This window comes from Schistocerca cancellata, chromosome 9, assembly GCF_023864275.1.
Source record: "Schistocerca cancellata isolate TAMUIC-IGC-003103 chromosome 9, iqSchCanc2.1, whole genome shotgun sequence".
Classification (NCBI taxonomy): domain Eukaryota; kingdom Metazoa; phylum Arthropoda; class Insecta; order Orthoptera; family Acrididae; genus Schistocerca; species Schistocerca cancellata.
The window spans coordinates 263,233,461-263,305,549 of NC_064634.1; positions in this window are offsets into that span (position 1 = coordinate 263,233,461).

The window sequence follows — 72,089 nt, forward strand, 5'->3', positions numbered from 1 at the left end:
ACCGTAAAGCTCAGCTGCAGATCCACATTGAACCAGATAGAAATATCGGTCTTCTTGCAGGAGTTTCAGCTACAGTACTCATCTACTGCCGCCTGGTAGTTGCTTCCCATTGCATCGTCCACACAGGTAGAGCCAACAAGCCAACGCTCATCCAACAGAGTTCTGTCTCCAATCAGCAATACTCCAGTTTACCCCGCGCCGAATACGCCGCCTTCCGCTACCAGGCCGGCCCCGGACACACCTGGTGCCTAGCAAACCTTGCCGTATGCACTTCCCCACTCAACCCGGACTGCCACTCCCTGCTCCCGTGACCGCCCCCCCCCCCTCCTTCGCCCCCACCTCACCCTGAACAGCCTGTCGTGGCACCACCGTCGAATGCATAGAAACTAGGAACTACAGACGTGCCAGATCAGAGATGTACCGGCATCTGGCGCTACACAGCCCTCATCTGCCAGAATGGTAACATAATCCTTGGAAATAATGCGACCTTGCACAATACCCATTGGATCCGAAACCAAGCTATGTTTCAGTCTGTGGACAAACACAGCTAGAAGTCGGAATCAGCGTGCAAGAAGATTCGTCCGACCAAACGAGTTTCTTGCATTCCTCCACCGTGCAGGTGTTACGCCTATGGCTCCACGTTTTCTTGTTACGTGCATTTGCATAAATGGTTTCGGAATTCCATATCGCTTTGTATTTCCCTGCTTATGAAGCTCGATTCGTTGTTGCGATGATGGCAGGGTTTGCGAGTGCGACGTTCATTTCCGCAGCGACATTTTTCGTCCGCCTTGTGAATCAGCTGATGGAGTTTTGGCCAGTTCCCTGTATATGGTACAAATCATCGAGACATGGCCTCTTGAAAAACCAAACCCTACGGCTACCTTGGTTACAGAAGCACCTACCAACGATCCCCCCAAACCCAAAGTGCACTCTCAAGTACACAGAACACTGTTCTCACCTCGATCGACATTTGCAGCGTATTGACGAAATTGTACAGGTGCCATTCGTGGTGAAATGTATGAGCGAAACGTTCCGACTTGATTCCCATCTGCTTTTATACAGGGTGTTCCATAAAGCAGGTAAAGGCTGTGCCACTGTGGTAACACCGGTTCCCGTCAGATCACCAAAGTTAAGCGTTGACGGGCTGGGATGGCACTTGGATGGGTGACCATCCGGTCTGCCGAGCGCTTTGCTGTTGGCAAGCGGGGAACACTCAGACCTTGTGAGGCAAACTGAGAAGCTTCTTGACTGAGAAGCAGCGGCCGCTGTCTCGTAAACTGACGTACAGGCGGGCGAGCAGTGTGCTGACCACATGCTCCTCCATATCCGCATCCTGTGACGTTTGTGGGCCGATGATGACACGGCGGCCGGCTGGTACCATTGAGCCTCCATGAACTGCTCGGACGGAGTTTAGTTTGGTTTCATAAAGGATTTTACAGCTTTAAGAATTCATACAAATTTGTTGAAATAAGATACAGATCTGGTTTTAGTATTATTCTGTGGGGAAACACAAAGTTTTTTTTTACCTTTTGGCCAAGAAATGTCAGTCCTCATGTTATCAATTTAACATATTCCCACAGAAGTTCTTGCGAGCAATTTTATCAGTGTCTTTTATTGCTTGTACGATCGTCAGTCTTTACGGTTTCAAATGCAAACGGTTTCTCAACACGCACCAAACAGTCTTATGTGGGAGTTGCAGTTCGCGAGATGCACGCCAGGTCGATGTCGTAGGGCTGTTGACAAAACGTTGTCTCACTCACTTAACGACGGCATCGATTTGCTTGGATCACCTGATAATTTACCATTTCTTAACGAGCACCCTGTTTCTACAAAAAAAAAAAAAAAGAAAATATGCCACTCATAAATTGTAGGGCAACTATGAGTATCGTTAATGTACTTGGTACGGATATTAATCTGAACTGTTGTCGCCGACTTCGATTCTTCAAACCAAAACACACAGCTTCAACTTTTATAGTCCAGTCTTCCTCAGTTGCGTGTAATATTACGGTATATTAATAATTTTTACTTATGGACCGTCTGACAGCAACTGAATAAAACACAATTTTAGTGCCATACGCGTTTCGCCTTTGTTTTCTGCAAGGCATCATCAGTGGCCTGGAATATGTACATATGTTAGCTATTTTATTTACATTTTTGTCATTGTGCCTATAGGTTATAAACAGTTCCAGCATCACTCTTTTCATTCGATATAGAAAATATGTATACCTCCATCCCTATCACAGAAACAATAGAAATCATAGAACTAAATCTCTCATCCCACAGCAACCTCACCACAGACGCAATAAAAGAAATAACAGATATGCTCAGACTGACAACTGAACAAAACTACTTTCAGTTTGAGAAAGAATATTATCTACAAACTGATGGACTGCCCATGGGATCCCCAATATCAGGAACACTAGCAAACATTTTCATCAGTCACCTAGAAAACCAGATATTTGATAAGATAACTACAAATGAAAGTTTCAAAATCATATATTGGTACAGATACGTGGATGACATTATTTGTCTGGTAGATGAGCCAAGTGAAAAAATAGGTGAACTCCATTCAGAAATAAACAAAGCTCATCAGAACATAAAATTCACACTTGAAAAAGAAAAAGAAAATCAAATAAATTTTCTTGAGATTACAATTAAAAAAGAAAATGGTAAACATACATTTAACATCTTTAGAAAACCAACAGCCACAGACACAATAATACATTCCACATCCAACCACCCCCACAGCCAGAAACTTGCAGCACTAAGACACATGTTACGTAGATTAAACAGAATACCACTCAGCAAGAGAAACTATGAACAAGAAATGAGTACAATCATGCAAATCGCTAGGAACAACGGGTATGACACACATGTGGTACACAAGCTCAATCAAAAAAATAAAAACACAAATAAAAAACAAACACAACAGTTCCACAATACAAAAGAACTCACAAGCTGAAAACTTACAAACACACTCAACAAACACACACAATGACAACACCACACAGAAAAGAACCAGATGGTACACCATGACCTACACACATAAACTACCACACAGAGTTGCAAACATCCTAAAGAGACAGGGCTTCAAAATATCATATAAGCCTGGGCAAACCCTTCAATCGCACCTAAGCCAGCCAGCTACCAAGAGAGACAAATTCCAACAATCAGGAATATATAAACTTGAATGTCAAAGTTGTGATGCAGTACACATAGGCATGACATGCAGGAATTTTCAAACAAGACACAAAGAACATATCAGATGTTGGAAGTAAGAAACAAACCATTCCACATTTGCAGAGCATTTAAAACACTACAAACATCATCCTACAAACATGGAACAAGAAATGAAAATAACGAGAATAAGCAACCATGACAAACATCTTATACAAATGCAAGAAAACTTCCACATCCAGAAAGCCATAGCAGAAAACAAACATGTGATAAATGAACAAACACACATCAGCACAGGCTCCCTACTACACTTAGTAAAGGAAATGATAACATAAAACAAAACAAAAATAATAAAAAAAAGAAAACTCTCCCCCACATCATCTGGAGACACACACACACACACACACACACACACACAGTCACACAACACCAAAATACACATACACACACACACAGCACAAAAAAATATATATCACACCAAACAACACTCACACACACACACACACACACACACACACACACACACACACACACATACGCAAATGCACACACAAATGCATACACGAACAGACCACAGATACTTCAATAGTTACACTCATAAGTTTGGCAATAACATTCGATCTTTGGCAAAAACGTTTGACAGTCGGTAACAGAAACCAGAACATTGCTTTAAAACAAGCGTTCAGTGCATAGTGTTGTGGAATGGGGAAAAAAACCGCAAATTGGCGTTCATAAGAAGAAGAACAGCACCAAAAATGCAACAGGAGCGTAATATGTAGGAAATTGTCCACGCAACCTGTAAGTACAGTTCAAAACATTACTACTTAATAGGAAATACCAACCACCAGAACTATTTATTACCTATAGGCACAATGACAAAAATGTAAATAAAATAGCTAACATATGTACATATTCCAGGCCACTGATGATGCCTTGCAGAAAATAAAGGCGAAACGCGTATGGCACTAAAATTGTGTTTTATTCAGTTGCTGTCAGGCGGTCCATAAGTAAAAATTATTAATATACCGTAACAAAACACACAGCTAGTCAGTCAAGGCAGCCATCTTTAATGTAACTGCCGATAGCGCTCCTTACGGTGCGAATCGACACTAGAAAACTACGCCAGACAAAACTTGATGTCTTTCCCTACAAACTGACACTACAATCATCTCTGTAGGTAGTATGAATCAATTTATATGAATTTTCAATGTTGCGAAGTCCTTTATGAAACAATTAATTGGACAATGGGAAGGCAACCTGCGGTTACCAAGTGGAGGCGTAGTGCTGATGATGAGCCTCCAGTATTCCAGAATTATCGTTACTGATAGGCTTGTTGAATGAAGGTTTCCGTGACGGTAGAGACAGGGACAAATATTTTTCTGTATGGTATATTTTGTCTACTTATCGAAGCAGTTTCAGTATTTTCATATGGAATGATGCAATTATTTAACTGCAGCATCGAGATGCATGCTCTTAAGGTGATGCCCTTGTTCACTTAAATTCCGGAGAGTTCTCTAGGTAAAAGTCTGCTGACAAACTGCAGTTTCAGTCCAGTTATGGTGTGGTACTGGACGTGTACCTGCGTATTGCACTCATTTTTACACGTCTATTTATTAAAAATTATGACTGTTGTTTGGAAATGCTGTGTGAATTATGTCGTGGCATAAGAAGTAGTCAAATATATTGTCTCTTCCGCTTTATCATGCGTGTAACCCGATTCAGGGGTGCGATATTTCTAAGTGCCTCAACTTATTAAAACATGATATTTCACTGTCTAACTTTTTTTTTTTTTTTGGTCATGCACGGATGACAGAGTGACTGTACGGGTAGTTAACAGATCCTCTACTCACTCGTCAGTAATACGTAACAGCGGCGTGCGCGCGCACAGACACAGACACATGCACATACACAACGCATGACTAGAAACATTTAAACGAAAATACTGACCAGTGCTGATGAGCGCCATGTGATACATCAGAGCGTAGAATATCCTTTGAGCCGGCCAGTGTGGCCGTGCGGTTCTAGGCGCTTCAGTCTGGAACCACGTGACCGCTACGGTCGCAGGTTCGAATCCTGCCTCGGACATGGATGTGTGTGATGTCCTTAGGTTAGTTAGGTTTAAGTAGTTTTAAGTTCTAGGGGGCTGGTGACCACAGATGTTAAGTCCCATAGTGCTCAGAGCCATTTGAACGATTTTTAGAATATCCTTTGATAAAATGCTGCGCTGATAGAAACTAGGTTCAGTCACACGAATGCGTGGAATCAACAAACTGCAATTCAGTGAAATTTTCTTTAATTTTAGATTTGCGGTCGTAACTCTACGTCTTCTTCACGTAGATCGAAATTCAGACCTTCCTTACCACAAGGTCAACTAACCCTAACTAGCCATATCTTTTACTACCATATATTAACGATTAATTGCTGACTGTACACATTTTCATTCACATTTGATTTGATCCATAAAACATTAGCGACAATCGTTGACAGTTTTTATTTCAGCGAGCCAGTTTTACCTATCGACTGCGAGAGATGGCTCTGCGTTCTGGGAAGTGCAGCGCTATTCTGTGGACACTACATGGACTACCAATCTAAAATGTATGATTATTCCGGCCTTAACTCTCGTGGTAGATGAGTTTAATATGTATTGTCTTTCGTGTAGCTGAGGAATTGCTGCAATCCGCCATATTGGAATTCAGGTTAATGAGAAAGATTTTATGTAATACTACAGCAACAATATTATCGGAAACAATGGGATTTGTGCTGTAACTGAGCTTCAAGAACTTTCAGAATAAATTCATCTTCCTTGTGAAAGAAAGGTAATGTTATTTGTTTCAAGAATGAGTGAGATCCGTTCTCGACGTTTTGCTCAGCTCTGTATCTGTATGCACTTTAAATTTTCGTTGCACATTTCTGACATCTTCGGATATGCTATTTTCGGCCAGAAACTAGTGCTCGAATGAATAAAAAAGTAAAAACTTGCAACTTGGAATGGGTTTTCGTTTTACTGATTAACGGAAGTTGCTGACCCAAGCCACTCCAACATACTGGAATTTCGTGAGCCCACTAGACATTCGGAATCGGTGGAAACTGGTATGACTGAATCAACCTGCTCACGGTCCAGTTCTGTAACGGAAGAATCTCACCAAACACAACATTGTGTTTTCCTCTTCTTAGTAAATTTCTCTTGAACGGGCCTTTCTTACCAGTTTCCAGATAAGTGTATTGTCACTGTACAACGACAGTCTCCGAGTAATCTACAGTGAACATTCCACTTAAGCATATGGATTATCGCCGAGCAGCAGAAGACAGCCTGCATCGAGCTGAGTAATTTATTACATTATTTTCAACACAAATTACCGATGCCATATAATGAGTACACCAAAGACTGCTACAGACTTAAAGCATTTTTTATTTATTTTCAAATATAACTAAAGTCATTTCAAGAAATTTAATTATGAGATTCTATTTCAGTTATTCAGAGATTTATTTATTTCATTCCAAATAGACTAGCTTCAAATTCAGAGGTTATCGCTTTCAAAAACTAATTTAAAGGTCACGTTTGTTGAGGGAAACAAATAAATACACCTGTCTAAATCAGCGGTTGCTGTCAATTAGACAGAGGGAAGCGAAGAAGCGAAATAAATAAAAATATTTTCTATGAATAGAGATAACTATAGAAAAACTAAAAACTTTGACTACTGATATTAGGTTAGGTTAACAGTGATAGTTTCGAATATCAATTTAAGTAAACCGTAATGCAGTGTTTTTACTGCGTTTCGACGTCGCCTTCTTCCTCATCAGTGGAACATTGTTCACAGCCCAGACACCACACGATAGGCACTCGATTCCTCCCTCGGTTGAGAAATACAGCCCGTTACAAAATACGCATGGTTCGACTCGGTCTTTTTCGGCTGATAAAGTCGAGGAATCCTGTATTTTTCAATTTTTTCGGTGGGTCCAGTCTTTCCAAATGTTACTTCACCTTTTATTTGATCCCCATAAATATCGGTCTTATCCCGTTTTTCTTTTAATCTTTTCTTGATTTTTCTTCAACTTCCAAATTATTTTTGTCTGGAGAGGAGGTCAATGCTAGTGCTTTTCCCTTTATCCAGTTCATCATTTCCATAGAAGCTGTTTCCAACCCGGTTTAACGCAGCCGGGTGTGATCAATTTTGAACGAATTGATCCGCAGAGCCTGTAAAACACTTTTACTCAAAGTGACTCTGAACAAAATAATTTCGAACCACTGCGGATCATTTCGTTCAAAATGCGGAAATTTTGCTGCAGCTGAACGCAATTTAAAATGGCGTATCCGATTTTGCCCCACAGTGCAGTACTATTTTTTAACAGATAATGTTTTTCCTCAAAACTCTGCTCCAAGAAGTGCCAATACTGACGAAAATTTCAGCAAAAACTTTAAAAATGTCTAGAAGGAAAAGCAACAGGCGACTGCTAATGGCGGTTATTAACAACTCGAAGAATCACGATTGCTAGTAGTTCTGAGTGTTTTCATGCGGGTGGCAGCACTAGTCACGGTAATGTAAAGCTACCCGGTTGGATCCGCATACCCAGTTTGATTTTATTTTGGCCTACCATACGATCATTTGAGATGTGGTGCTATAGACGAATGTTGAAAATTAGGTGGACTGATAAGGTAAGGAAGGAGGAGGTTCTACGCAGAATCGGAGAGGAAAGGAATATGAGGAAAACACTGATAAGGAGAAGGGACAGGATGATAGGACATCTGCTAAGACATGAGGAAATGACTTCCATGGTACTAGAGGGAGCTGTAGAGGGCAACAACTGTAGAGGAAGACAGAGATTGGAATACGTCAAGCAAATAATTGAGGACGTAGGTTGCAAGTGCTACTCTGAGATGAAGAGGTTAGCACAGGAAAGGAATTCGTGGCGGGCCGCATCAAATCAGTCAGTAGACTGATGACCAAAAAAAAAAAAATCTCTTCATATGCTTCTTCAATCTCTTCACCACCGGTGGAGCTAGTTGGCATGTGTACTTGCACTAGAGTGGTCGACGTAGGCATCGTGTCTGTCTTGGCTACTCACTATGCTGTTCATAGTAGCTTACCCACATTCATACTTCTTATTCATTATTAAACACACACTGGCATTATTTTGCATTCTTCCTCTTCGTTACTAAACACACTCCGGCATTATTTTGCATTCATAACCCGGTAGTCGCCTGACCAGAAGTTCTGTTCACCATGAAATCGAAGTTCACTAATTCCCACTGTATCTAACATCTACCTATCGATTTTTCTTTTTATATTTTCTACCCTACCTGCCTAATTAAGGGATCTAACATTCCACGTTTCGATTCATAGGATGCCAGTTTTGTTTCTCCTGATGACAACATCCTTCTGAGTACTCTTCTCTAGGAGATACGAATGGCAGACTCTTTTACATTCGGTATATTTTGCCTGACAGGACGTCTCATCATTTAACCATACAGTACTTCCGCAAGTCCTTGGAAAAAACTACAGCTGTAGTTTTCCTTTTCTTTCAGTCGTTCACAGTACTACAACAGCAAGGCTCTTCTGGTCGACTTTATAAGGTCAGATCATTGTCGTCCAGCAACTACTGAAGAAGCTGTTGCCACTTTTCAGGATCCACACATTTGTCTGGCTTCTCAACTGATATCCCCCCATTGTACTTCTGGTAACATGCGTCAGTGTGGTAATGTGTCAAATGCTATTCGAAAATCAAGAAATACTACAGCTTTCTGACCATGGCTCCCAGGATGTTATGTGGGACAAGCGCGTTTTTTGTTTCATATGGTCGATGTTATCGCAATCCATTTTGACGACCAGAATGAGTTCAAAAAATATCCTCCGATACGAGATGTGGAGAGTTTGTTCAGTGTGACTGGGTACACTTATCGGTGTATTTAAAGTGGAAAATAACAGCTGCTAATGACGAATGATAGAACTGGGTGGCCAATCTTTACACAGCTCGCAGGACGCAATCCAGGAGGGACAAGTGTGCGGCGGGCAGTTGAGCACACTACACTACGCAGGTGTTGGCACTGCCGCCGTGACTGATCGGATGCGCAAACCGACTGACAGGCGAGTTTTAATCAGAGTCCGCTCTCTCGGCACGCACATCAGTCAGAGCCGTCACGTCCCGCTGTGGAGGGGCGAGAGCCGCTGGAAAAGCCAACACTGCGTATACGCGTGTGCGTGTCTTTGTCACACGCAGCGCGCCGCAGCGGAGCAGGATTCGGCTATCTGCTGTCTCCCGAGCGAGCTGGATGTCTCATCGGCATTCTACACCTTGTCATATCTCGATTATTATGACGTTTCGAGAGCAACCAGTCATAGCATCCATTTGACCAAATTAAAATAAATTGCTAAATAACATTAACTTAATTTTCCGTCAGAGCTTGGTAAAACAAGATAACGGTATTAAAAAGGAAAGTACTCCCTAATGTTCTCCAAGGTTTCGGCTTCTTAGGCCATCTTCAGATGACAACTGAATGTTTCAAACACAGATAAACACGTTATGTGACTTACACAGATATTATTTGTACAGAAGATACAAAAATTAAGGAGTGTTTACATGGGAAATCTTTACATTTTCTGTCATATTGAAATAATTGCATTTGCAAAATAAAAAAAAAACAGGAGTAAACAAAGTTTTATGTGGAGGTACATTTAACAACAGATGAGAAATAAGAGGAATATACGGTTCGAATCTAGTATTTGTAACGAAAACTTAATTTAGCAGAAGGGAAAGTGGATATTGAGTCTCATCATTTAATAACTCATCTGACGTTCTGTGTCGTTGTGTTTGTTTATTTCCAGTAGAGTGATACCTTTGCTCTCATTTAACACAATCTAAATCTTCACATTCTACATCATATGAATGGTTTTCTGCTAAAAGATGATCAGCAGAGGTTGAATTTGTCTCCTCAGTACCCAGCGTCTCTCGTGGTCATGTAGTCTAATGGCCAATGCTCTGCCTGGTTGACCAGTACACACTTCTTCACACACTTTCAAATTGAATTGCGGACCATCAAACATATCCCTTCCAACAATGGCAGTATCCCTTCTCTGATTGATAATGTGTTGCGAAAAATGAAAGCGCATTAAATTACACCACTTCTGTACGCTGGCAAACTGCAATCATTTACTGGGGGTACCAGTATGAAATGAACATTGAGATACAAATGTGGCGATAGGGAACATTTGTTGTGAACAAGCCTCAATTTTTTTTGTTTGGTTGGTATGACATCTGTCAAAGATATTTAGTATACATAAAGTCGCTAAATGTAGCACAACAAACAATTTATGAACGTTTGAAAGCTATGGGGAAAATCCAAAAGTGTGGAAAATGGGTGCCACATGAATTGAATGAAAGACAGATGGAAAACCGAAAAACCATTTGTCAAATTTTGCTTCAAACACATGAAAGAAAATCAATTTTGCATCGAATGGTTACTGGCGATGAAAAATGGATTTATTTTAAGAATCCTAAACTCGAAAAATCATGGATTAATCCGGGACAACCATCAACATCGACTGCAAACCAGATCGATTCGGCAAGAAGACAATGTTCTGTGTTTGGTGGGATCAGAAAGGTGTGGTGTATCACGAGCTTCTAAAACCCGGTGAAACTGTGAATACTAATCGCTACAGACGACAAATGATCAAATTGAACTATGCATTGGTCGAAAAAAGACCAGAATGGTCCAGAAGACATGGCAAAGTAATTTTTTTACACGACAATGCTCCTGCACACAAAGCAAAACTGGTTCAGGATACAATCAAAACACTTGGCTGGGAGCTGCAACCCCACCCGCCGTATTCACCAGACTTGGCCCCATCAGACTACCATTTATTTTCATCAATGGGACACGCATTGGCTGAGGAACACTTGATTCCTACGAAGAAGTCGAAAATTGGGTGTCTGATTGGTTTGCTTCAAAAGACGAACACTTCTATAGGCGTGTGCCAGAAAGGTGGTCAAAATGTATAGAAAGCAATTGTCAGTACTTTGAATAAAATGTTTTTAATTTTCAATTCAAAATTAGTGTTTCATTTTCACAAAATACGCTCATTTCATACCGGTACACCTGGTAATAACTACAAAGTCTCGAGAAAGTCCCGTATATTGACAATGTTGCAGACAACCTTCCCAAAAAGTAAAGGTCTCTCTACTACAGACCTGCATCTTATAATACCGACAGGATACAAAAATTTTTACTCAGTAGCAACGACAAACTGCAACCATTGTCACAGACTTGTGTACATAAAATAAGTTTGCAAACAGTGTGAAAAAGGTTATACTGGTCAATCAGGCAGAGCAGTAACAATTAGGTTACGTCAACATGACAGAAACTGGAGACTGAGGAAGGAAGATGCTTATCATTTTTTAACAGAAATCTAGTCATACGATGTAGAACATGAAGTTTTACATTCTGTTAAAGAAGCATACAGATGATCCTACTGGTAATCAACTAACACATGAGACAGAGTGCCAGTCTAGTAGTATATGATCACACTCAATTTCCCTTTCCCCACTTTCATAAATTAAGTTCTCGTTACAAATTCTACATTAAAAGCGTAAATACATATTATTTCTCATAAATTGTTAAATACACCTCCACAGAAAAACTTTGTTTAATCCGTTTTTTTATTCAGTTAACGCAATTATTTCTACCTAAGAAAAATGCAATTTTTTCTATGTAGACACTCTGTTATTTTTGCATCTTCTCTACAAATAATATCTGTGTAAGTCGCACGCCATGTTTGTCTGTGTTTGCGATATTCAGTTAACATCTGATAATGGGCTGAGAAGCCGAAAGTCGGCTCGTGACCAAATAAATATAATTTTGCAGAACATTAGCAAGTGTTCCCCTTTCTAATATAAGTTGATAAATATGTAATCTCATGCAAAAGCTCTACAAGTTTATTATTAATTTATACTACTTACTTTGCTATATGTTACTGAAACATCATTTTTATCACATTTTCAAACTTTTTAATTTCTTCCATTCGTTAAAGAAGTTTATGTACAGTACAGACGCGCCATACAGTGTCATGTAGACACTCTGTTCCATGTCACCAGCTACACGGAGGTGGTTCACGTACAGTTCAGATCCACGTATCCTGTGGAATAATATTTCATAATTTCACCATGTGTTTACAACATTTAACCTTGATTCCTTTAAGTTCCCATCTTGAAATGACCACAAAGAAAGTAATGATGATTAGAGTTTAATGTCCCGCAACAGTGTGGTCATTAGAGACAGAGCACAAGTCCGGTTTGCGAAAGGATAGGGATGAAAATCGGCCATCCTTTTCAAAGGAACCATCCCGGCATTCACATGGACCGATTTAGGAAAACCACGGAAAACCTAATTATGAATAACTGACGGTCATCTAAACGGTCGTCCCGCCGAATGTGTGTCTATTCACCTCGTTCGGTGAATCATCCAGGTCGAACATGTGACGAAGACCTGTCCGTTCTGCTCTATCTTTTGTCACGTTTTGTACATTTGTAGTTTTTCCACCTCGAAATCAGCTAGTTGATAAAATCGTCTTACCAGGATTATTTAAAGAGCTGTCGCATTAGCCTAGTATCAACGACTGTTATTATTTGAGAAATTTTATTCTCTTTTTGCGTTTCATTACTGTTTACAATTGTACTCCGTCAATGCTACTAAATATCCGTTTGAATAAGTAATGGATCTGAAGTTTTTCTAATTTTACTTGAATGCAATAAATATGTCTAATAATTTTAGCAATACAACGGGGGCGGCGGGAGGTAGTGTACTGTTTAAAAACACTGTAATCTTAATTTACTCATTTACTCCATATTCTAAGAGTTTCAAATGCGTTGAATTCTTCTACCAGATTCGTCAACTGAGCCCAATACTTCAGTTAAACTTAACCAAAAAATTTAAGGGTTATTAATAGATGTCACCTTTGAAAATGAATTTCATATTCAGTATTTAGAAGTTCTGGACGCTACTTATGCATCACTATCTCTTAAAAAAATATGTCAGTAACGAAAGTGAACAACAATTAACGAAACTTGTATTTTTAAAATTTTCGATGTTGTAATAAAGTACCCCAGCCCCCCCCCCCCCCCCTCATTCGTAGCACACGTCACTTGAAACGTTTCAGAGTTGCATAGAGGGCCATGAAAGATGTTTAGAGGTACTGGAACCTAGTTATCCTCAGTATCTCTTTGAAGAGTATTTTGTTAACAAAAGTCAGCAACAATTAACTATACAGTACAGTCGCATAATGTGACCACCGCCTATGTTCGAAATCAACGAACAATAACCACTGACTGAGGCAGGTGACAGCCTAGCAGTGGTGGAGTGTATATATTGCGTACCTGGGGGGGGGGGGGGAGGGGGAGGTGGTGGTCGGAGGGGGGGACGGACGGATGGGAAGACGTTTTCGTAATGTGGAAATGGAGTGTTTCATCTCACATGCAAAAGAATATGATCATTGGCTTTCGGGCCTTAGGTGCAAGCCTTTCTGAAACGGCTGTGGTTGTGAACTGTTCACCACCCTCCGTTGCTAAAGTATAGGCGTGGAAAAATGGAACTATCAAAAACCAGCATCAAGGCAACCGTAGCTCACCACGGACCATAGACGACAGGGGCTGAAACGGCTGCCGGGTTGAGTTCCGGCCAATAGACGTGCAACTGTTGAGAAACTGACCGTCCAAAATCCTTACAGCGGATGTTGCTGCGTAAGACCTTTCGGAGCAGGCACCTGGTTCATGCACCCATGCTGACTGTTATTCATCGGCGACGAAGGCTGGAATAACCTGAGGTCCATTGATTGGCAACAGGTGGTCAATTCAGACAGATCACGCTTTAATGCTCCATCGGAAAGATGGAAGCTGGCGTGCACTGCATGAAACGTTTCAAAGCAAACACCCTGCAACAGTCGCAGTGCATGAATTCTAGGAGACAATGTCCACCCCTACATGCAGTTTGTTATTACTCGGCACATGAAATCTACCAACAGCACAATGCAACACCTCACACAGCTCGCAGTGTACGTAAGTTATTCAGACAGCACAAGGATAAGTTTACCGTGTTCCGTGGGTCACCAAACTCCCCGAATTTAAACCCAGTCGAGAATCTATGGGACCAACCCCGATAGGGTTCGCACCCTGGATCGTCAAGCGATAAACCTGACGCAGCTGTCCACGGAACTGTAGTCAGCAGGGTTCCACATCAATGTCGCTACCTTCCTGAACCTCGTCGACTCTCTTAGTGCACGTCTCACAGGGACCTGCACTACAACAGGTCGTTACTCAGGCTTTCAACAAACGGTCACAATAATGTGACAGGAAAGATGCTGATAAAAATTTCAGTTTTCTATGAAAGAATCAGTTAAGCCCACTCTATTTCCTATGCAGTTGACATGACTGATATGTATTTATAGATGAACTTGGTGCTGTAGTTATCACCGTATTTGCCTCGATTAAGGAGTGGCAAAGAGGGACCTGGATGATATTTTGAGGTTCTGGAACCTAGTTAGTGCTCCATAGGCCGTTGAGACTTAACGCTCTCTCATACTTCTCTTAACTTGTCAAGTAAAATAGCAGACTGTTCCTTTGAGGAAGGACAAAAATAATTTCCTTCCGCTTTCTTCCGTATGAGGGAGCTGGTGGTCTGTCCCCGGGGAACTTACAAGAAACCTTCAAGCTACAGAAGTTACCACTGTGTCAACGGTATGGTCGTTTTTTATAATGAGACTGCGGTCCTTGTGAGGATCTGCATCTGTTATAACGCACTGTAGATAATCCCACAGTTACGGAAATTGTGCTTACCTTGCTTCTCGAATCCAAGTATTTTGTTCCAAAAGCTGTAGGTAGCATATACATTTCAGCCAACAGTACTTAATCAAGTACTATTGGCTGAAATGTATATGCTACATGTGATTCGGATATTCTTGTATTGGCAGACTATTAACTGTCATAATCGAAATTTATCGAGATGCCAGTGATTTTATTTGCGGCAGTGGCGCTATATCGTATAAAACTGACCATGAACCGCAAGAAACTTATTTTTTATGATGTTACCGGTTTCGGTCTGACCTCACACGATCGTGGTGGATGGTGGCTGTGTAACGATTCTGGAGTAATTGTTTTATTAAAATAAATAATTGTCTGAGTGAATGTGGGTTTCGCAGCGGAATTAATTTCCAATGGCCATAGATAAATATAATTGGTATGGGTGGCTGTTGATCCCCTTTCAGTCTTTTGATTAATTTATTTTAAATGTTTGTTTTTGCTATTCTGTGAAATATCAGCCAAATTACGGCTCTTTTAAGTTCAGTGGCCGTTAAGTGGCTAAATCTTGAATTAACTTTAATCGTTTATGGTTTATTATTACTAACAAGTACTTGAGAGTTGACATTTTCTTAAAATCCAGTAGTCTTTAGCTGTACTGCCCCTCTGTCTTAAATCAATTCTTTTGCGGGCCGTTGAACTAAGGTTTAATAGTAAAAGCTTTTAATGAGTTTAAATAGTTGCCTTGGTAAATTAACAAGCTGCGATCAAGAAAAGGAGTATGTAATATTAGTTGTGGTCATTAATGCTATGTGTATTTCAAATATTTTGGCTCCAATAAATGTATCGAAGTGCCATTCTGCACCTCATCCCCTCAAACCTTGCTCCACACCCATACGTGGAACACGTAGCAGGGTGTCAGGCTTTCGCACCAATTTAGAGGTAGGCTCTAGGCTAAATTTCAAAGTTCTGCATCGTAGTAGGAGACAATTTAAGGCTTTCAAAAAGTGATCATCTAACTGTTTTGCGCAGAGTTTTTCTACAAATGGTATAGTTAAATTATTTTAGAAATTATACTAACAAATGCAGTAATGAAAGTATACTACCCTCCTGCAAATTTCTGTTCGAGCTCTTGCGTAGTCAATAAATAGTTTTAAAGGTCTTGGCGCGCAATACCTACCGCAGTAGCCAAACAGGGCGTACCATATTCCTCTGTTAACTATGTCAGTTTAATTTTGCGTCTTATCCAACAGCAGTTCGGTGTGTTAACCGTCATCCGGCAGCTTCTCTTGAGGTCGAAAACACCGATGAATATATTTTCTGTGACGTCAGTTGCCTGTTACAACACGTAAGATGCTGTGGATGGCACTAAAATAGCCATGAGCGTAAAAGCCAAAACGATTCTAACGTAGAGTGGGTAAGTTGCCCACTATGTGTTTCTGCATCAAATGTAGCCCAAATTTACCTCCCATTCTACAAAAGTCTACGTACTACCAAAACTATGTACTCACAAACTGTTATCCAACTAACCTTTGACTAAACAGAACCTAATTTGAATTGAACTGTAACCTATCCGAATACAAATTGTTTTTATATTTAATGCGCGTCTGAAGTAAAACATTTAGCTGGCCCAGATGAAAATTTGCACTTACCTCGCTTGTTGGCAAAATTGTTGCAGATTTCTAGAAAGCGCAACAGCAAACTGCAAGAAGGCAGTGGCTAAGCCAGATTTCTACTTTTTAAGTAAAATTTCCAAACAATATTCAAACTGTTGCACACTATATGGCCCAATGTGGTAAGTAATGATAAACCTTCTTTAAACAGTGGGATGGGGATAGTAACTATTCCTATGAAATGATATTCCACGACAACGATTTTAGAACGAAGTATGTATTCAAAGAGTACTTCGTGTGGCCCTCACACATGACATTGGCCTGAACAACACAATGCAGGCTTAACAAAGTGAACAGTGATTTATAAAGGGTATAATAATGTTAACAGAGAATTTCTACGAAAACCAAATCACTTAATCAGTTGATATGTTAATGCATGGCTCAGGGAAGTGAGGCGGTCCTTCTCTCAGCTCTGAGCAAGTGTACTAAGTTATCTAGCTGTCAATCATTCTGACAAAGTAACTGCGCTGTAATGCAGTCTTACCCCAAACAAACTAAAAATATTTATTCAAATTTTATATTCTTTTCGCCTTCCAATGTGTATATTATATTCGTCCCTGCTGTTCTTTACATTAAACATTACTTTATTTAACAGATACCATAACAAACACACACTACCGAATCCGCCCATCACCTACCATACCAAAAGTGACAATGTCTCACGCTTCCCAGAGCCAAAAACTGTGCCACAGAGGATCAAACATTGTTCAGCAGTTACATAACTTGCTCTCTCTCTCTGACGTGCACATCTGTAACTTATAAAACTCAAAATAATATTTCCAGTTTACAAGGTTCCCAGATTACACAGCAGAATTATTCGTATAGGGAAGTATACAATCCCAAATTTATTGATCATAATTCTATCTGTCAGGTTAAGACCATGACCGTGGCCTGGATTCTTGTGTCCTTTCTAGTTGCAGGAAGTGCACTGCAATTTAAGCCATGTGAGAACGCCCCACAGCTTCAGTTATTTTCGAGCTTCTCGCATTTCTTCAAACTCGGCAGAGGGCTTCCCTCAATATTGTGAGCGTGTACATCACGCCTGAGAGGAGGGATGTTCTCTGGAATTTATGTTCTGCATAGCCTGGAGCTTTTGTACTGAGAAGTAATCATTTTACTCAAAAGGGCACTGATTAAATTTGACCACATTAAAGTGCCCATGAAACACAGAAGTCGCAATTCAAATCAAGGTCCAGCACACAGTCAGATTGTTACTATTATAGCAACAACCTTTCCCCTCAGAAAAAACACTAATTCTTTTTATTGGACATACAATATTTCCTTTGTTGTTTTTCTTACAAACCTCCAGTGCGATTCTGAAAAGGACCGAACACAAAAATTCACCTTGTTTTATGAGGTTAATAAATTTCGCTAACAATTTTACTTGTTAGATTAAATTAGTGCTCGTAGATTTCAGTTTGGGTGTTACATTCCGCTGTTACTTCTTTTCTGTTATCCGGTATGATAGCGATTTCTCTCACGTATCTATGTAACTAATTTTTTCTTAATTATTTTCATTTTTGTGTTTCCTTCGCCTCGGCTGAATACAGTGTGACATATCATGGCAACTTCACATACAGGCAAGTACAGATTTTTGTAGATTGTAATTCCTCTTTCACACTTTGTGCATGACAAACACTTTCATCAACAGTTATTTACCTGTCCTACTGCCGTCAGCAGTAAATCAAATTATTACCGTTAAATAATTTTAGCGCGACGCCCATATTCGCGTTGCGTGCAGCGTACTATGTTTAGCTGGTTATATGAATGCAGTGATGTCTTGACGATAGTGACATAGTACAGTGTTTTATATTTTTTTGTTGGTGCTATAGCAAGAATGATACTACACAGATTGAACTAAATAATTTTATGATGCCTGATGTGATCGAATCTGTCGACACTGGTAAGGTTTTATTTCATCAGTAGATGGGAGTGGTTCCTAAATACGACTTTCTTCAATACATACGAATAGTGATGCACAATCTGCAAAAACTATATTCCGTAGAACTTCGTGTACCTTGATACATTATGCAATGACAAAATCATTGAAATCAGAATTTTATTTAAGAGAACTCATTGTTTTTTTCTGGAACAAATGCGTTATTTAAATTTGTACGGTTAGTCTTGGAGCTTCCAAATGGCAATGACGTATGTCTATGCACATCCTGTATTCAGTTAATAAAAGTACCTAAGAAAGGCATAACGTCTTACGGAATAATGTACTGTGCTAATACATCACAAAGAAGGAAAAAAAATGACTGGATAAAAGCGAGCAGCCCCTTGATAACATGTATATTCGCTAATGAATTCACCACACTAGAAGATAATAAATGTTTTATTACTTGTTATTAAAGCCGTCAATGGCACAGAATAGAGTGCAATGTATATAACCAAGAATTTTTGCTGAATTACTAAATAACAAAAAATATCTGCCAAGCAGTAAAGCAAATATTGAATCTAACCTAAAATCATTTCTTCTAGACAACTTCTTCTATTGCACAGATGTTTTTGTTAAAAACTGGTATCCTGTTAAAAGCTATTTTTATGTTTTATTGATTGAGTAGGACTGAAATATAATAATTTTATTAATGTTAAATTTAGGCTAGTGTGCTGCTACTCAGAACCTTGTAAATGACCAGTAAGAAGCCATCCAATAGAACTAATCGTGTCTCCATATCCCATAAATTGACTCGTTTTACATCATTTCGATGGAAAGGTCTCTCAGATGATCGGTGGAGTGAACAACCAAAGAACCAAAATAGGGAGACTGCTGAAATCAGTGGACAGCCTACTGAGCCGAATTAAGAAATACGTCAGAAGCACAAACAAATGACGAACGCGTTCTGCAATAGCAAAACAAAACACACGAAATGGTGAGAGAACGGCGGTTCTCCACAGCACACAAAAACGTCAATATGCTTAGGGTTATGGAAAGTGCTGTATGTTAAAATCTGACACATATACGTGGAAGAACAGGAGGAATGAAGTAAAAACGATGAGAATTAATACTGTTTACAGCACTAAACTGAAGCATACAAACTCTTCGTCATGTCAGTAAACGATATTGTAGGAGAGGAAAAACAAAATAATATTGTTACAGTGACCATTGAAGATGCTTTGGATTGAAACGAAACGCATTTGGTCTTAATAAGACTTTCATTTCAGTAGCAAAAGAAGTTATTTAACTTGTACAACCGCTACTTCAGAAAAAATAGGCAGAAAAACAAAGCAGGCATGCAAATTCGCATAGGTGAATGAAACGTCCCCGGAAGAAACGATATAAACCTACTGGTATTACACTTTTATAGAATTGCGGAAAAACCTTTTTGCAATTTTATAATTACAATTACAGAATACGAAGCAGAGTGAAAACATTTCAAATATAACGCCATAAAAAGTTTTTACATTTACCAGTACATCAAAATACTATGTATGAAATGATGAAGAATTAGTTACAGTGGACAGGGAAAGTAGTCTTGTAGACAGTAAAAAAGTAGATTTGTAAAGAGATGTGTGTTAAGTTGTGCGTTGGTAATGTCGGCTATGGAGCTGTTCATTTAGAATATTCATTCTGTTATAGTTTCATCGTTCCAGCATGACCGTTTGACCTTCTCATTATTTTCCTCTCAGTTTCACATGGCAGTTTCATGCACTCCCTTACGGTGCAGTAGTTATTTCTAGCGCGACATAACAAAGAAAGACTAAATCAAAAACCTCTGCACGCAGTGCAGGAGCAAGTATTAATGAATATTATTTAAATGTGGAAAGAACAGAATATCCATAGCGTGACGTCCCAGTCATTGCCCATTCCTCATGCCTCTGGTGTAACCCTTCAATCATGAGTTACTAGTGTGCTGCAATACTGTGAAAAAAAAAAACAGACGTCTTTTCCTTCATAACTAAAATTTATCTTTGTCATGTTGTTTTATGAGAAGAATAAATGAATTGCGTTAACTTTCAGAGCATATTAGTTGTAGATTATTTATTATTTTTTAATATTTTTTTTATATTCTCAAATTATTCTAGCTAATGTTATTCCTTTCCTCAAATTAAGACTCGCCGAATAATTGCCGAACCGAGTGGTGACTACAAACAAGTGTATACGGATCTTAAACACATCAGTTTTGCGAATGTAACTTCAGCAAATGAAGCCAACATCCGAAATGGCACATAGACACTTTGCACTTCATAAGCAAGCAAATTTTTTACCACATGAACTTTCTACTAGACATCCATATGAATACTGAAATAACGAAAAAGCCCCTGTTACAAACTAATTATCTTTAAGAAGAATTAATTATCATTCCGTGGCATCAGTCATTTCTTGTTTCATAGGGTGGTTAAGAGTGCCATAGGCCAGGGGTGGGGCCCCAAGACAAATAAATCTGTCTTGAATCGAGATTTCCTTACCGTGCGCGACCGCAGATTGTTTCCATGTTGTCTGCTCATACATACGTCTAACTTTAATGGAACCATTAACGTCCGAAAAAGACTAAAATCAGTCATGCATGTCGTGTGTATAACGGAGAATCGACCCTTTCTCACATAAACAAGTTAACAAACGAATGCAAACATTTTAACAGGTGCGGTCCTCTGCTAACATCTGCTTCCACAAAGCGGCCCCCGAGCTGCTGTAATTGCCCACCTCTGCCCTATGCTATATATTACGCTTTTGTCTGTGCTAGTGGTCACGTACAGGTAGGCGATCACTCATTGAGAACGCTGTTTTGGGGTGTCATCCACTTTTTGGTAGTGTCTAATATTTGGTGATTCAAAATTATACTGGTATGTGTAATATGTATGATGGCGTATGAAGCATTTATACACTCCTGGAAATTGAAATAAGAACACCGTGAATTCATTGTCCCAGGAAGGGGAAACTTTATTGACACATTCCTGGGGTCAGATACATCACATGATCACACTGACAGAACCACAGGCACATAGACACAGGCAACAGAGCATGCACAATGTCGGCACTAGTACAGTGTATATCCACCTTTCGCAGCAATGCAGGCTGCTATTCTCCCATGGAGATGATCGTAGAGATGCTGGATGTAGTCCTGTGGAACGGCTTGCCATGCCATTTCCACCTGGCGCCTCAGTTGGACCAGCGTTCGTGCTGGACGTGCAGACCGCGTGAGACGACGCTTCATCCAGTCCCAAACATGCTCAATGGGGGACAGATCCGGAGATCTTGCTGGCCAGGGTAGTTGACTTACACCTTCTAGAGCAGGTTGGGTGGCACGGGATACATGCGGACGTGCATTGTCCTGTTGGAACAGCAAGTTCCCTTGCCGGTCTAGGAATGGTAGAACGATGGGTTCGATGACGGTTTGGATGTACCGTGCACTATTCAGTGTCCCCTCGACGATCACCAGTGGTGTACGGCCAGTGTAGGAGATCGCTCCCCACACCATGATGCCGGGTGTTGGCCCTGTGTGCCTCGGTCGTATGCAGTCCTGATTGTGGCGCTCACCTGCACGGCGCCAAACACGCATACGACCATCATTGGCACCAAGGCAGAAGCGACTCTCATCGCTGAAGACGACACGTCTCCATTCGTCCCTCCATTCACGCCTGTCGCGACACCACTGGAGGCGGGCTGCACGATGTTGGGGCGTGAGCGGAAGACGGCCTAACGGTGTGCGGGACCGTAGCCCAGCATCATGGAGACGGTTGCGAATGGTCCTCGCCGATACCCCAGGAGCAACAGTGTCCCTAATTTGCTGGGAAGTGGCGGTGCGGTCCCCTACGGCACTGCGTAGGATCCTACGGTCTTGGCGTGCATCCGTGCGTCGCTGCGGTCCGGTCCCAGGTCGACGGGCACGTGCACCTTCCGCCGACCACTGGCGACAACATCGATGTACTGTGGAGACCTCACGCCCCACGTGTTGAGCAATTCGGCGGTACGTCCACCCGGCCTCCCGCATGCCCACTATACGCCCTCGCTCAAAGTCCGTCAACTGCACATACGGTTCACGTCCACGCTGTCGCGGCATGCTACCAGTGTTAAAGACTGCGATGGAGCTCCGTATGCCACGGAAAACTGGCTGACACTGACGGCGGCGGTGCACAAATGCTGCGCAGCTAGCGCCATTCGACGGCCAACACCGCGGTTCCTGGTGTGTCCGCTGTGCCGTGCGTGTGATCATTGCTTGTACAGCCCTCTCGCAGTGTCCGGAGCAAGTATGGTGGGTCTGACACACCGGTGTCAATGTGTTCTTTTTTCCATTTCCAGGAGTGTATAAAACGTAATAGAACAAATGAACGAAAATATAGACTGATATGCCTGATGCCTCACTGCCACAAGATTCTGGAGCACATTCTATATACACATGTTTTGGGATACGTGAAGAGAAAAGCCTACCTAAAAATCAGCGTAGATTTAGTACAAAAATCTCTCGATTGAAATGCACATTTACTGGCTGTGCGGTGTTTTATAAATGTTGTAGCCACTGTTCGAAGCAGAATTACGAATTCCTTGGACGCTTTACACTGCGAACTCAGTCCGCTTAAAATTATTGTTTTATACTGACGCCGTCATAAGTCGGCCAGGGTAGCCAAGAGCGCTAACGCGCTGCTTCCTCGGATCGGGTAGGCGAGCCAGCGTCAGATCGAATCCGCCCGGCGGATTGATGACGAGAGCCTGGATGCGGTTTTTAGGTGGTTTTCCACATCCCGCTATGTGAATACCGGGCTGGTCCCCACGTACCGCCTCAGTTACACGACTCGCAGACATTTCAAACACTTTCGCACTATTGAGAAAGACTGACGCCTTCATGAAAGAACGAACCTTAGTTTCACTGCTTACTGTATTCATTGCTGAACTCCAATTATCTCTTCAGTCAGACCGATCATCCGTTTATTCATAGTCTGGAAACTGCGAGTGGATTCTGCGCAGGACTTACGATTAGAATTCTCCTGGAAACGACTGAAGAGTGTCTCGTAAATATTCGTTGGATTTCACTCTCCTAAACCTTCTACAACGATGAAGACAGCAAGTTAGTAAAGAGTACGGCTATCTTTGCTGTCATAACTTATTTTTATTCGACATGCAAGTCGCTGAAGTGGCGTCAGCTCAATAGACTTGCACCAGGCGAACGGTGTACCCGACAGGTGGCCCTAGCCACATGACATATCCATTTCCACTTATTTTTATTGTACTCCTTATTTAATCGCTGACTTCTCGATCTTTCGGAACCGAACTCGACTTTTCTCAGTGAAAGCATTGTTTAGAATCAGTAATTGGAGAAACGTGTTAACAGAAGACGCTAAAGATTTCCGTGATCAATGATTATCTGGTTAATAAATGTGGAAACCTAACGTGGCAATGGTTGATTCTGTGTGAGTGTGAAACTAACAGAACTGTTTAAGACGAGACTGGATGTACTATTAACAGCGACCGCCGATATTTCAGCCGGAGCACACCCTGTCATTTTCAAGGCAAACTGCAACGGACAGGCGATGTACAGGCAAATTTAAAATCTCGGTTCTAGGACTAATGCAGGAAAGGTAACACACACAATGAACACTAGTGCCACCATGGATGACCAATGTTAGAGACATCGATGGTGGGACCACGAACTAGCAGGTGAGGTATCATTGTCTCTGTCCCTCTGTTTTTGGCAAGGGAGAGAGAAGGATTCCAAACAGAGTTTGAGCACTGCAACGTCTCCTTAATAAAGATTAACATGTCGATCCCCCAGCTGAGCGCTACGCAGCGTCCCAGTACACATCTAAGTGCAAGTCTAACTACGAGTGCCTTGTTGCTATCAAAGCTGGCGTATATAAAGGAAGCACGAGCGACGTCCGACACTACAGCACGAACCTCCATCCCTGTTTACAAGGTTGCTCGCTAATTTAATCTGAACTGCCTCCTTAATAACACTGTCCCAATAGCTGGACGTGCATGCCAATATCTCGGTTTTGTTGTATAACGTAGGGTGACCAGTATCCAAGCAATGTTCGGCAATAGGAGATCTGCTTGGTTGCTGTAACCGTGTGTGTCGTTTATGCTCAGTACATCGGTCCTCCACGGTCCAGATAGTTTGACCAATATATGCCATGCCACAGGTACAAGGAATGCGATATGTACCCACCGTACGCAACCAAGATCATCCTTAACGGAACCAAAAAGCATTCTAATTTTAGACGGAGGTCGGAAAACACATTTCACATCATATTTCCGTAAAATACGACCGATCTTGTTGGAAGTGCTTCCTAAGTAAGGAAAAAATGCAGTAGACTTAGGTGTCGACTCAGTATTGTCATAAATCACCCTATACACAGTTGGTGGATAGCGCAACGCACTTTCTATATGTCTTTCACTATAACCATTTTGACGAAAAGTAGTTTCAAGATGGGACAGGAGAAACTCGAGACTGGATACATAGTTAAGGACATGTGTTACGTGCAAAAGGAACAATAAACCAACAGTAGTTCGAATTGTACTGTTATCATTTCACAGTGACATTTTTCATTTTTTAACTGAATAACTTTAATGTTTGAAAAGTATGAGACACATGTATTAGTTAGGCGAACAAGTTCAGGTTATTTTCGTAATGAAACATGATCCCTATTCATGTTTAAGAAATAAAATATTGTGGCTTTTATTTATCCATACTGTCATAATAAAATATACCCATCCAAGTGTAAGATAAAATAATTATAGAAACTTCAGTAAGAGTAAACAGGCAAGAACCATTTAGGTACGTGAATAACAATTAAATAAAGGCATCGATATATAAACCGTAGAAGGTTGTTCAGGGAAGAAGCTCTTTTGCGTTAATCACTCTCGTTTTTCCAGTTGAAATGGTTCAAATGGCTCTGAGCACTATGGGACTTAACATCTATGGTCATCAGTCCCCTAGAACTTAGAACTCCTTAAACCTAACTAACCTAAGTTTGTCCAGTCTTGCAGTACATATGTAGATATGACTACATGGCGCGTCTTTTGGTTTATACTGTATTCAATAACAGCCTGTGACATTAAGCGTCTACCGTTAATGTACTCACTTATACACTCCACATATACGTTGTTAAGCTGTATACTTTCAATTTTAGAGACGGCGTGTTAGGAAGGGCGACGTACTTTCTTCTGAAGCAATCAGACAGATCGGGGATCGCGTCTTGCTCTTTGAACATTGTATTCCGTACAGAACCTGCATCTTTAGATAGGAAGTCCGATTCAGTTTTCCTATCACTATTTGAGATAGACATTAAAGAAAGATTTTCCACAGACAATCTGCTTATCGGACATGTTCGATCATTTAATGTAAGCTTTTATAGCCGGTACTGACTTCCCTGGAAACCCGGAGCTGGCATTTCAAGGTCGAATTATAAAATAATTCTCCTAACGTTTCATCTGTGACTGCGGGAGACATATTCAGAGGTAAAGTGGAGTACTGCAACCAGAACTCGATGGAGTGTCGACTATATAGGCAGTGTAGAGGGCACTGCAGTCCATCACATGACGTCGGCTACGAGATTATTTCCGTTAATACCATCGTATGCGATTCATAGTAATCGATCGTCATTCTTATGGTGTAACGTTGACATCCATTCTTTCTAATTTAACATCTCTTTCCTGTTTTATACATGCCCGGACGCTTGAAGTGAAGAATTGGTACATTCATCAGCACCGATAGCCTGATACACTCACTAGTCAGCAAGCGCTAGCCAATTCATTTTTCATATAGAATTCCAGATTAATATTCAATGAGATAATTAATATTTTCTGATGTTTGAATATAAATCCAATACCTCATGCTATTGCTTTTGTCATATGTCTTTTCGACGGCAAACCTTTAATTCATGCTCTGCATTCATTTAACTTAATCATTTTCATGCTTGCTCACCACTGCCCGACGGATCGACTGTTCGGAGGGCGTAAGTAGAGTTGGTTCTCTGTGAAAAGGCACACTCCTAGTTCCCTCCTTGCCACTTTTCTTCAGTAGAATGGCAGTGACACTCCTAGTTCGCTCCTTGCCACTTTTCTTCAGTAGAATGGCAGTGACATGTGGTCGCCGGTAGGCAGAGTGAAAGAAGATTCAGAATTAATTATTTATTTCCATAAAAATACAGGTAGCGTCTTCACTCGTGGTTGGCATCGTCTGTCAGTGTCCACTAAGGAATCGCGTCATAAGATGCCTTCAGACCGCTCAAGGCAGCTGCCACCGCACATTTCGTTCCAGCTGGCTGCTGCACTGGCGGTTCGCCCCTAGCGTTGGCCCTTGCTCCTTCTGCACCGCGACGCCGCGACAGTGAGTGACAGTGGAGCGTGTACTGAACCCACACACGCTGACTTAGGAGGTGCTCTGTCCACTCCCGATCACCACCCTTCTTCGTCATCCGTGATACCTCGATGACCGTTGACTTGTAGCCATGAAGTTCGACCATACAGGCCTGCCGTCCGAGTAGGCCCTTTACGTCCACATGAATTTCAGGAACGCTGGTGTCCCGATCCTGGTGGGACGGAAAGACCCCCAGGTCTTCCTATCTGAGGCAGAGGCAGACTGTGCGACTGGTAATTATGGGGAGGTAGCCATCTCTCCCACTAGCTGTTGTTGTCGTCTGTAGCGTGCAGGAAATCTGCAACATACTTGTGCCAGACGTCATTCCGCTGCAGTTAGTGAATAGAGTGCGAACGTCATGGACGCCATCGATTCGTCTCACCGACTGCCTTATGAGACTAATTACAGGGAGGTTTATGGAGCGAAGTAGTGGCTAACGTTTACCCTATGTCATTCTTCATGACCAAATAGGGCTTGCTGTTACAGAAGGTATCAACTGTTTTCCTTCTGCCGTGCTTGCTTCACTAGTTTGTTCTAGCATAGAAATTGTTGGCATAACTCTTTGTACCGTTTTTTTTGCATTCACCTTATCAGTTCTTACTCCACGTAACGAAAGTGACATGACCCTGTTCGGTTGCTCTGACCCGCTGAAGTCTTCTGTCTGGCTAACCAGAAACGCCAATGTTGAGTTCTAGCCCGACCCGGTCTCGGTGGCGAAATGTTTTCCCTGCGGTCGCCTCGTGACGACATTGCCGTAATTTAGCGAGATAGATTCACTCTGGGACTTTGAAAATTTTACCCGTTTTGCTGCCGTATACTATTTTTACGAGAAACAAGAAACTTAACATATAGTGTAATATCTCGTGTGTGGGCTTGAACTCGGCTTTCGCTATTTTTCTCCTTAGGAAAAGTTAAACTGCACCAATGACTGCTGGTGCTGCCATTATATTAATGGATGCTACACAGATGGTAGCTGGGTTCTGCTTTCTCCCACTGTGATATTCCTGAACATGTCGTAACATTTGATCGACAGCAGTTTCCCCCGTTTCTCCACCAATCAATTTATCTATGCTTTATAGTACCGTAGCAGTCCGCCTGCTTAGCTGGGTCGTAACGTGCTGGTCTCCCATGCACTGGACCCGTTTTCGATCCCCGACTGAGATGGAAATTATCTCCACTCGGCGATTGGGTGTTGTGTTATCATCATTTCATACTCATCGGCCCCAAAGTCGCCCAATGTGGTGCCGATTAAAATAAGACTTGCACTTGGCGGCCTACCCCGAGTGGGACATCCCGGCCAACAGTGCCATACGATCACTTCATTTCACTACCGTAGCACACAGTGTGTAATTTAGGAAGGAAATTTTCTGAATAAGTAAAATACTGAAGGGATTTTCTGGCCAGTACAATAATAGTTGTACACTAGTAATTACTGTAATACCCATGATGTTTGCTGACAGATGAAAGTCTACTCCCGCTATATAACATTCAGTTCCGTTGACTAATTTTTATATGAATGAAGCTAAGTGGCTTTAGTTACTGAAAAAGTTTCAGCTTGACTGCATTCAAATTGATTATAATTTACACTAAAGTCCTGAAACTCGGTACAGATGTATTATTTCCTTAATTTAATCGAGTGCTGCAATTAGAATTTTCTGTAACAATTACAACTGACAATCTAATGCGAATAGTGACGTTTCTCTTCCAAATTATTTGAAAACTAACAGAGGTAGCCTAACGGAGTCAAATATTTAATATTTTAGTATGAAACTGAGGCTACATACGTATTTTCATCTTTCTAATACTTACCACCTCCAATTTTTCGTAAAAACGCAGATTTGACCAGAGTACTACCGCGGTCAGATTGAGACTTGTAACTTTTGACTAAGGCATACATTTGCACTTTCTGAATAATTTTGGCTTCCGAGCTTCATTATTTTGTGCCACGCGTTTTTTTCTTAAAGTAACATATTTATCAGAACTTATTCATCTCATCATTCTGAGATTTAACCGTTTGAACATTAATCTACTGACGTGTACACTGATAAAATTTGGAAAAGTAATCTAAATTTTTCAATTCATTCTTAGATTATGGCCCTATACTTTGTATGCTACACATAGGTGCTGGTAGCATTGAACTGGAATATGTCCCGGCGCATTTGCTCGCCTCTGTATCTCTCCCAATGATACAACGGTTGTTTCGCCCCAATTTCTCTGCTTTGCGAATTTATTATTTAATACGCAGTACAACAGCTACCTTACATCCTTCACTTAAAGTGCCATATTAGCACACGTATGAGCTCCTCGCTGCCCACAAATGTGAGAAAGATTTATGGGACCAGTCTTCTAGTTCAAAACATCTGAAATTCAGTATCTTAGAAATTTTGAAATACTTAGCCGATTTTCACGGCATTTACGTAAGTTCTGTGTGAGGGCAATCTATTCAAACCTATACTCTTACGTAAATTATACTCCCAGTCATTCACTATGTGGTAGAGCGTTGAAGTAGAATATAGTTTTATAGAGATATTGTAAAAATTTTGCAGCGCACCCTAATACGAGTCAATATGTGGGCAACCTTGCTTGACGTAAAACATTTACCTTCAACAGAGAAATATCCTAGACGCAATTCCATTTAGTAAGAAGCACTCTTCTCTAAAAGGACGTTCCTACTCAACTATAAACTTAACCCTTTCGTTGTACTTTGCATCTCAGTAACGTTCTGTTCTGTGGATCATAACGATGCAAATCAAAAGTGTCTAGTTCTACTCCACATACTCTCAATTCTGGGTAAACGTCTGTGTTTGAACAATAGGAGCGCGTGTGCCACTTGTAACGTCAAGGGAAAAGAAAGAGGTCAGAAAATGCGTATGCCTTGCGTAACAGACAGTGTCAGCGAGTTTGTGCTGCTCTGACGCACTTTGTACTGGAATGACACTTGTGACTTCACAAGACGTACTTAGGATCGGAGCAGTGTAGATCAGTTTGTACCGGATCCAACAACGGTCAGCTGTCTGGGACTCAAGCACCAGTAAACAAAATCTACGGTCACGTTTAGAACGAAACTGACGCACCGCGAATGTGAAAAGAAAACCCACCCTAATATATTTTGTTGAATTCATGTAAAACACCGCTGTAAAATAAGAAAACTACGCTCATTAACTTAGCTGAAGTGTTTAGTGGGTGCTAGTGGGATGACACTCGACCCAGAGGTTCAAAAGAAGGAAAATGTGCGGTGACATCACGCTTACAATAACTAGATTTTCAGCCATCATCAGCACTGTAATCTCAGTCCTTTCTTCCATATCACATGGAGTCCAGACATGTTGATGGTTATCTGTGGCCCAGATGTAATGTCCATCGACCACAATGTTATATAAACGGAATCGAGTTCCTTTATGTCAAAACATTGATATATACTCCACATTCCGCAGTAGAGTCAGTGGTGACACCTCTTCGCATTAGTCTAAACTATGTTGAGCTCTATAGCTTGTCTGGACTCTGCGAAAGCAGAAGGACTGTACTTACGCTTGGCAACAGACATGCACGAAACTCTCTCGCCTTGGTCACTGGCACCTAAACACGAGAAACAATGGGGATAATACAATCATTCCACAGTCCTTTCTTGACAATATCCTCAATACTCCCGCTTACTTAGTTGCAGCATCCCAATTAGTTTATGGACTACAGCAACTTGTGACGATCCATGTAGGCCGTCCCTCAATTCCTTCGAGATCTGCTACTTTGACGTCTTGCCAAAGATTCAACACCTATAACTCTGGAATAGGTCGTATTACCGTATTTTATTCCATCCTCGTACGTAGTAACACAAAGACAACGTGAAGCATTGGAGCAGCTCTGTCACCAGTGACTCACATGACAGGGACCAATGACACGTTAAGAAAATAAGAAGAAAGAAAACGGCAAAAAACCAGCACCAGAACCTCGCTTACGAGAACACAGCCAGAATGTCACATTTACCATGTGGCCGTTGTCAGCGTATGCGAATGTGTAGTTTTGGATGAAATCAGTAGAAGTTGCAAGACTTAGAACACGTTAGTGGGGACTTACTCAACGAAGAGATGTTGATGGCTCAAATCCTAACGAAGAAAATACTGTGAACACCGTAACTTGGTTTGGAAAGGAAAATTAATTACTTGAAGAGTCTCTCTTGTGAAACTGTATGTAGATAGAACTTTATGCGATCTTAGTGATAGGACTCCAATAAAGAATGAGATGCCCTTTGGAATTAGATCAATAGTTAATCAAGCTGCGTAGATTTTCAGCACACAGTTATATCTTTCCTGGTCCATTTAATTATTTATTTTCATCGTGCCATGAACACAGAAAAACTTTTGTGTGCCACAACTGGGTGTAGTTATCGTAACAGGATGGCTGAGCCAGCATATAGGTTGAAATAAGACAAAGCATGACGTCCCTAATGTTACCGACCCTCATAAAGGATTGCCCTTTCTAAATCAATCTGCCTCCTATTCCTAAGAGTTTAATAGGTCATACATTTACAGAAGACTGACATTTTGTCCCTACAAGTTGCAGGTACCACTGCAAACACACAGCAAGTGGGGTTTAATTAAACGTTTACTTAGCTATTCTTTGAGGTGATCAATTCACCATTGGACTCCCATCTTGAATGAAGTTTTATCTCACTATATGACAGAAGACGTACTTCACTTTCCTAAATTACATTTCCATTGTACACTGAGATGAAAAAAAGTCATGAGATAATGATAAGCACAAATAGAAATTGCGGTAGAATGGCGTACAAGCGGTATGTAAGGGCTGTGCATTGGTGGAGCTTTTGCTAGTGTTCAGATTATGCATCTGAAAAAGTTTCCAACGTGTCTGAGCCGTGGCGGCTTTAATTTTTGCCGGCACGCCACTCCACTGGCGCCATTAACCTCTTGTTCGGTCGATATCGATCCTGGTCATATGCCAGGGCTTGGCTCTTTGGTCGAAGGTGTGTTGCCTGTTTATGGCGGGCGCTGGTACTGAAAATTATCTGCAGATCACGTGGCTGGCAAGTTGTTGGTTTCGGGGGACTCCTGCTGTCTGGTATTGGACTCGAGAAGCCGCGAGTGGTTACATCGGTCGGAGGCAAGCCAGCTGGATGAAGGATTTATAGCGGCGAGTTGCGTGAAGAGCAGCGGACGACGCGTGCAACCTGTTTTGGCAGTTCCCGACCAACTCGTCAAGCTTAAATTTTACGGGACCTTGAAGACCACCTGTACAGACTACAGGGAATAACATACTGGTTTGGAATCCTGGAAGTCACGGCTCCTCCACAGCTGAGTGGAGTCTTGTTTTTTTGTTGGTATTTGCTATCGTAAGGCAACGTCTGTGTTAATTTGGGACTATACCTGTCATATTAACGCACCTCTGAGTGATTGTGTGAGTGGTCTTCGGTCACTGTAACTATTCTCTGTTGCAAATTGAAATGGTGAAATTGAAATTGTAACGTAGTATGCCAACGCAAGGCACATTTGACAGTATGCCCTAGTAATTGGATTTGCTAGCGCTGGTATTTCTCCTATTTAACTTACAAGTAATTTTAAGAAGGTTTATACTGGTAAATTGTATGTGTAGTCACTTCCGGAATAAGCTATTATTGCCTGCATCATAGGCATTCCCTTTTATAGCCTTATTTGGGCAGATTACTGTTCCCTTTTGATGTGTGTTGGGAGGTTAGTTCCTGTTTCCTGGGCCTAGAGTAGAGACGTTTTCTCTTTCTGCTGCAGCGACGCTTCTGTCGTCTAGGTTGGCCTGTAATGAGGCGTCTTTATCAGCCCCCTGGTGTTGGCTCAAGTTAAGTAAATTTGATTGTTTGTTATGTGACAAGGCGGAGTATTGCCAATTAATTCCGAAACTCTTGATCTATTCAGTATAGTGAATTCAGTAAGTACATATGCTTCGAAGTGTGTTCTGCAAATCCGAAGATCCTTGTCACTAGATTTGCTCTTTTACCACTTGTTTAAGCCTTGCGCCCATATTGTTAATTTGTTAATTCTGGAGCGTGTTAAGTTTTAAAGCCCCTTACTTATGAGTAAGAACTGTTGAATTTTTTCCTATTTTATTTACGGTGATTAGCCTGCTGCCTGTTGGCCATGTTAGCCGTCTGCTGTAGTTTGCCACATTTTCTTGTGTTTTGGTGAACTGCATATTTATGTAAGGGTTGTTGTCAATTTTTCTGCTGGTATGTACCACCTCGGAGTCGCATTTAAATTGTATGCCTTCCCAGCTATTCTTGTATTTTGGGGGTTTGTGTATATTAATGCTTAAGGGATTTCATTAAGGTTTATAAATTGTTAAGAGCTTTCCACCAGCCGCAATCAGTGGTGTGACTCGTTATTATTTCTGTATTTCGGATTACCGTTGTCTCTATGTTTAAAGTTTTACTTGTTTGGGAATCGTTAGAGCCTTTATTGAAAGTCATTTGTAATTCATTTTACTGACAAAACTCAGTTTTTTTAACCGGCTTCCAGCCATACCTAGTTGGTGTGACTTCTTACTTTCGATTTTAAACCTCATTCTCAGTCGTACAAATTGATCCTGTTCAAGTTCTTTAATTTATTGCCAGCGTTGTTATTCACTTTTATACAAGGTTTATAATTTTAAGCATAATAATTGTAGCTAAGCAATAAAGTGTATTCCATGAAATGACAAATGACAAAATGTCTGTCCACCTTCAATGCGTTTGTTCTTAAAATTTTAGTAATAGTTGTGAGGCATCGCTGATTATGGCCGCAAGATGGGAATTAATAGACAATGAACACGGAATAGCGTCTGGAGCTAGACGCATGGGACATTCCATTTTGGAGAACGTTAACGATTTTAACGTTCTGACATCCACAGGGTCAATAGACGGCCGAGAGCCCAGATTTCAGGCATTACTTCTCACCATGGACAACGAAGTGGCCAAATGTCTTTGCTCAATGGCCGAAAGCAATGGCGTTTGTGTATAGTTGTCACTCCTAACTGTTAGTTGTAGTAGTGGTAGTAGTAGTAGTAGTAGTAGCTTTATTCACCTGGAGATCTCTTTTTGCAATGATATAGGACATGTCAAAGTATTTACAAGTTTAGACTAATTTAAAATAAGCTAATTCATATACACATACATTTATATACTTCTACTTAGAAACAATCATTAGACTTACTCCTGGTATACAATAATTCCTTTCCAAATAAGTTATGAAATGTTGTAATGCCAGACTGTTCACTTATATCTCACTATCAGTCACTGCACACACTATACACCTCACTACACACAAAACACACTCATACTGGTGATCTCTGGGCCATTTTCTGTACCGCAACTTCCCTTTTGCCTCTCTGAAAAACTGTGTCAGCATCCCTCTATAATGAGTGAGATGTTGAGCTCAGAAAGAGGAAGAGGTCTTAGTATTGTGGTGTGCATAGCTTGCGGGTAAGTTTTCCTAGGAAATGAAAAACTAAGGAAGAAAACACACTGTGAAGGCGTTATGTGGAATGTTGGATGTTTTATGATCATTATTATTATTTATTTGTGTAACCTTTTTTTTTTACCAAACCCCTACTCTGTTTTATCTGAGTAATCCTTCAGTGCATAAAATGTATTGCATAACAGGTACTTTTTAGCAGCCTTTTTAAGTAAGTGTGTACAACTGACGGGTAAATATATTCATATGTAGCATTTAAAATCCCAAGTGTTTTGAACAGATCTTTAGAATGAGGTCGACTACTATTTTTGGTTATTATTCTTATGGCTGTTTTCTGGAGTTTGAAAATTGTGTTCATATTTCGTGCATTTGTTCCCCAGGAAAGAACGCCATAGCTAAGTATTGAGCATACATATGTACAGTGTGTAACTAAATGATACTGCATGTTACCAATGATGATAGGATTCTAGCTGCATAACAAGCTGATGACGTTCTGCTCGCAAGTACCTTTGTGTGTTCACACGACTTCAACTGAGAATCAATATTCGTTTCTAGAAATTTTGCATTTCTTATAGTCTATAAAGGTGCCATCTACATTCAATTTAACACTGTGATTATCCCTCTTCAAACTGAAATTCATCGCATTAGTTTTCTTCATGTTCAATGTCACTTTAATGCGTATTAACCAGTCATAAACGTCCTTAAGACTTCCTTTTGCCTTCTCCGCAAGGAGTCCTCTTGTTTTCTCAGTGACTCTAATATTGCTGTCATCAGGAAAGAGAATTTTTTCACCATGAGTAACACTACTGGAAAAGTCATTGATGTGTATCAGGAATAGTATTGACCCTAATATGCTACCTTGCAAACCCCCAATATTAAGGTACCTTGGTTCAGATAAGTGTTTTAGTAAATGTTTAGATCTATTTCAAGTATGTGTTATCTCTACTCTTTGTACCCTATCTCCTAGGTAAGATCGAAGCCAGTCATTAACTAATCCTCTTATTCCTAATGCTTTTAATTTATTTAATAAAATCTTGTGATCGACTGTATTAAAGGCCTTTGAAATATTCAAAAATATGCCTGTAACACACTCATCTTTGTCAAGAGCATCAAGTACAACTTTGGTGAATTTTGGTATGGCTGACTCCGTATTTTTGCCACTTCCAAAACCAAACTGTGATTCGCTTAAAAGATTGTATTTGTTCAGGTAATTCGTTAATCTGTCTTTCATAATTGCTTCTATTATTTTTGAGAATGGTCACAGAAGGGAAAGGTGCCAGTAATTTTCTATGTCTTGTGCATTACGTTTGGCTGTTGTAACTGCTCTGGAAATGTCCCTGTTGTGAAGGATTGATTTATTATATTAGTTAAGGGCCCTTGTATAATCTCCATACATTGTTTCAGTACACACATTGGTACTGTATGTAAGCCTATTGACTTTATATTTTCTAGTTTTGAACAGTTTTATTGATTTAATTCTCTGTGGCTGGAAGTAACATCATTGTATCTAGTGTAACATTATTTACAGGTGCTATACTTGTTTTCGGGAATTTGTGCTATAACTTCTCTGCAATATCTTAAAAGTGCTCGTTTACATAGTTTGCTAAGTATTGTATATCATTTATTACCTTATCCCCTTCCCTTAGCAGTAAGTTATTCTGTGTTTATTTGCCTCTCCCCATTCCCGTGTTTATAACATCCCAGACTGTTTTGCTTTTATTCTCCGCATTATATATTAATTTGTCATTAAATTTCTTTTTGCTAAATGTTGTAGATCATTTATTACCTTACCCCTTCCCTTAGCAGTAAGTTATTCTGTGTTTGGTTGCCTCTCCCCATTCCCATTTTTATAACATCCCAGACTGTTTTGCTTTTATCCTCCGCATTATATATTATTTTGTCATTAAATGTCTTTTTTGCAGCAATCAACCTCTTCTTATAGATCTTTTTGTATCGACATTAGAAATCTAAGAATTGCACATTGTTTCGACTTTTTTTTTCATGGAACTGAGGTACGGTATTTAAGAGTTTGTGGGGACTTCTTACTACCTGCTGTTATCCATCTGTTTTTTGAGATGTTGATACGGACTGCATACTTTTGGAAATACCTTTCCAAAGTCCTGTTCAAATAATGCAGAGAATTTAGATAATTCCATATTCACATTGGTTTCCTTATACACTTCATCCGAGCTTTGTTTTGCTAGTTCTTTTGAAAAAAATTTTACTTGGATTTATGATAGATGTGATTTGCAGGTTTGTAGTTTAGGGAATGATTCGATGCCTGGTTCTACTGTTGTTATTTGACAGTGATGGTCTGATAGTCAGAGATCTTTTACAGCTACAACACATTTTTCCCTGTCCATATATGTGGTCACATGGTCAATTACTGATGCAGTCATTGTAGTAACCCTTGTTGCATTATCGACCAATAGGGACATGCCAAAACTTCGAAGGATATTTATGAAGGTGCTGCTGAATTCATTAATGATACTAGTGCTGATGTTAATGTCCCTGCTCAGAATTATGTTGACCTTTGTATTTGAGATTTTATCTAGAACTTCTGTTATTTTATTGAAAAAAGTGTCCATACTACCACTGGGTGATCTATACACATCCAAAATGATTAGTTTCTTGATGGTATCAAGTCTGTTAATTCAATAACTGTTATTTCAAAGTGTTTGTATTCACTTACTGTACTGAGATAATATCTTGATTTGAACTGTGTTCCTTTTCTGATGTGACTGCATGATCCTCCATCCCCTGAAGCAGTTCTGGTCTGCCCTTTCATACAATGATAATACTACATGTTGGAATTCTGTGTCTTTACACCAGTGCTCAGTAACACAAAATACTGTGCAGTTCAAAGATTGGAGCTCAACTTCTAATAGTTGTATTTTATTTTTTATTGATTGCATGTTTTGTTGCAGGATTTTAAGTTTGGGAAATGCTCCATGTTACTCTTTCCAATTGTTCGTTTTTCTTTGTGACATGTGTGAAGTTTGGAATGTTAAAATCTGTCTTGTGAGTGATTGTTTCAGTAATTTTTAAACTAGTAGATATGCTCTTTAGGCAGGGGAACCTGTTTCTGGATTTATCCTAAAAAAGACTTACTTTTGCTACCCATGACAACAAGTATTTGACCATGTGTGGCCCGAGATCCACCTACCTATACTTTCATGAATCAGCTGTATCGATCTTCACTTCCCAGTCCTGTTTAGGTGTACGCTATGCCTAGTGAAACTCCATCTTCTGATAGTCCTGACGGGCACCAGAAAAACATGAGCATATTTGGCTGCACTCACAATCATCTCTAACCCCACATTGATTCTCCTCACAGCTCTATCAAGATGTGGTCGGTCATGACGCCGGAACATCTCAACGAAGTGTACATTGGTGCCATGAGGCGGGGAAGCTATCTTCTCCAGGTCACCGCCTATGTCATATGCCCCATCCCTGTCCAAACTACATGATACTGTTTTGTGAAGTCCTTACATAAAGACCGTAATTCCTCTATCACATGACTTAGCCCTGCATTTGACTTGAAGATACTGGCGGCCTGGTACGCTTCAGTGTCCTGTAACTGAGGGCCTGCACCTCTCCAAAGGCTACTATCAAGCAGCAGCCTTTCTTCTTCTGAAGACTTTGTACATTCCTAAGCTTTTTGGCCACGGTTGAATTGTGCTGTACATATCGTGCTCCTCGTTCTACCCGAGGCTGTTCTTCACTTGACTCTGGCAGTACGTGCTTTTGGTGTTGACGATAAAACTGTCAAATCGCGTTCTCTTTCTTCCTATCCTCTTACCTGCTGCCAGTTCCCAACGACCCTCCTCCCCCTATCTTCCTTGATCCTTATCAGTTCCTTCCTTGATCCTTATCAGTTCCTTCCTTGCTCCCTCCAACTGTGCCTGAAGGGCAAAGATTTCCCTTTCCTGTTCCCCAATCAAAATGCTCCTACTCCATAATTTGCAGCACTAGGAGAGAGCCTCTTCTGTTCTCCTAACATTCTCCTCACAGCATCCCCCCCCCACCCCCCACAGTTAAAATATTTCCTACAAGATTGGAAACAAATCCTTTTACTCACTACCCTATAACAGCCCCCAAATATCTCACTCATGGTCAGATTCGAACGAATAATTAAGTTTAAAAAATGTTTTAAATTTGTGAACGACGCGAGATAGGCTGTGTGTAAATAAAAAATGATACAAAGGTCTTATGTGCAATTGCTGTTGTTTTTGTACTGATTTAGAGATACAATGACAGAAGAATTAATTGGTGTTTGCTTTAATTTTAGAGAATTTACGTTATGAGGCGTGTTTGGTCAGGTTTTTAAACGTTTATAACACGAAAAATTTAGGCCTTCATAGCGTTTATCTAAGTAGTAAACAATAAGAAATGTGTTAGTTAAATAAGATTTAGAAAGGTTTACTTACACTTTTATTGCGACAATAGACAATGTTGAAATTAGTAGCTGTATTTTTTAACGAATTTTGCGCTATCACGAAAACTTGAACAGAATTATTTGCGTTTATGTCAAGCAAAAATTTCGAGTAATATCGCGATAATCGGGACTTCAGATAAGAAGAAGTTTTTTCAAGAACAAGCTCTGCTGGGACGCTAATATTGAGTTGTGTGACAAGAACGGACACTACAGCAAGTATACGAAACAAATAAAATATAAATTTGGCACCATTTTCTCTTAAGTAAGTTCTTTTAGCGGACGTTGAAAATACCTGGGATCTCATTTGGCGGTCATCTTGAAGCTGTTAAGCAACACTGCGAGATATAAATGGAGAAGTAGATTTGGGACGTACGATGAACGGATCTGTTGGGAGAGTACGGTGAAATTTTGGAATTAGTGGGCTATGGCAGCAGACGAGCGACGCGAATGGCTTTTCTAAAAGCGTACAACTTAGAACATGGCTGATGTTTGCAGAAACCATATACATAAATTTGAAAAATATGTGAAAATCAGCCAACCTGTTGCATAGGTTTTCTATATACCTAGACCAGGTTTCGTCACCTCTATGGGTGACTTCATCAGAAGGTAAGGTAATTACATGAAGAACATCTTTTTCGATATTAGAAGTAAGGAAGATTTGGTTTAACGTCCCGTCGAGATCGAAGTCATTAGAGGCGGAGCACAAATTCGGATGGCGTCGAGGATGGGGGAGGAAGTGGGCCGTGCCCTCTCCAAAGAACCTTCCCCAAATTTGCCTGGAGCGATGTAGGGAAATCACGGCATCAAGCATCAAGCACATCAGTACGTAGCATCAACAGGTTAGTGTTCATCACGAACGTGGTTTTGCAGTCAGTGCAATGTTGACAAATTCGGAGTTGGCAGATGCCCATTTGATGTATGGATTAGCACGGAGCAATAGCCGTGGCGCGGTACGGTTGTGTCGAGACAGATTTCCAGAACGAAGGTGTCCCGACAGGAAGACGTTCGAAGCAATTGATTTGCGTCTTAGGGAGCACGGAACATTCCAGCCTATGACTCGCGACTGGGGAAGACCTAGAACGACGAGGACACCCGCAATGGATGAGGCAATTCTTCGTGCAGTTGACGATAACCCTAACGTCAGCGTCAGAGAAGTTGCTCCTGTACAAGGTAACGTTGACCACGGCACTGTATGGAGAGTGCTACGGGAGAACCAGGTGTTTCCGTATCGTGTACAGCGTGTGCAGGCACTATCAGCAGCTGATTGGCCTCCACGGGTACACTACTGCGAATGGTTCATCCAACAATGTGTCAATCCTCATTTCAGTGTAAATGTTCTCTTTACGGATGAGGCTTCATTCCAACGTGATCAAATTGTAAATTTCCACAATCAACATGTGTGGGCTGACGAGAATCAGCACGCAATTGTGCAATCACGTCATCAACACAGATTTTCTGTGAACGTTAGGCCAGGCATTGTTGGTGATGTCTTGATTGGGCCCCATGTTCTTACACCTACGCTCAATGGAGCACGCTATCATGATTTCCTACGGGATACTCTATCTGTGCTGCTTGAACATGTGCCTTTACAAGTACGACACAACATGTGGTTCATGCACGATGGAGCTCCTGCACATTTCAGTCGAAGTGTCCGTACGCTTCTCAGCAACCGATTCGGTGACCGATGGATTGGTAGAGGCTCACCAATTCCATGGCCTCCACGCTCTCCTGACCTCAGCCCTCTTGACTTTCATTTATGGGGGTCATTTAAAAGCTCTTGTCTACGCAACCCCGGTACCAAATGTAGAGATTCATCGTGCTCGAATTGAGGACGGCTGTGATACAATACGCCATTCTCCAGGGCTGCATCAGCGCATCAGGGATTCCATGCGACGGAGGGTGGATGCATGTGTCCTCGCTAACGGAGGACATTTTGAACATTTCCTGTAACAAAGTGTTTGAAGTCACGCTGGTACGTTCTGTTGCTGTGTGTTTCCATTCCATGAGTAATGTGATTTGAAGAGAAGTAATAAAATGAGCTCTAACATGGAAAGTAAACATTTCCGGACACATGTCCACATAACATTTTCTTTCTTTGTGTGTGAGGAATGTTTCCTGAAAGTTTGGCCGTACCTTCTTGTAACAGCCTGTATAAGCGCCGCTCCAGATAGCCTCAGCCGCACTAGAAGTGCCGCACTCGAAAACGAGCCGTCATCCTATCTCTTTGTACGTGACTTACGTTTTGCTTGCATATAAATTGTATATATTGATGGACATCGATTGTTTGCAAGCCGCCAATTACCTGCGAATAGAAATGACATTTTTGATCACGTAGGAAGCGGGTGAGGTGGAGGGGGTGTGCTGGGCAAATCGAATCCAGAATCATAATTTTACATCCTTTATTAAAACATGTATTAAAGTACACTTGACACAAAAAGTAAAGTTCCCGTACAGCACTCGTGGCTGCCGCATCGCGGTCCCGAAGTGAGGCCGAGGCAGTTCCAGGTAAGTTTTATAGTTTGATGATAATTTATGGAATTGTAGTTTTAGCTTGACGATGTCCACTATGGACAAAGGGTAGTTACTGTTATTGTGAATGGGGTTGGGTTATCCCGACTGAAACCTAGGTAAATTCTAGGTAAACGGTGCAACTGAGGCTGTTGATTATTAAAATTAAAATTAAAATCAAAGGATAAGGGATTAATAAAAATCAAAATCTTAAACATGGCTGAAGCAGCAACTGTTGAGGATCTTCACGGTAAATGATAACAGCCAAACAGTTGAAGGATAAAGATTTACTGAAATCCTCGACCATGGTTTCGGTATATCTAAGTATACCTTCATCAGAAGCCAAAATACACTAAAATCACATCCTGCAGTGTAGGTGCTTAAAACAATCGTGCCAAAGGCGTCGTCAGTAGTTAAAAGTAAAATATTACCTCCATCAATACTGCACATTTACGAAGAGATGGTCGATGCGAACACAGCATGCTATCAGTACTTAGCCTACTATCTGTACTAGTTCAGAGTACAGATAGTACTCTCTTACGAACCGCTACGACTGTAACGGCACGCTGCGAAGTGTAAACACACTGCTAAGGCCTAAGATTTTTATGAACGACGTAAGCACACTCACGAATAACAGACCATTCGAATCAATAACACAGGAAATTACTGAATTAATGAAAATTCACTAATAAGTGATTAACAGAAATAAACATTAAGATAAGTATCTGAAGTCTAAAACCTTATAAAATATAGGCGAGAAATTTGAACAGCAGTCCAGCACATGTGACATCACACCAAAGATTCCTCTCCTCCCATATGTTCTCACTTCCATCCCAAGTTTATCCACCTTTGCCCAAGTACTATTATGTACATTGATATAACTAATTTGTAACCTCACGATTGTAATAGTTGCTTCTTTTCGCCATCCTATGTTCAAAAGCAAAGTTCCTGCATTTATGTAATAAACTGGAGTTTATTGTGACCCCTAGTTTCATTCCAAAGCAAGATGAAACCCTAGTCATGTGAGGTATGATGCTCTTGTGTATGACTGGGCCACCCTGTTTAAATTCAGATGCCTCATATACGAGCGGCTTTAAATAAGTAATGCAACACTTTTTTTCTGCCAGCACGTTAGTTTTATTCAAAATTCAAATACACAATATTATTCCCAACTCTTTTGTCCACAAAACACCATTTTTATAGGTAATCTCCGTTCAGTGCGGCGATGTTACGTCACCTTACTCTGAGGGCGACTATGACCGCATGGTACATCTACATCTACATCTACATCTACATCTATACTCCGCAAGCCACCCAACGGTGTGTGGCGGAGGGCACTTTACGTGCCACTGTCATTATCTCCCTTTCCTGTTCCAGTCGCGTATGGTTCGCGGGAAGAACGACTGTCTGAAAGCCTCTGTGCGCGCTCTAATCTCTCTAATTTTACATTCGTGATCTCCTCTGGAGGTATAAGTAGGGGGAAGCAATATATTCGATACCTCATCCAGAAACGCACCCTCTCGAAACCTGGCGAGCAAGCTACACCGCGATGCAGAGCGCCTCTCTTGCAGAGTCTGCCACTTGAGTTTGTTAAACATCTCCGTAACGCTATCACGGTTACCAAATAACCCTGTGACGAAACGCGCCGCTCTTCTTTGGATCTTCTCTATCTCCTCCGTCAACCCGATCTGGTACGGATCCCACACTGATGAGCAATACTCAAGTATAGGTCGAACGAGTGTTTTGTAAGCCACCTCCTTTGTTGATGGACTACATTTTCTAAGGACTCTCCCAATGAATCTCAACCTGGTACCCGCCTTACCAACAATTAATTTTATGTGATCATTCCACTTCAAATCGTTCCGCACGCATACTCCCAGATATTTTACAGAAGTAACTGCTACCAGTGTTTGTTCCGCTATCATATAATCATACAATAAAGGATCCTTCTTTCTATGTATTCGCAATACATTACATTTGTCTATGTTAAGGGTCAGTTGCCACTCCCTGCACCAAGTGCCTATCCGCTGCAGATCTTCCTGCATTTCGCTACAATTTTCTAATGCTGCAACTTCTCTGTATACTACAGCATCATCCGCGAAAAGCCGCATGGAACTTCCGACACTATCTACTAGGTCATTTATATATATTGTGAAAAGCAATGGTGCCATAACACTCCCCTGTGGCACGCCAGAGGTTACTTTAACGTCTGTAGATGTCTCTCCATTGAGAACAACATGCTGTGTTCTGTTTGCTAAAAACTCTTCAATCCAGCCACACAGCTGGTCTGATATTCCGTAGGCTCTTACTTTGTTTATCAGGCGACAGTGCGGAACTGTATCGAACGCCTTCCGGAAGTCAAGGAAAATGGCATCTACCTGGGAGCCTGTATCTAATATTTTCTTGGTCTCATGAACAAATAAAGCGAGTTGGGTTTCACACGATCGCTGTTTCCGGAATCCATGTTGATTCCTACATAGTAGATTCTGAGTTTCCAAAAACGACATGATACTCGAGCAAAAGACATGTTCTAAAATTCTACAACAGATCGACGTCAGAGAGATAGGTCTATAGTTTTGCGCATCTGCTCGACGACCCTTCTTGAAGACTGGGACTACCTGTGCTCTTTTCCAATCATTTGGAACCTTCTGTTCCTCTAGAGACTTGCGGTACACGGCTGTTAGAAGGGGGGCAAGTTCTTTCGCGTACTCTGTGTAGAATCGAATTGGTATCCCGTCAGGTCCAGTGGACTTTCCTCTGTTGAGTGATTCCAGTTGCTTTTCTATTCCTTGGACACTTATTTCAATGTCAGCCATTTTTTCGTTGGTGCGAGGATTTAGAGAAGGAACTGCAGTGCGGTCTTCCTCTGTGAAACAGCTTTGGAAAAAGGTGTTTAGTATTTCAGCTTTACGCTTGTCATCCTCTGTTTCAATGCCATCATCATCCCGGAGTGTCTGGACATGATGTTTCGAGCCACTTACTGATTTAACGTAAGACCAGAACTTCCTAGGATTTTCTGTCACGTCGGTACCTAGTATTTTACTTTCGAATTCACTGAACGCTTCACGCATAGCCCTCCTTACGCTAACTTTGACATCGTTTAGCTTCTGTTTGTCTGAGAGGTTTTGGCTGCGTTTAAACTTGGAGTGAAGCTCTCTTTGCTTTCGCAGTAGTTTCCTAACTTTATTGTTGTACCACGGTGGGTTTTTCCCGTCCCTCACAGTTTTGCTCGGCACGTACCTGTCTAAAACGCATTTTACGATTGCCTTGAACTTTTTCCATGAACACTCAACATTGTCAGTGTCGGAACAGAAATTTTCGTTTTGATCTGTTAGGTAGTCTGAAATCTGCCTTCTATTACTCTTGCTAAACAGATAAACCTTCCTCCCTTTTTTTATATTCCTATTAACTTCCATATTCAGGGATGCTGCAACGGCCTTATGATCACTGATTCCCTGTTCTGCACTTACAGAGTCGAAAAGTTCGGGTCTGTTTGTTATCAGTAGGTCCAAGATGTTATCTCCACGAGTCGGTTCTCTGTTTAATTGCTCGAGGTAATTTTCGGATAGTGCACTCAGTATAATGTCACTCGATGCTCTGTCCCTACCACCCGTCCTAAACATCTGAGTGTCCCAGTCTATATCTGGTAAATTGAAATCTCCACCTAAGACCATAACATGCTGAGAAAATTTATGTGAAATGTATTCCAAATTTTCTCTCAGTTGTTCTGCCACTAATGCTGCTGAGTGGGGGGGTCGGTAAAAGGAGCCAATTATTAACATAGCTCGGTTGTTGAGTGTAACCTCCACCCATAATAATTCACAGGAACTATCCACTTCTACTTCACTACAGGATAAACTACTACTAACAGCGACGAACACTCCACCACCGGTTGCATGCAATCTATCCTTTCTAAACACCGTCTGTGCCTTTGTAAAAATTTCGGCAGAATTTATCTCTGGCTTCAGCCAGCTTTCTGTACCTATAACGATTTCAGCTTCGGTGCTTTCTATCAGCGCTTGAAGTTCCGGTACTTTACCAACGCAGCTTCGACAGTTTACAATTACAATACCGATTGCTGCTTGGTCCCCGCATGTCCTGACTTTGCCCCGCACCCGTTGAGGCTGTTGCCCTTTCTGCACTTGCCCGAGGCCATCTAACCTAAAAAACCGCCCAGCCCACACCACACAACCCCTGCTACCCGTGTAGCCGCTTGTTGCGTGTAGTGGACTCCTGACCTATCCAGCGGAACCCGAAACCCCACCACCCTATGGCGCAAGTCGAGAAATCTGCAGCCCACATGGTCGCAGAACCGTCTCAGCCTCTGATTCAGACCCTCCACTCGGCTCTGTACCAAAGGTCCGCAGTCAGTCCTGTCGACGATGCTGCAGATGGTGAGCTCTGCTTTCATCCCGCTAGCGAGACTGGCAGTCTTCACCAAATCAGATAGCCGCCGGAAGCCAGAGAGGATTTCCTCCGATCCATAGCGAAACACATCATTGGTGCCGACATGAGCGACCACCTGCAGATGGGTGCACCCTGTACCCTTCATGGCATCCGGAAGGACCCTTTCCACATCTGGAATGACTCCCCCCGGTATGCACACGGAGTGCACTTTGGTTTTCTTCCCCTCCCTTGCTGCCATATCCCTAAGGGGCCCCATTACGCGCCTGACGTTGGAGCTCCCAACTACCAGTAAGCCCACCCTCTGCGACTGCCCGGATCTTGCAGACTGAGGGGCAACCTCTGGAACAGGACAAGCAGCCATGTCAGGCTGAAGATCAGTATCAGCCTGAGACAGAGCCTGAAACCGGTTCGTCAGACAAACTGGAGAGGCCTTCCGTTCAGCCCTCCGGAATGTCTTTCGCCCCCTGCCACACCTTGAGACGACCTCCCACTCTACCACAGGTGAGGGATCAGCCTCAATGCGGGCAGTATCCCGGGCAACCACAGTCGTAGCCCGATCGGGGGATGCGTGGGACGAGCTGGCCATCCCCGACAAACCCCCATCCGGACCCCCACAGTGATGCCCATTGGCAACAGCCTCAAGCTGTGTGACCGAAGCCAACACTGCCTGAAGCTGGGAGCGAAGGGATGCCAACCCAGCCTGCATCCGAACACAGCAGTTGCAGTCCCTATCCATGCTAAAAACTTGTGCAAAGAACGTCTGAACTAATCTACAGAGAGCGCAAACAAAACGACACAAAATTGAAGCGGTTATTAAAATACAAGATTGCCTAGTAAATACAGTAATGCTGCCACTTGTGCACTGCTGACACACTGCTCGGCGGCGGAAGGAGACTACGCGATTTAACACTATTCGAGTACTAAAACGTGATGCTACAACTCTCAAATACTATAATACGCCCGAAATTTATGAATTAAACAATGCAAGTACCAAAAACACGCAAAGAAATTAAGAATTAAACTATGTAACAAATGAGTGAGCTAGGAGTATACGACTTGCTGCTGCAGCTGCTTATCCAACGGCGGCAGGGAGCACACTGACTGCGACCAACCGACACTGGCCGTTCAAAACAAAAACAGATGACAGACGACTACGCGAATTTACACTATTCAGGTACTAAAACGCGATGCTACAACTCTCAAATACTATAATACGCCCGAAATTTATGAATTAAACAATGGAAGTACCAAAAACACGCAAAGAAATTAAGAATTAAACTATGTAACAAATGAGTGAGCTAGGAGTATACGACTTGCTGCTGCAGCTGCTTATCCAACGGCGGCAGGGAGCACACTGACTGTGACCAACCGACACTGGCCGTTCAAAACAAAAACAGATGACAGACGACTACGCGAATTTACACTATTCAGGTACTAAAACGCGATGCTACAACTCTCAAATACTATAATACGCCCGAAATTTATGAATTAAACAATGGAAGTACCAAAAACACGCAAAGAAATTAAGAATTAAACTATGTAACAAATGAGTGAGCTAGGAGTATACGACTTGCTGCTGCAGCTGCTTATCCAACGGCGGCAGGGAGCACACTGACCGACCCATCTGCCCGACGTCAGAGTATATATATATATATATATATATATATATATATATATATATATATATATATATATATATATAAAGCTGCCTCACTGGTTTGTCTGACATTCACTTAAATATTGGATCGACGACGGTTTGCTCTTGGTCTATGGTTTTCAGCGTCTCATTTGTATTCTAGTCAAGTGACTATGCTGGTAGACATTACTACATGAATTTAATCATTTCCACTAAAGGCAGTTTACAGTTGGTTGTTTACTGCCGTGCGAAGTGGCCGCGCGGTTTGGGGCGCAATGTGTCCGGATCGCGCCGTCTCTCCCGTCGGAGGTTCGAGTCCTCCTCGGGTATTTGTGTGTGTGTGTTGTTCTTAGTATAAGTTAGGTTAAGTTAGTTTAAGTAGTGTGTAAGTCTAGGAACTGATGACCTCAGCAGTGTGGTCCCTTAGGAACTCACACAAGTTTGAACATTTGATTGTTTACTGTTCTGGAATCGGCTTTCATGAACAGTGACAACATGATCTCGTTGAACCGTTTTGTGGGAACTGAAAACAAAATTATCAGGATAAGTTAGTCGCAAAGGATCTAAGGCGTCCCAAAGCAGATCCGTTGACTCAGAAAGTGGTGAGATGAAATAAGTGTGCCTACAAGCGAACATTTAACGAAGAAGTGTATAATAGGCGTAAGCTGTGTAGGCGCAACGTAAGATTTTCCCGGAAGTTAATTCTTGGACTAATAGATATTTTAAGAACCTTCTACATTTGTCTGATCAAAATAAAAATGCACGAAAATCCTTCCTACACAATAATGCGAAACAGGGAGAAGAGAAAGCTTAAAGATTATTTCATTCTTGCTCTAAACTGTACATAATTATTGTAAGTAGGCTGTTTAGGTTTTTATATTGGTAACGCCACGTAGCACTCGGTATGAAAATCACTGGCTGTGCTGTGTGCAGTCTGTGGTTGGTTTACATTGTTGTTCGCTATTGTAGTGTTGGGCAGCTGGATGTTAACAGCGCGTAGCGTTGCTCAGTTGGAGGTGAGCCGCCAGCAGTAGTGGATGTGGGGAGAGAAATGGCGGAGTTTTGAGAGCGGATGATCTGGACGTGTGTCCATCAGAAACACTACATTTGTGAGATTGGATATCATGGACTAATATATATTATGACTTTTGAACACTATTAAGGTAAATACATTGTTTGTTCCCTATCAAAATGTTTCACTTGATTACTATGCATATCAGTAGTTAGAGCCTTCAGTAGTTTGAATCTTTTATTTAGCTGGCAGTAGTGGCGCTCGCTGTATTGCAGTAGTTTGAGTAACGAAGATTTTTGTGAGCTAAGTGAATCATGAAAGGTATAGGTTATTGTTAGTCAGGGCTATTCTTTTGTAGGGTTTATTGAAAGTCAGATTGCGTTGCGCTAAAAATATTGTGTGTCAGTTTAGTGTTGATCAGAATAAGTAAAGAGCGAAATGTCTGAGTACGTTCAGTTCTGCTCAGCTGTTTGAAAATCAAATAACGTAAGAGGTTTATCACCACATTAATTCATTAATTTTTCTAAGGGGACGTTTCATTATGAACAAAACAACAACATCACATAAAAACAATTCTTTCTTTTTCAGACAAGTTATGCTCATTATTACCGACATTGTTATTGTTATTATTATCATTGGCAGTGGCTCTAGTTGTATAAACTTGATGGTAAGCATGTTATACAGAGGATTTCTATTAAAGTCACACTCTTAAATTTATGCGTATCTAATGTATAATGATGAACTCCTAATCTGTGTATGTGCATATCATTGTCCCATGACTTTTGTCATGTCAGCGTTCAAATGTAATGATGCACCGTCAGCGTGCAACTGCCATGATGCACCACTAGAACTTTGTCTTTTGAAGAGTGCCAGGAGCAGGACTTCAAGATCGGGCTGTGCACTAACAAGAGTTTGTTAATCACGCTCGCGTCACACCTGCTTCAGAAGTCACTACTTGCTCTCGGTCTTGACGCAACTTGGTCGGACGTCTCCGCTGACGCCCACGCTTCGACGCGGCAAACCAAGGACGACCGCCGTGGCAGTTATTGGCGACCCGCGCCGCGTGCAGACTAATTGCGGCCCGCGACTGCTAATTGAGGCGACCGGGAACGGCGGTCCCCGCGCGCCGTCTGGGCCGCGCTCGCCGCGTCTGCGGGGTGGCAGCTGGCCGCCCCAGCGAGGACGGAAGGCACGTCACAGGGGCGGGCACCCAACTTCGCAGACACCGGTCGCTACGCTACCTGCTACTGCGCGATTAGTTTTCCCTGCACTGCGGAGACCGCCGGCGGGATGTTCCTGCTAGCGTAGCACCCCTCCTTCTCCAGGCTCGATTCCATATTCGCTTTCCTCTTCTCCACCTTTGACTTCCCAAACTTTGTCACAAGGGGAAGGTTTAAGTTACACAACTACACTAACGAGCAAAAGGATGAAAGTAAGTGTGACATAGTGTGTTACTGCCGACATGTGTTTCCATAATCTTGGTGTATGGGAGTATCTACGCTAGTGGCCATTAAAATTGCTACAACAAGAAGAAATGCAGATGATAAATGGGTATTCATTGGACAAATATTTTATACTACAACTGACATGTGATTACATTTTCAGGTAATTTTGGTGCATAGATCCTGAGAAATCAGTACCCAGAACAACCACCTCTGGCCGTAATAACGGCCTTGATACGCCTCGGCATTGAGTCAGAGGTTGGATGGCGTGTACAGGTACAACTGCCCAAGCAGCTTCAACACGATATCGCAGTTCATCAAGAGTAGTGACTGGCGTATTGTGACGAGCCAGTTGCTAGGCCACAATTGCCCAGACGTTTCCAGTTGGTGAGAGATCTGGAGAATGTGCTGGCCAGGGCAGCAGTCGAACATTTTCTGTATCCCGAAAGGCCCGTACAGTACCTATAACATGCGGTCGTGCAGTATCCTGCTGAAATGTAGGGTTTCGCAGGCATCGAATGAAGTGTAGAGCCACCGGTCGTAACACATCTGAAATGTAACGTCTCCTGTTCAAAGTACCGTCAATGCGAACAAGAGGTGAGCGAGACATGTAACCAATGGCAACCCATATCATCACGCCAGGTGATACGCCAGTATGGCGATGATGAATTCGCGCTCACCGGTCACCGTTATGTCGCGGTCACCGCTATGTCGCGAAACACGGATGCGACCATCATGATGCTGTAAACAGAACCTGGATTCATCCGAAAAAATGACGTTTTGCATTCGTGCACCCAGGGTCGTCGTTGAGTACACCATCGCAGGCGCTCCTGTCTGTGTTGCAGCGTCAAGGGTATCTGCAGCCATGGTCTCCGAGCTGATAGTCCGTGCTGCTGCAAACGTCGTGACGTGGCTACACGATCCGTTACAGACATGCATATAAGAAGCCTGTCATCTCGATTGCTAGTGATACGAGGCCGTTGGGATCTAGCACGTCGTTAGGTATTACCCTAATGAACCCACCGATTCCATATTCTGCTAACAGTCATTGGATCTCGACCAATTCGAGCAGCAATGTCGCTATACGGTAAACCGCAATCGAGATAGGCTACAATCCGACCTTTATCAAACTCGGAAACGTGATGGTGCGCACTTCTCCTCGTTACACGAGGCATCACATTAACGTGTCACCAGGCAACGCCGGTCAACTGCTGTTTATGTATGAGAAATCGGATGGAAACTTTCCTCATGTCAGCACGTTGTAGGTGTCGCCACCAGCGGCAACCTTGTGTGAATGCTCTGAAAATCTAATCATTTGCATATCACAGCATTTTCTTCCTGTCGGTTAAATTTCACATCTGTAGCACCTCATCTTCGTGGTGTAGGATTTTTAATGGCCAGTGGTGTTGTTGTGGGGTTAAGTTGTAATGTTGCTAACCGCCTGGATACCTTTTATGGTGAACATTTAGCTCCCCATAAGGCAATGTGAATTATTTAACAGAAGTTGCGCAATGCATATATTACGAGGGGACCTTCAAACCAGTATTGCAACATTTTTGCAACGGAAATTTCAGTTGAAAATAATGCGAAATTTGTTGTGAACATTGTGGAATATGCCCGCTTCAGCTCTATAGTTTCGTGACGTTCCGCTATGTGGCGGTGCGATCCGTAGCCTTCAACATGGCGTCTGTAGCGCAGGTGCGTTCCATACTGAGCGCTGTCGTTTTCTTTCGGCGGAAAAGCAAAGCATCGCAAATATTCATAGGTGCTTGCAGAATATCTACGCGGATCTGACAGTGAACGAAAGCACAGTGAGTAATTGCAATAAAGTAACAAACCTTTTCGATCTCTGGCGCGCCGGCCGGCCACACTCAGCTGTGACTCTTACAATGTTGGAACGTGTGGACACTCTGATTCGACGTTATCGGCGGCTTACAGTCAAACATTTCGCTAGTGAATTGGGAACTGGACGGCTCTTTTGGTAGTCCGACACACTCGTTCAAGCCGCGCAGGGAAGTCGCGTGGTCTGGGGTGCCTCGTACGGTTCGTTCGGCACCCCCGGTCGGAGGTTCGAGTTCTCCTTCGGATGGGAGTGTGTGTGTTGTCCTTAGCATAAGTTTGATTAAATGGTGTGGAAGCCTATGGACCGATGACCTCATCAGTTTGATCCCTTTGGAATTTACCACCACACTCGTTCAACAGCTGGGGTACTCAAAGGGTGTACTCAAAGCTATGTTCTCGCTGGGTTCCTCATCAGCTAACAAAAGACCACAAAGAGCAACGAAGGACCATCTGTGCTGAGACGCTTGCACGTTACGAGTCTGGTCGTGAGAGTTTCTTATCTAACATCGTCATTGATGATGAAACATGGATTCACCACTTCGAACCAGAAACATAACGACAATCGGTGGAGTGGTGCCACACTGCATCACCTTCGATGCAAAAGTTCAAAGTTGCACCTTCAGCCAGTAAAGAATGACGACGGTATTCTGTGACTCTGAAGGGGGAATTCTCTTTAATGTCATCCCTCTTGCTCAAACGAACAACTCTGAAGTGTACCGTGCTATTCTCACGTAACTGTAGGAACGATTCCTTGTTATCGTCGCCACAAAAATGAAAACAAACTTGTCCATAACAACACAAGGCCTCAAACAAGTCTGCGCACCCGAGAGGAGGTGACAAAAATTGGATTGTAATTTGTCATCCACACTGCAGCCCAGATATCGCATCTTCCAACTTCCATCTGTTTGGACCAGTGAAGTATGAACATTGTGGAAAGCAGCAGGGCGTCGACTCTGACGTCGGCCAAATGGGCGATACCATGCGGTCATAGAGGCCCTCAGAGTAAGGTGACGTAACATCGCCGCACTGAACAGAGATTACCTATAAAAATGGTGTTTTGTGGACAAAAGAGTTGGGAATAATATTGTGTATTTGAATTTTGAATAAAACTAACGTGCTGGCAGAAAAAAAAGTGTTGCATTACTTATTTAAAGCCCCTCGTATATGGGACATCTGAATTTAAACAGGGTGGCCCAGTCATACACAAGAGCATCATACCTCACAAAGGTATGACTAGGTTTCATCTTGCTGTGGAATGAAACTAGGCGTCACAATAAACTCCAGTTGATTACATAAATGCAGGAACTTCGCTTTTGAACATAGGATGGCTAAAAGAAGTAACTATTACAATCGTGAGGTTACAAATTAGTTATATCAATGTACATAATAGTACTTGGGCAAAGGAGGATAAACTTGGGATGGAAGTGAGAACATATGGGAGGAGAGGAATCTTTGGTGTGGTGTCACATGTGCTGGACTGCTGTTCAAATTTCTCGCCTATATTTTACAGGGTTTTAGACTTCAGATACTTATCTTAATGTTTATTTCTGTTAATCACTTATTGGTGAATTTTCATTAATTCAGTATTTACCTGTGTTATTGATTCGAATGGTCTGTTATTCGCGAGTGTGCTTACGTCGTTCATAAAAATCTTAGGCCTTAGCAGTGTGTTTACACTTCGCAGCGTGCCGTTACAGTTGTAGCGGTTCGTAAGAGAGTACTATCTGTACTCTGAACTAGTACAGATAGTAGGCTAAGTACTGATAGCATGCTGTGTTCGCATCGACCATCTCATATACATATATATATATATATATATATATATATATATATATATATATATATATATATATATATATATATATACACTCCTGGAAATTGAAATAAGAACACCGTGAATTCATTGTCCCAGGAAGGGGAAACTTTATTGACACATTCCTGGGGTCAGATACATCACATGATCACACTGACAGAACCACAGGCACATAGACACAGGCAACAGAGCATGCACAATGTCGGCACTAGTACAGTGTATATCCACCTTTCGCAGCAATGCAGGCTGCTATTCTCCCATGGAGACGATCGTAGAGATGCTGGATGCAGTCCTGTGGAACGGCTTGCCATGCCATTTCCACCTGGCGCCTCAGTTGGACCAGCGTTCGTGCTGGACGTGCAGACCGCGTGAGACGACGCTTCATCCAGTCCCAAACATGCTCAATGGGGGACAGATCCGGAGATCTTGCTGGCCAGAGTAGTTGACTTACACCTTCTAGAGCACGTTGGGTGGCACGGGATACATGCGGACGTGCATTGTCCTGTTGGAACAGCAAGTTCCCTTGCCGGTCTAGGAATGGTAGAACGATGGGTTCGATGACGGTTTGGATGTACCGTGCACTATTCAGTGTTCCCTCGACGATCACCAGTGGTGTACGGCCAGTGTAGGAGATCGCTCCCCACACCATGATGCCGGGTGTTGGCCCTGTGTGCCTCGGTCGTATGCAGTCCTGATTGTGGCGCTCACCTGCACGGCGCCAAACACGCATACGACCATCATTGGCACCAAGGCAGAAGCGACTCTCATAGCTGAAGACGACACGTCTCCATTCGTCCCTCCATTCACGCCTGTCGCGACACCACTGGAGGCGGGCTGCACGATGTTGGGGCGTGAGCGGAAGACAGCCTAACGGTGTGCGGGACCGTAGCCCAGCTTCATGGAGACGGTTGCGAATGGTCCTCGCCGATACCCCAGGAGCAACAGTGTCCCTAATTTGCTGGGAAGTGGCGGTGCGGTCCCCTACGGCACTGCGTAGGATCCTACGGTCTTGGCGTGCATCCGTGCGTCGCTGCGGTCCGGTCCCAGGTCGACGGGCACGTGCACCTTCCGCCGACCACTGGCGACAACATCGATGTACTGTGGAGACCTCACGCCCCACGTGTTGAGCAATTCGGCGGTACGTCCACCCGGCCTCCCGCATGCCCACTATACGCCCTCGCTCAAAGTCCGTCAACTGCACATACGGGTCACGTCCACGCTGTCGCGGCATGCTACCAGTGTTAAAGACTGCGATGGAGCTCCGTATGCCACGGCAAACTGGCTGACACTGACGGCGGCGGTGCACAAATGCTGCGCAGCTAGCGCCATTCGACGGCCAACACCGCGGTTCCTGGTGTGTCCGCTGTGCCGTGCGTGTGATCGTTGCTTGTACAGCCCTCTCGCAGTGTCCGGAGCAAGTATGGTGGGTCTGACACACCGGTGTCAATGTGTTCTTTTTTCCATTTCCAGGAGTATATATATATATATATATATATATATATATATATATATATATATATATAGTACACATGCACCTCCCCTACCATAGGATCAACAGATGTCAGAAGCATGAATAAATGCCACAATCACAGAATCGACGATGATGTGCTTTATGGTTCTCAGCACCGCAAGTGGATTACTATAAGATAAAATCCAAAGCTTAATACACTGTATCTCATTCAGGAACCCACAAAATAGGTTTTCCTGTCAGTATGCCGGCTGGTGTGGCCGATCGGTTCTAGGCGCTTCAGTGTGGAACCGCGCGACCTCTACGGTCGCAGGTTCGAATCCTGCCTCGGGCATAGATGTGTGTGATGTCCTTAGGTTAGTAAGGTTTAAGTAGTTGTAAGTTCTAGGAGACTGATGACCTCAGATGTTGAGTACCATAGTGCTCAGAGCCATTTGAACGTGTTAGTGTAACTACAACACATACTGATATCCGATCTAGTTTTACTAAATATTGAATGAACTCGCAGATCTGAGGAATGCGGTAACGTCTAGCAGGAGTTATGCCAAGCGAAAGTGGATAAAAGTATACTGCAGTGTGCTACCATCTTGCGGCACTTGTGTAAACTCGTAGTTCCGTGGTAAGGGCACATCCGTATGTACTTGGTCTGTAAGCCAATTACGACATGCCAGTTGCGCATGCGCAAGAGTTGCTTGAAACGTGCACAAACTGAAGGTATGCCTGCATCCCTAACGTCAAATTTCACGAGCTCTAGAGTGGCATAGCGCGGTAGATTTAGTGCGCGTATTTCAGATTACCGAATCTACGATACGTTTAACAGCATTCACAGAAAAATAACCAAATAATCCACAAGGTGTCAAAAGTTTGAGTATTCAGTGCTCTTTTTCTCTTGCACGGCAGCCGCCAGTGCATATATAGAAGGTGGTAGTATCGCGTACAAAAGTATAAAAGGACACTGCCTTGGCGGAGCTGTCATTTGTACTTAGGTGATTCATGTCAAAAGATTTCCGACGTGAATATGGCTGCTCTACGAGAATTAACAGGCTTTGAGCGGAATGATAGTTAGAACTAGACATGTGGACATTCCATTCCGGAAATCGTTAGGAAACTCAATGTTCTAAGATCCACTGTGTTAAGAGAGTGCCGAGAATCTCAAATTTCAGGCGTTAACTCTCACCATGAACAACGCAGTGGCCGACGGCCTCACGTAACTGCCGAAATTAGCGGCATTGCGTCGAGCTGTATGTACTAACAGACAAGCAAAACTGCGGGAAATAACCACAGAAATCATCTTGAGATGTGCGACGAACGTATCTGTAAGCGGCAATATTTGGCATGCATGGGCTATGATAGCAGACGACTACACGAGAGCAAGGTATCGCATGCAGTGTATGTTAAGATTGTCTCCTATTTCAGTTTGTAAGAGCTGATGGTAGGGCTGTAGTGTTGCATAGACTCAATGAAGCCAGGAACCCAATTTAGCAGCAACATACTGTGCTTGCTGGTAGTGTCTCCAAAATACTATGGGCTGTGTTTACATGGAATTAACTGGGTCGTGTGGTCCAACTGAACCGAACGTTGACGAGAAATGGTTACGTTTTGGTACCTGGAGATCATTTTCTACCTTTCATGGATCCATGTTCCCAAACAACGATGGAACATTTACAGATGGCAATGCTCCGTGTCATCTGGTCACAATTGTTTGCAACTCGTTTGAAAAACTTTCTAGACAATACGAGCGAATGATTTGGCCGCCTAGACCGCCCAACATAAATCTCATCAAACTTTTTTGGGACATAACCGAGAGGTTAGTTCTTGAAGAAAATCCTGCACCGGTAATATTTTCGCAGTTATAAATGGCTATAAGGACAGCACGTCTCAATATTTCTGAAGGGGTCTTCCAACGACTTCCTGAGTCCATGCAACGTTGAGTCGCTGCTCTTTGCCAGGCCAAACGAGGTCTGAACAGTGTTTGGAAGTGTGTCATGACTTTTATCAGTAAGTAAACATGAACGAACCCTTAGGTCCAACCCCCTTCTGTATATATTGGAGTGCTTCCTCGGCGGAGCGGAGGGAGGGGAAGGGGGCGATTCTGTATCGAAATGGCACGTTCCTATGTGGTGGACAAGGGGTGTGGTTTTTGGAGGCTCCGAGTAAGCACACAAAGGAGGGATTTACTACCTATCTGGATTTCCAGTGTTAGACTCGTTATGGGATACCTTAGGAAAAATAGCGTTCAGGGCTGGAAAGAAATCCAGCATGCAACCGGTGTGTCTGTTGGCATATCGGAGATATGGATGTAGCCCTGCCTGCGTTACTGAGGGGCCAGCGTGCAATAATCTGCAAATTGCTGCTCATGTCGGCGTTAATTACGGCTGTCGTTTGGATTCCTAAGCCATCCTCAGTTCCTATGAGCTACTGGCGGAAATAGCGAAGACTCCTGGCCTCGCTAGCGCCGTGCATGTAGAAATCAGAATTTCCACAGAGACAATAGGGGTCCTTAGGCTTAGAACCAAATGAAGGTTCTCAGCCAAGTACACAGTCGAGTCTATGAGTCTGTAACGATCACGGTTGCATTCTTCTACAATTGCATTATCGGGTGGATACTTGTACAACTCCCCTGGATGGACCCGTGGTGAATTACACAGAGAAAGCTGTCAGTAGGGTAGCAGAGTACTTGTGTACATTGGAATTTTTTTAGGCTAGTCAGTAGTTTGAGATCCCGTGATGTGGGCTCGCCAGACGATACGCAGGTCGCTGACAAAGTAAAGGCACTTCAACTGTTAAAATTTTAACTCTAGATTGTCGGGGTATTCATAACAAAGTTCCTAAATTTACTACCCGAGAAAATTGCCGCACTGAAAATATTCTCGGAACCGGGAGCTGGATGAAACCCGAAAGGGAAGGCTCAAAAATTTTAGCGATGCATGGAAAGTACACCGAAAAGACACATTAGATATCAACAGAAACATCGTGAAAACAGAGGTAGAAATTGATCTGACTATGATGTTGTGACTGAAAAAGATGTGTACCAGTCTTCCTCCAAGTGGTGATAGTAACAGCGGACGACGGCAGTCGACAACTGCCAATCGCGCCCGCATATTCAAAACATGTGAAGTCACGCCACTGTGCGGAAGATCCCAGAAACTGAATTTTGCAGTAGTCAGTAGCGAGCCAGGGTGTGAATCGGACATTCAGCAAAGCTACGATCCCCCTTGAAAATGCTCTCCACAGACGGGGCGAAACGGGTTTTAATGTGAAAGTGCTTCGACCGCGGCATATTAGCCCCGATTATTTTACTGATTGAGACAATTCCAGCGGTGAAAGTTTACATTTTACTACTCTAAGTTATCTTGACTCGAGTAGCCGGTCAAGGTGAACTCAACTGTCGGATGTTTTTATTGGCCATCCAGTCCCGCCGTATCGGTAGTAGAATCATTCGAAGGAAGTCAACGATAAGTAGCACGGAAATACCCAGATAACGCGATTTCAATCTAACAAGAATAGACTGAAATTCTATAGACTCACTGCAGGTGTCACGGTCTCGTGAAGAACTTTTCAACACGCTTCCCAAAAACCGCCTTGTACAACTGGTAAGACAACCCACATGCAGCTGAAATATTTTAGACCTAGTCGCTACAAACAGGCCTGACCTTATGGACGATGTTCGTGTAGAGAAAGACATCAGTGATCATTATGTCATTATAGCAACGATGATTGCTAAACAAGCCTGAAAAGTATTTATGCTACTAAGAATAATGAATGAACATAATTCAGTTCCGATACGGTGGACGTAGATGAATTATGGACAAAGTTTGAACTGGTTATAAATCGCGCTCTGGAGATTTTCAAATGGTTCAAATGGCTCTGAGCACTATGGGACTTAACTTCTGAGGTTATCAGTCCTCTAGAACTTAGAACTACTTAAACCTTATTAACCTAAGGACATCAAACGCATCCATGCCCAAGGCAGGATTTGAACCTGCGACCGTAGCGGTCGCGCGGTTCCGGACTGCATCGCCTAGAACCGCTCGGCCATCCCGGCCGGCTCTGGAGATGTATGTACCAAGTAAGTGTCCTGGTGGTGGTAAAGACCCACCCTGGTTTAATATTAAAATTCGGAAATTGCTGAGGGAGCAGAGACCGTTGCACCCGTAGTTTCAAAAGAGAACATGCAGATATCGACCGGAAAACGTTAGGAGAAATACGCGCTTCTATGAGAAGGTCGATGCATAAAACATACAACAGTACCCCGATGAACCGTGTACCTAGCCTTGGTCGGATGGCTAACCTGTCTCTTTTAATAAAATGCATGGGCAACAGTGTGAATGAATCTCTGATCTTGCCTTGTAACATCAGCCAACATGTACCTGTTGTGGTGTACTGCAAACGGCTGAAAGCAAGGGGAAGCTAATTCCGTTGTGTTGCCTTAGGACCTGTAGCTTTTCTGTATGGCTAAATGATGATGGCATTCTCTTGGGTAAAATATCCGAAGTACCGCATTCGAATCACCGTGTCCCCCCTGCGGGTCCGGGGATTAGAATAGGCCCGAGGTATTCCTGCCTGTCGTAAGAGGCGACTAAAAGGAGTCCATCCCCCTCACGGGGGTAGTTAGCGCCTGCGTCCGGAGACGGACGGTTCCACGACCTATAATCGTGGTCTTTCTGGTTTTTCACTTCTCGTTTCTTCCTTCCTTTTATTGGTTCCTTTCTTTGCTCTTCTCCACCTCACTGTCTTCCTCACTCCTTCCCTTGACTTCTCCTTGCCTTCTCATTGCCTTTTTCTCCTTGCCTTCTCATTGCCTTTTTCTCATTACATTCTCATTGCCTTCTTCTCCTTGCCTTCTCATTGCCTTCTTCAACTTGCCTTCTCATTGCCTCCTTCTCCTTGCTTTCTCATTGCCTTCTTCTCCTTGCCTTCTCTGGTCTCCGCCTCGGCGTTTGAGACAGTCCGTCCTCTTTCTCCCTCTCTCTCTCCTTTTCCTCTTCTTCCTTCCTCCATGTGCGTGCCTGAAGGCCGACCCACGCGTTCGCACGCGTAGCCGGTGACGGGGTAACGCGTAAGTCCCCGCCCTGGGTAGACATGTAAGGCACGCGCGTACCCCCTGGTAAAGGCCAGGCCCGGGGAGGGGTGATTGCCTGAGCTGATACCTTCTGACCATGCCGTCTGTTTCTCGGGAGGTGTGACCTGAGGTGTAAACATTCACCTAAGGCGGGAGTGCCCTCTGAGAGGGTCCCCACAAGGAAGGAGCGCGCCATCGGAGACGCTGGCAATCATGGGGGATTCCTCCGCAATGGATTCTACTCCATCTCTCTCGACTTCGACCCAAAAACGGAAACGTGTCCAGCCAACAGTGACAAAAGTACTACCGCCTGCCCCACTGTTCCTCGTAGTTTCTCGATCTGAGGACGGAAAGGATTTTTCCTCTGTCAACCCTTTCGTTATTCAGAAGGGCGTAGATGCCATAGCCGGATCTGTCAAATCTGGTACCAGGTTGCGTAACGGCACCTTATTACTAGAAACTGAGAGTGCCTTTCAGGCACAAAAACTGCTTCGGGCCACCCTCCTGTACACGTTCCCTGTCCGGGTGGAGGCCCACCGAACTTTGAATTCGTCTCGTGGTGTAGTCTATACTAGCTCCCTCGACGGATTGACTGACGAGGAGCTTCAATCTTTCCTCGCTGAGCAGGGCGTGACGGCTGTCCATAGGGTCATGAAAAAGGTCAACAATGACCTTGTACCGACCCGGACACTTTTCTTGACCTTCGATAATGTTAAGCTGCCATCGCGCATCAAGGCGGGCTACGAGGTTATTTCTGTTCGCCCCTATGTCCCGACACCTACGCGCTGTTACCAGTGTCAGCGTTTCAATCACACTCGACAGTCTTGTTCCAATGCGGCTAAATGTGTCACTTGTGGCAGGGATGCCCATGAGGGTGACTGTCCACCTCCGTCTCCTCGTTGTGTGAACTGTCAGGGTGACCATGCCGCATCCTCCCGCCACTGTCCTGTCTATAAGGAAGAACGCTGTATCCAAGAAATTCGGGTCAAAGAGAAAGTGTCCACCTCGGCTGCTCGCAAGCTATTGGCTAGTAGGAAGCCCACGCTGCTCCCAGCGGGGAAATACAGTACTGTCCTCGCCTCTCCTCGGACTACCCGGGAGGTAGCAACCCAGACATGCGATCTGACCTTCAGCACCACGGTCGTCCGTTCGGCCAGTGCTAAGATCGCGCGGTCGACGTCTCCTCTTCCTCCCATCACCCCACATCTACATCTACATCCATACTCCGCAAGCCACCTGACGGTGTGTGGCGGAGGGTACCTTCAGTACCTCTATCGGTTCTCCCTTCTATTCCAGTCTCGTATTGTTCGTGGAAAGAAGGATTGTCGGTATGCCTCTGTGTGGGCTCTAATCTCTCTGATTTTATCCTCATGGTCTCTTCGCGAGATATACGTAGGAGGGAGCAATATACTGCTTGACTCTTCGGTGAAGGTATGTTCTCGAAACTTTGACAAAAGCCACAGACACCAGCCCCTTCCTCAGCTTCTGCTAAGACGAAGACCCCAAAGTCAGATGCACGGGCCTTCAAGAAGGAACCATCCCGTGCAGACTTCCTCCGTACCTCGACCTCCCAGCCTTCGACCGGTACTTCCACCAAACGTCCTTCCAAAAAGGCGCATCGGAAGCACAGTTCTCCTTCTCCGCCACGGCGCATTTCTTCTCCTGCGCCACCCAGCGGTTGCCGCCCCAGGCCGTCATCCGTTTCGCCTGGCCGCACCGCTGGTAGCCGTACATCTGGCCGTTCACCGGCGGAGGAAGCTCCCCCTACCGGCCATCCTCCCGAGATGGCCGATGACCCTATGGACCCAATGGACGATGACTGTCCGCCTACTGATAGCGGCGGCAGTGCTCGCTCGAAGCCAGGCCCTAAGCGGCCTTCGAGGTGACCCCTTCTCTCATCTTCCTTTTCTTACGATGGCACTTATTCACTGGAATATTCACAGCATTCGCTCCAACCGAGAGGACTTGAAGTTGCTGCTCCGCTTGCACCGTCCGCTCGTCGTAGCCCTCCAGGAAACGAAGCTACGCCCATGCGATCAAATTGCCTTGGCACACTACACCTCTGTGCGTTTTGACCTACCCCCTGTGGTAGGTATCCCAGCTCATGGAGGGGTTATGTTGCTGGTCCGGGATGATATTTACTACGATCCCATCACGTTGCACACCGGCCTGCAGGCAGTTGCCATCCGCATTACTCTCCCCACTTTTACGTTTTCCTTTTGTACCGTTTACACTCCATCGTCATCTGCCGTTACCAGGGCAGACATGATGCAACCTATTGCTCAGCTACCTGCACCATTTTTGTTAACTGGAGACTTCAATGCCCACCATCCCCTTTGGGGCTCTTCAGCATCCTGCCCGAGGGGCTCCTTGTTAGCAGACCTTTTCAACCAGCTCAATCTTGTCTGCCTCAATACTGGCGCCCCTACTTTTCTTTCGGACACATCTCACACCTATTCCCATTTAGACCTCTCTATATGTACTCCCCAACTTGCACGCCGGTTTGAATGGTATGCCCTTTCGGATACATATTCGAGCGACCACTTCCCGTGTGTTATCCATCTCCTGCAGCATACCCCCTCTCCGTGCTCCTCTAGTTGGACCATCTCCAAGGCAGACTGGGGGCTCTTCTCTTCCAGGGCGACCTTTCAGGATCACACCTTCACAAGCTGCGATCGTCAGGTCGCACACCTCACGGAAGTCATTCTCGCTGCTGCTGAATATTCCATCCCTCACCCTCCTTCTTCTCCACGTCGCGTACCGGTCCCCTGGTGGACCGCAGCATGTAGAGACGCTTTACGTGCTCGTCGACGTGCTTTACGCACATTTAAACGCCACCCTACAGTGGCGAATTGTATCAATTATAAACGATTACGTGCTCAGTGTCGTCGTATTATCAAAGACAGCAAGAAAGCCAGCTGGGCTGCTTTCACAAGCACCTTCAACAGTTTTACTCCTTCTTCTGTTGTCTGGGGTAGCCTGCGCCGGCTATCTGGCACTAAGGTCCACTCACCAGTTTCTGGCTTGAAGGTCGCGAATGACGTCCTTGTGGCCCCTGAGGCTGTCTCCAATGCCTTCGGCCGCTTTTTCGCAGAGGTTTCGAGCTCCGCTCATTACCACCCTGCCTTCCTCCCCCGCAAACAGGCAGAGGAGGCTAGGCCACCTAACTTCCGCTCCTCGAATTGTGAAAGTTATAATGCCCCATTCACCATGCGGGAACTCGAAAACGCACTTGGCCGATCACGGTCCTCCGCTCCAGGGCCTGATTCTATTCATATTCAGATGCTGAAGAACCTTTCTCCTGCGGGTAAAGGTTTTCTTCTTCGTACATACAATCGCATCTGGATTGAGGGACATGTTCCCGCATGCTGGCGCGAGTCTATTGTTGTCCCGATTCCTAAGCCGGGGAAGGACAAGCACTTGCCTTCCAGTTATCGACCTATCTCGCTTACCAGCTGTGTCTGTAAAGTGATGGAGCGAATGGTTAACTCTCGATTGGTTTGGCTGCTCGAGTCTCGACGCCTACTTACCAATGTACAATGTGGATTTCGTAGGCGCTGCTCTGCTGTTGACCATCTGGTTACCTTGTCGACCTTCATTATGAATAACTTCTTGCGGAAGCGCCCGACCGCGGCTGTGTTCTTTGATTTGGAGAAGGCTTATGACACCTGTTGGAGGGCGGGCATTCTCCGCACCATGCATACATGGGGCCTTCGCGGTCGCCTCCCTCTTTTTATTCGTTCCTTTTTAATGGATCGACAGTTCAGGGTACGTGTGGGTTCTGTCCTGTCCGACACCTTTCGCCAGGAGAATGGGGTGCCACAGGGCTCAGTTTTGAGCGTAGCTCTCTTCGCCATCGCGATCAATCCAATAATGGATTGCCTCCCAGCTGATGTATCAGGCTCCCTTTTCGTGGACGATTTTACCATCTATTGCAGTGCGCAGTGTACACGTGTCCTGGAGCGCTGTCTTCAGCGTTTCCTTGACCGTCTTTACTCCTGGAGTGTCGCCAATGGCTTCCGTTTTTCTGCCGAGAAGACGGTCTGTATTAACTTCTGGCGCTACAAAGAGTTTCTCCCACCGTCCTTACGACTCGGTCCCGTTGCTCTCCCAATCGTGGAGACAACCAAATTTTTAAGCCTTACCTTTGACAGGAAACTTAGCTGGTCTCCACATGTGTCATATTTGGCCGCCCGTTGTACCCTTTCTTTAAATGTCCTCCGTGTTCTCAGTGGTATGTCGTGGGGAGCGGATCGAACCGTCCTACTTCGTCTATATCGGTCGATCGTCCGCTCCAAGCTGGATTATGGGAGCTTCGTATACTCCTCTGCACGGCCATCCATCTTACGCCGCCTCAACTCCATACAACATCGGGGTTTACGACTTGCGATCGGAGCATTTTATACCAGTCCCGTAGAGAGTCTTCATGCTGACGCTGGCGAAGTGCCACTCACCTACCGGCGCGATATACTGCTTTGTCGGTATGCCTGTCGGCTACTGTCAATGCCCGACCATCCGTCTTATCGTTCCTTTTTTGACGACTCTCTTGACCGTCAATACGGGTTGTATGTCTCTGCCCTGCTACCCCCTGGAGTTCGCTTTCGTCGCCTCATTTAACACCTTAATTTTTCACTCCCTGCAACCTTTCGAGTGGGCGAGAGCCGCACGCCACCTTGGCTCCAGGCTCAGGTCCGCGTTCACCTTGACCTCAGGTCGCTCCCAAAAGGTCACCCCCGGTTCGGTCTACCACTCCCGTTTTTTTGAACTTCGTTCGAAGTTCATCAACATGACTTTCATTTATACAGATGGCTCTAAGACCAATGACGGGGTCGGGTGTTCCTTTATTGTCGGGGCACAAAGTTTCAAATACCGGCTCCATGGCCATTGTTCGGTCTTCACAGCTGAGCTCTTTGCCCTCTACCAGGCTGTTCTTTACATCTGCCGCCACCGACATTCTGCTTATGTCATCTGCTCAGATTCCCTGAGCGCCATCCAGAGCCTCAGTGATCCGTACCCGGTTCACCCTTTTGTACACCGGATCCAACGCTCTCTTCAGCAGCTGGTGGACGTCGGTTCTCCGGTTAGCTTTATGTGGGTTCCTGGCCATGTCGGTATCCCTGGGAACGAAGCTGCAGATGCCGCGGCCAAGGCTGCGGTCCTCCAGCCTCGGACAGCTTCTTGTTGTGTCCCTTCGTCCGATTTTAGCGGGGTCATTTGTCGGCGCATCTTATCGCTGTGGCATGCCGATTGGGCTGCACTTACCGACAACAAGCTTCGGGCCTTAAAACCTCTTCCCGTGGCTTGGACGTCCTCCTCACGCCCTTCTCGGCGGGAGGAGGTCGTTTTAGCCCGGTTAAGAATTGGACACTGCCGGTTCAGCCATCGCCATCTGCTGACGGCTGCGCCGGCGCCGTTCTGCCCATGTGGGCACTTGCTGACGGTTAGACACATTTTAATGTCCTGTCCAGATCTTAACACACTGCGCCTCGATCTTAACCTGCCAAATACTTTCGATGCCATTTTAGCGGATGAAACCTCGCTAAGGACATTTGATGATGTTGTTTTTTAATCCTATGCCTGTCAGTCTGTCTTTTATCGTGTTTTCCCTTTTAGTTGTTGTTGTCAACTTGTGCCTCGCGGTGCATTCTTAGAGTAGTCAGGGCGCTAATGACCATTGAAGTTGTGCGCCCTAAAACAAAAAAAAAAAAAAAAAAAAAATCACCGTGTGGAACTCGCCAGGAAAAACAAAGCTGACAGTTTACGGGTCAGAGAGTGAAATGTTAGACCCCTCAGTCGAGAACATTTAAAAAGGGAGCTGGATCGGTTGAAGTTACAGTGTGGAATAGATCGGTGCCACGATAAAAAGGACATCTGCTCACCTGAGGCCAGCGGGGTAGCGCCTTTGATTAACAAATATAACGTCCACGGTCTCGGATTCGAAACCCGCCACCGCATAAATTTTGATTAGTAAACAGCATTGGCGGCCGAAGAGTTTCGGTATCAGATGTCACGCTTGTTCTACCAACTACCTTGTCGAAGAGGGCTGACAGATCTTCAGGGCACTCTCCTGTCCTGGGGTGGGAAACTGCCCTTAAAAGTGAAAGAATCAGCACTGATCAACGGCATGAAGATGTACAAGGCAGTGAAAACCACTTTATTAAAGAGACATAACGAGTATCCACAGGGCATGAAGCCTGTAACTGAGAAAGTGTCATGATGATCTCTCCATTCCAAAAAAGGACCTACATTCTGATATCTGGGAAGGGTCTGCCAAGCTGGAGGTGATAGTAAGGAAAGGACTGAGTAACCAACAAAAGGATAACGTTCTACGAGTCGGAGAATGGAATGTCAGAAGCTTGAACGTGGTAGGGACGCTATAAAATATGAAAACGAAAATGCAAAGGCTCAATCTAGATATAGTAGGGTTCAGTGAAGTTAAATGGAAAGAAAACTTTGATTTCTGGTTACATGAGCACAGGGTAATATCAACAGCAGCAGAAATTACTATAACGGGAGAAGGATTCGCCATGAGTGGGAAGGTAGGGCAGAGAGTATGTTACTGTGCACAGTTCAGTGTGCCGCGCGGGATTAACCGAGCTGTCTAGGGCGCTGCAGTCATGGACTGTGCGGCTGGTCCCAGTGGAGGTTCGAGTCCTCCCTTGGGCATGGGGGTGTGTGTTTGTCGTTAGGATAATTTAGGTTAAGTAGTGTGTAAGCTTAGGGACTGATGACCTTAGCAGTTAAGTCCCATAAGATTTCACTCACATTTGAACATTGTTTTGAATAGTTAAGTGACAGGATTGCGCATATCAGATTCGACAGCAACGGTAGTGCAGGTATATATCCCGATGTAGCAAATTGAATATGAAGAGATAGAGAAAGTATATGAGGATATTGATAGGGTAATACAGTAAGTAAAGGGATACAAAAATCTAATAGTCATGGGGGACTGGTGTGCAGTTGTAAAGGAAGGAATAGAAGAAAAGGTTACCGGAGAATATGGGTTTGCGACAAGGAATTGAGTAGGAGAAAGAGTAATTGAGTTATGTTATAAATTTAAACTAGTTATAGCGAATATTCTATTCAAGAATATCAACAGAAGGAGAGATATTAGTAAAAGGCCGGGTGATATGGGATATGCATTACATCATCGTCGGGCAGAGATTCAGAAATCAGATACTGGATTGCAAGGCATACCTAGGAGCAGATATGGACTCAGATCAAAATGTAGTTGTGATAAAATGAAATAAGCGTATGGCATCGTTGGCCGGGAGGCCCATCCGGGGAAGTTCGGCCGCCAAGTGCAAGTTTTACTACCGACGCCAAGTTGGGCGCCTTGCGTGCTGATGATGAGGATGAAATGATGAAGAGGTCGACACAACACCCAGTCTCCGAACGCTGATAAACTCCAACCCAGCTGGGAATCGAATCCGGGCCCGCTCGCGTGGGAGGCGAGCACATTACCACCCAGCTAAGCAGGCGGACTGTAGTAGTTATGAAAAGTAGGCTGAAGTTTAAGAGATTAGTCAGGAAGAATCAATATGCAAAGAAGTGAGATAGGGAAGTGCTAGGGTATGGCGAAATACGCTGGACATTCTCTAAGGCTATAGACGCGGCAGTGAGGAATAGCTCAGTAGGCAGTACAGTTGAAGAGAAATGGGTATTGCTAAAAAGGGCAATCTGACAAGTTGGAAAGAAAAACATAGCTACAAAGAAGGTAACTGCGAACAAATACTTCAGTTGATCGATGAAAGAAGAAAGTACAAAAATGTTCAGGGAAATTCAGGAGTACAGAAATACAAGTCGCTGAGGAATGAAATAATTAGGAAGTGCAGGGAAGCTAAGACGAAACGGCTGCATGAAACATGTGAAGAAATCGAAAGAGAAACGATTGTTGGAGAGCTGACGCATGATATAGGAAAGTCGAAACAACCTTCGGTGAAGCAAGAGCGGTAACGGGAATTCCATTGTTAAATGCAAAGAATAGAGCTGATAGGTGGAAAGACTACACTGAATGTCTCCCTGAGCGGCGAGACTTGTCTAATGTGATATAAGAAGAAACACGAGTCGATTTAGAAGAGTTAGGGGATCCAGAATTAGAATCAGATTTAGCGAGTGCTTTGGAGGACTTAACATTAAAAAAGGCAGAAAGGATAGACAACGTTCCATCAGATCTCCTAAAATCATTGGGGTAAATGACAACAGAACGACTATTCACGTTGGTGTCTAGAATGTATGAGTCTGGCGACATACCATCTGACTTCTGGAAAAATATCATCCACACAATTCCGAAGACTGCAAGAGCTAACAAGTGGGAGGACTATCGCTCATTCAGCTTGAAAGTTCAGGCATCCAAGCTCCATACAAGATTAATATACAGACGAATGGAAAAGAAAATTGCGGATGTGTTACATGACGATCCGTTTGGCTTTAGGAAAGGTAAAGGCACCAGATAAGCATTTCTGAAGTTGCGTTTGATAATGGAAGCCAGACTAAAGAAAAATCCAGACACGTCATATGATTGTCGACATGCAAAAAGTGTTCGACAATGTAAAATAGTGCAAGAAGTTCGGAATTCTGAGGAAAACAGGGGAATGCTATGGGGAGAGACAGGTAACATACAATACGTACAACAGCCAAGAGAGTATAATAAGACACGACGATCAAGGACGATGTGTTCGGATTAAAAAGGGCTCCTATAGTTCAATCCGTACATCGAAGAAGCACTGATGGAAACAAAAGAAAGGTTCAAGGTGGAATCAAAATTCAAGGTGAAAAGATATTAATGATGCGATTCGCTGATGATCTTGCTATCCTGAGCGAAAGTAAAGAAGAAATAAAGCATCTGCTGAATGTAATGAACAGTCTAATGAATAAAGAATAAGCAATGAGAGTAAATCGAAGTAAGACGAATGCAATGAAAAGTAGCAGAAATCAGAACAGCAAGAAACTTAGCATCAAGATTGTTGGTCACAAAGTAGATGAAGTACAACAAGAATATGTAATAAAAATGGGGTTTCCTATTTTGAAAATAAACGCAGTTGATATCCGTTTGACCTATGGCAGCGCCATCTAGCGGGCCAACCATAGCGCCATCTGGTTTCCCCCTTCAAGCTAGACAAGTTTCGTTGTTTGTAGTTTTTACGTTTGACGCTTATTTCGTGAGATATTTGGGCCGGACACGATCAATGGACCACCCTCTATATACAGGGTTATTACAAATGATTGAAGCGATTTCACAGCTCTACAATAACTTTATTATTTGAGATATTTTCACAATGCTTTGCACACACATACAAAAACTCAAAAAGATTTTTTAGGCATTCACAAATGTTCGATATGTGCCCATTTAGTGATTCGGCAGACATCAAGCCGATAATCAAGTTCCTCCCACACTCGGCGCAGCATGTCCCCATCAATGAGTTCGAAAGCATCGTTGATGCGAGCTCGCAGTTCTGGCACGTTTCTTGGTAGAGGAGGTTTATACACTGAATCTTTCACATAACCCCACAGAAAGAAATCGAATGGGGTTAAGTCGGGAGAGCGTGGAGGCCATGACATGAATTGCTGATCATGATCTCCACCACGACCGATCCATCGGCTTTCCAATCTCCTGTTTAAGAAATGCCGAACATCATGATGGAAGTGCGGTGGAGCACCATCCTGTTGAAGTCGGCGCTGTCGGTCTCCAGTTGTAGCATGAGCCAATTTTCCAGCATGTCCAGATACACGTGTCCTGTAACGTTTTTTTCGCAGAAGAAAAAGGGGCCGTAAACTTTAAACTGTGAGGTTGCACAAAACACCTTAACTTTTGGTGAATTGCGAATTAGCTACACGAATGCGTGAGGATTCTCTACCGCCCAGATTCGCACATTGTGTCTGTTCACTTCACCATTAAGAAAAAATGTTGCTTCATCACTGAAAACAAGTTTCGCACTGAATGCATCCACTTCCGTGAGTTGTTGCAACCGCGCCGAAAATTCAAAGCGTTTGACTTTGTCATCGGGTGTCAGGGCTTGTAGCAATTGTAAACGGTAAGGTTTCTGCTTTAGCCTTTTCCGTAAGATTTTCCAAACCGTAGGCTGTGGTACGTTTAGCTCCCTGCTTGCTTTATTCGTCGACTTTCGCGGGCTACGCGTGAAACTTGCCCTCACACGTTCAACCATTTCTTCGCTCACTGCAGGTCGACCCGTTGATTTCCCCTTACAGAGGCATCCAGAAGCTTTAAACTGCGCGTACCATCGCCGAATGGAGTTAGCAGTTGGTGGATATTTGTTGAACTTCGTCCTGAAGTGTCGTTGCACTGTTATGACTGACTGATGTTAGTGCATTTCAAGCACGATATACGCTTTCTCGGCTCCTGTCGCCATTTTGTCTCACTGCGCTCTCGAGCGCTCTGGCGGCAGAAACCTGAAGTGCAGCATCAGCCGAACAAAACTTTGTTTTTCTACGTATCTGTAGTGTGTCGTGACCATATGTCAATGAATGGAGCTACAGTGAATTTATGAAATCGCTTCAATCATTTGTAATAGCCCTGTATAAAGCGGTGACCATGGAGCATGTTGAAATGAAATTACAATGAAATGAATACCCATAACTGAATACAGGCGTTGATATACGTGAACGAAGACAGTTATAAATGTGTGCCCATGTTTTACCGAAGAGTGACATGTTTTTACAACTCGTGGCACAAGAAGTAACAGTTTTATGAGTACCTCACTTTACTGTGTAGTTTGTTCGGTGCATTACGTTGACTACTAGTGCCTTTCCTTATGTAGTGTCCTTTTATACATAAATACGACCTGAACATATACCTCCAGCGCATAAAACCGATCATCATAGGACGAAACCACAACAAACAGCTATTGTGGATTTCGATTTCCACTCAGCCTTATTACTGACTTTCCCATCTCTGATTTTAATTTGTTTGGTTGCCCTCCACATTATGTACAACTTTTTAGCTGCGGTTGCCCGACTTAAAAGATTAATTGCAGTACATTGCCTAGCATGTTTAGAAGGGTATTTTATAAATTTTTTAATCTTAAAAATTCTATGCTTAGAATTTTAGTGAATATTTGATTCAGTAAGACTTGCATCTCTAAATGTGTTTTTCCTAATTACATAAGAAGTATTCTTAATTTTAGAGCTCCTTCGTGCACAAAGGAAGCAGACGCATTATAATATTCTGTTTACGGGAGGAAGTTCGTCGTTTGTTTGAGAAGGCCAGGCTTAACGAAGCCTTATATATGGCATGTGGGTGGTCACACATGTGTGACGGTTTTAGATTCAGTAAACAAACGTATAAACAAGTGTGGCAACAAGCTGAGAAAATGTTTGTATCAGACCCATGATAAGAAACTAGATTACCTAGTATCAGGCCTCGTCAGACATCATCTTCCCCTATCTCCTGCCCTTTCCTTTTGGTTTGCTGCGATGGTAGATAATTTAACTAATGTTTCTTTTTATAGTGAGGGGACGCATTTTCTACAAGAAGGTCTAACTATTATTACTTTTCACATAGCGCCTCAACAAAATTTGGGTCCCTCTGTTGCTGACTCTATTTCTGTGTTACATAGTGTTTCGCTTACCACGGCCCAGCGTAACGAGGCGGTCATTCACGTTAGTGAAGTTACGAAGAGGCAAGGTGAACAAAATAATAGACAGGTTACTATGTCTCCACCGGATGGTGAAAAATTAGTGCTTCAAAGCATTAATACGGAAACGTTAATAATTTCTGAGATGACAACAACGTCAAGCTCTGTAGATACGATCCCACAGCAATATACAGGGTGTTTCAAAAATGACCGGTATATTTGAAACGGCAATAAAAACTAAACGAGCAGCGATAGAAATACACCGTTTGTTGCAATATGCTTGGGACAACAGTACATTTTCAGGCGGACAAACTTTCGAAATTACAGTAGTTACAATTTTCAACAACAGATGGCGCTGCAAGTGATGTGAAAGATATAGAAGACAACGCAGTCTTTGGGTGCGCCATTCTGTACGTCGTCTTTCTGCTGTAAGCGTGTGCTGTTCACAACGTGCAAGTGTGCTGTGGACAACATGGTTTATTCCTTAGAACAGAGGATTTTTCTGGTG